At 35.9% G+C, this 72,089-nt stretch overlaps 1 pseudogene; it reads left to right on the top strand.

Annotated features, from left to right (window-relative positions):
- Window positions 1-5,551: 5,551 nt before the first annotated feature.
- On the top strand, window positions 5,552-6,336 carry LOC117701948 (large ribosomal subunit protein uL30 pseudogene; annotated as a pseudogene).
- The last annotated feature ends 65,753 nt before the right edge of the window (window positions 6,337-72,089 follow it).

Genomic DNA, 72,089 nt, shown 5'->3' on the forward strand with positions numbered 1-72,089 from the left:
TCAACAAATTAACAGAGACTTGGAGAAAATTTGTTTTCTATAATATAACTTGTCATTTATGTTGAAGAACATTAATCATCAGTTGCAAAGTGCACAGTCACACACCTACATCAGGAAGCAAAATATTATGCTGATCTTATTGACTAAAATAAATGGAAAGAATGTGGGTCAATATAAAGTCACAGATGTTCAATAAGAAAATAACTTTTAGAATATTGCTTGTAACTGTAAAATAAATTATGTAATCTAAAAATAAACTTAGTGCTTAATTTTAAGAAACCAAATGCTTTCATATTTAACAATTTTATTGGCTTCCATAGCTTTAATTAAAATTATTACTATTTGAATAATTACTATTTTGAAATATTTATTTTTAAAAGAGGTTTTCTTGTCTTTTGTTGTTACATTTAAAAAATTTGGTCTAGGTATAATTATTTTTTTCTTAGAAAAATATCACAAATATCCTGAAATAAAACATTAATTTAAACAATTGAGATATAATTGAAGACTGGACTGGATGAATAGATTTTTTTTTGTCAATTTAATTCAAGCTAAAGTTAACTGGGAAGAGAGAATATCGAACAGAAAAATACCTCCATCCGATAGCCTGTATTCATTTTCTCAATTAATGATTAATGTTCAATGACCAGGCACACTGAGAGTGCTACCATTCTGGCATACATTGTCTCGGTCATATAGAAAGAGGATCACCATCTACTGTGCTATAAGATTATAGAACTGATCATTTATGATCAATACTCTAGTAACTGGTTCCTGAATAGATGAGATCCAAATAAGCTATTTTGATTCAGTTCATCTCTACAATAATCTGGAAGTTCACGAAGAAAGCTAGACTCTGAAATTTCCCAAGAATTAGAAAAGTCCTGTGAGGATAGACAACAATCTGCCCTCAGCAGAGGAGTTTCTTTCAGGCTAATGAGACCCTGGACAGGGTCCCATTTTCTAAATAGTAATGAAAAAATGCTTGTCCTAATGTTAAGATCAGGTTTTATTGCTTGTTTTAATTATTATTATTTAATTTAATTTTGTATAAATATGTAAACTATAGACAAAATGTTTAGTATTACCTGATGATGTATTTTTGCATGTATATTTGCTTGATAACTTATGTGTACAAAGCTCTAAGAGTCCACAAATGTATTGGTGACTTACAGGGTCATGTTTTATCTCAGTTAATATGACATTACAGTGGGTAATTTGATCTGTTACTCTTTTTTCCTCTTCTTAATAGCTGTTATTTGCCCTTTGCTTTTGTTAGTAACATGTAATTCTGTCCATTCTATATGGAGGTGGCAACTGCTGCTGTTGTTGCACATTAAGCTCTCTAATATCAAGGGTAGTACCATTCTTTTCATTACCCTTGACACTCTTTCTTTTCTAGGAACACGGATCACAACTGAGGCTGTTCATTCAACCTGAGCAAAAAGTGGCAGTGAGCATTTCTTGATTTCAAGATTATTATTTAGAGTCATATCTGTAACCCACTTCAGAATGACATTTTGACAGTCTCTAGCACTTCTTGCTGGTGGAAGAAACAAATATTTTTGCCAGTATTTATTCCCATCACTCAGGAAGCAAAGGTTCAAAAATCTCTATAAATTTGCCACTAGCCTCATCTATGTAATGAGCTAGCCAAGACTACAAAATGAAACCTGTCTCTAAAAAGCAAAAATAAAAAAAGGTTTTATTTTCAATTCTAGAAATCTAAAAGATGCCTTGCATTGAATTGTACTTATAGTGTTTTGAAAATTATTAATGCTTTGGTTAAGAGGTATTTTGCCGGTAAATACCTTATAACCATAGAAGTTAGGTATAAAATAAGGGACTAAGTAGGAAGGAATTATCTTCTGAAGAAAAAGAACGAGAACTTACTGTTATTGATACAGTGGGGGTGAGGGCTAGGTTGGAATGATTAAATAGAGAGAAGGAGGAAAGATCAGGGTAATGGAGGGAATATGGAGAAGGGCAGTTAACACTAAGGGTCTTTTGAGTGGATCACATGAAAATGTATAATAAAAGCGTCTTAAAATATGTATGTACATATATGAAAGAGATCTCAGTAAAATCAACACATCATATGGGATTATGGGATTCAAAGCTCTAATTAGATACCACCTACCATCAAATGAAAGCCCTTTAAAACCCAGACTCTTGTCAAGACTTTTGGGTGCTTTCTATAGACGAATAGTACAGCCCTATTGCTGAAGGTGACACATAATTAATTAAAAACAGAGAAGTAGAGCTGGCGCCTAATATAAGATCTCACTTCTACTGACTAGTATTCATGACGTTTGAGGTTACTTTGCCAAAATAGAGATGTAAACATCAATACAGCTACAAAACCTTTATCCTACAATGGTGACTTGTTTGCATGATACACTGGTCCAATAGTGGTTCAAATGTTGTAGGAGTAAACATCTTCCAAAAGATATAATTTAAGGCCCACTCCATAATATTTAACCCATTCATGACATGGCTCTCAAGTATATAGGAACTTGATACCAAATAGCTCATAGTTATAAGGAAAAACTAAATATACTGTTCTGGCACAGGAGGTCTCAGATAACTACAGGAAACAAAGAGGATAAGTGCCACAAGAGATAGGAGACACCAAAGAAACCAGGTCTTTTAAACACAGCATGACGAACACACACATGAACTCATAGTCTTTGGCAGCATGCACAGGGTCTACACAGTGCTGAGCCTGATGGAGTCCTAGTGCTGAAATAGGAAGTGGGCACAAGCCCATATTCCTACTCCAAAACCATCTTCAATTGATAATCTATCACATAAGAATAATTTTTTTCAACAAAGTCTCACTAAGTGTACAATACTCCCCTGACACCAGCCTCCATACTCAGTAGTAGATGGTGTACACACACACACACACACACACACACACACACACACACATACACACAAATCATCAATGTCATTTTTAGAATTTATCTCATAATGCTTTGCTGGGGTTTCTTTTTTTTTTTTCTTTTTTTTACAAATTAATTCCATATTTATTACAGTTTCTAGTTTAATATTTTCATGGGATTTCTGTATGTGCAAGTCTATGTGTGCATCATGTAAATGTTTCTTCTGTTTTTAGTTTGGTTCTTTTTCTTTGTTTTATACTATTCTGGTTTGTTTGTTTAGTTTCCTGTTTGTTTTCTAATTTGAAAGAGAAAGAGTATGGATTTGGGGGGTTGGGAAGTGGGTAGGATCCAGGAAGAACTCAGAAAAGGTAAACTATGATACTAAATTAAAAGAACTATTTTTTTATTAAAAACACAAATATACTGTTGTTTTTAAAGGAACTATTACCTAAAAAGTTTTACTCAGCTAAAGTATTCTGTACATTAAAATTTTAACAAACTTAATCAATGAAATAGGCATCTTAAATAATTAAACGCATTTTTATTGAAATCACTTTGCTGAAGATTTATAGTTAGATTTTACTTTATCTATTGATCTTTTTAAAATTATAAAGTATCACAAAAGACATACCAAAGAGATTTATTTTCTCAAAACATAATAATTTCTAAAATATGTATCAATATAATTTTGGAACAGAAATCATATCATTGGTGATACAATATTTTAATTGAGAATTAGTTATTCTCTTGATACTTCCCATAATATTATCCCTTTAATCACAAACATATGTCACTCACTTGGAAAAACTTTTGTGTTAGAGAAAAGATATGTTCATCTATTAAGTAACTTCACGGAAATACTAGCAATTGATTTAGGTTTTTCGGATTGTCAGATTTTATGTTTTCTTTGTGTTCAAAGAACTCTAGGGCAGATGAAATAGAAGGAACAAGACTGTGTATCAGACATAATGCCATGTATATTGATAAAGTCTAGATAAATGTAGGTTTTATACCAATACAAGAGCCATGTTTTACGGAAGTAGTATCCTTCTCAAATTTTTTGGCTACTCTGTAGGTGGTTTAGAATTATCTGAAATAAATTTTGTGCTGCTCCAGAGCCCATGAAGTCCAAGGACATGGATCAGACAGATGCAGTCCCTGGTGAGAATCTTATCTCAAATACCACAGTACCATGAAGCAGTTAGATTTCTGTAGATTCATTTATGAATATTCATCTGATTTATGGTAAGACTGTCTCCATGAGCTAATATCACCTTTTGTAGATTCCACTAACTTATTGTCATGTTATGCATGAATATTTTTACATCTAGCTTTAGGGGAACATAGACATTCCAATTATAATCTCCATGTCCATTATAAAATGAATTAAAATTGAACTCCAAAACAGACAAATCTGTCTAATAATGGAAAACATATCTGTGACAGATTATTTTTGCTTAGTGGTTTGAAGTGAGTGAATCCACTTCTAGTTCAGACATTTTAAGTAAAAAGATTAGCATTGATCTGGAACTCGAGGTAGAAAACACAGGTGTATAATCTGGATCTTGAGTCATGAAGACACACTGTTAATCTAGGCCCATACTTCTCCTAGAAGAATATGGAACAAGAGAACCTTATAAGTTTTGCCTGCTCTCTGTTCCCTTTTTAACAAATTTATTCATTCACTGGCATAGAACCTACTTCTTAATGTTCTTCAGTATCTACTGAAAACTAGCTGATATATGCATCTTTTGGACTGAATAAATTCTGGATTCTTGAACTTTCTAGCTTTCTGTTCATAACCTGCCAGTGTTGGAATAGTTGAAACCTTGTCTTTAAGTGATTTCAATAAATATATGTGTATATATTCATATATAATATTATATTTTATAACATAATATATAATACTATATTGCACATGTAATATATAACATAATATATAATACTATATATTGCACATATAATATATGCTCATTCTATATGTTCTGCTATTTTAAAAACCTGCTTAATACAAATCTTCATAAGTTTGCTTCTCAGCATGTTTTGATAATATGCTAATTTAGATGTCTGTTAGGAGCAATACTGCAATCTAAATTGCTGTCTACAATGAGGGAAGAATAAATGAAAGTGAGCATGTCAAAATTATATAAAATATAAGAATAGTTTTCCCTAATTTTTTTCTTCTTTTATCTTTCAAAATTTCCCAATTTTTTACTCATCTTTTCACCACTGAAAGACTGTAAAAAGTGCATTTAAATTCTTCAAGTGACACTACACGAATATTTTTGTGTAGTTGTCGTTTTTCTTGACTTCATCATTTTAGCAGATTCCAGGCTCAAACTCTGAATTAGAGATACGGGTAGAAAAAATATAATGGGACCTAATCATGGATATCACACAATGCATAGGCAGTTATCCTAAATGCACTATCACTGATAATCAAAAGACAAAACATATTATAGAATCTAATCAAAAGAGAGAAGACACATGTGTGCATATACATGCAAGCAAGCACACACACAGATACACACATGCACACACGCACATGCACACACACACACACACACACACACGCACATGCACACGCACGCACACGCACACGCACACACACACACACACAAATACACACACCACAACAATACTCTCTTTTTCTGGGTAGAACCATGGAGGCTTTGCCAGAGAAGAAAAGAAGGCTGTGCCAGAAAACTTAAAAAAATACCAAAAACCAAAAAACAAAAAGATTCCTGCTGTGCCAGAAATCCTTAAGAAAAGCAAAGGAATTTTATAGAATTGAAGGTGAAGCACCTGAGGAAGAAGTTTGCCCTGAAGACACTGAGAATGGCAGGAAAGAAGCTCATCAATGAGAAGGCAAAGCACTATTACAAGGGGTACAGGCAGATGTCCTGGACTGAGATTCAGATAGCTAGAATGGCAAGGAAGGCTGGAAACTTCTATATGCCTGCAGAACCAAAATTGGTGTTTGTCATCAGAATCCAAGTTATCAATGGAGTAAACTCGATAGCCTACAAAGTATTGCACCTTTTTCATTTTTATCAGGACTTTGATGGTGCCTTTGTTAAGCTCAACAAGCCTTTGATTATCATGCATTGTGGAATCATGCATTGTGTGGGGTACCCCAACCTGAAGTCAGTAAATGAGCTCATCTACAAGCAAGACTATGTCAAAATCAATAAGAAGTGAATTGTCTTGTCAGATAAGTCCTTGATTGTTCAATCTTTTGGTAAATTCAGCATCATCTGCATGGGGGATCTAATTTGTGAGATCTAAACAACTGGGAAATGCTTAAAGAAGCAAATAACTTCCTGTGGCCCTTCAAGATATATTTCCCCAAGGTGGAATGAAGAAAAAGACAACTTACTTTGTGGAAGTTGGAGATGCTGGCAGCAGGGACAACCAGATAAATAGGCTTATTAGATGGATGAACTAAGGTGTTGCCCATGGTATTTTTATAATCTGGTCAGTTAATAAACAGTCACAGCTTGGCAAATTGAAAAAAGAAAACACACACACACACACACACACAATAACAAAATAACTGAAAACTATATACAGTGCTCACTGATATATTTTTCCTCAACAAAAGGATGCAGATTCACAGAATATATGTGAAATCATAATCCATTTTTGTGATTAATCCAAAAAAAATTAACATTAAGTATACACATCACTTCACAGAAAAAGGATATAAAGAAGTTCCTCTTAAATGGACTGAAGAAACAAGCTATGTAGTCATAATAATTTCTAAATGAATAGACTTCAAACTAAAGCCAATAAGAGAAACAAGGAAGGATACAACATACTCATAAAAAAAAAAAATCCACCAAGAGTAAATTACAATTCTTAACAACAATGTTAAATCTTAACAATGTTCTAAGCAAAAGAGAATTTTATTAAAAAAAAAAAAAACTACTATAGGTTAAGTCACAAAATGAGCCTCACACATTGGTAGTTGGACACTTCAATACTCTACTCTATCTAACTGTCATCCAGACAAAAACTAAACAAAGAAAAGCTGAAGCTAACTGACATCATAAAGCAAATGGTCCAAAAATTATTTATAGGAAATTTCACCTAAACTCAGACGAATATGTCTTCTTCTCAAAACCTTATCAGACTTTTCCCAACATTAGCCACATACTCAGATGCAAAGCAAGTTTCAATACATAAAAAATAATTAAAATAACACTCTATCTAGCATCTATCTATCTGACCATCACATATTAAAACTGGATATTATCAAAAAGAGAAATAATAGAAGATTTAGAATATCATAGAAACTGAACACCTGATGACTGAATGAAAAATGAATTAATACATAAATTAAAAAGAAATCAAATGATTTATAGACTTGAATTAAAGTGAACATACAACATACCCAAACTTATGAAAACCAATGAAGGTAGTCATAACAGGCAAATTCATAGCACAAATTCTCTACATTAAAAACAATAATTTGGAGAGAACTCATAATAGTAACTTAATAGTATACTTGAAATCTCTAAAACAAAAATAAGAAATCCTACAGAAAGGAATAGATGACAAGAAATAAAACTTATGGCCCAAAAATAAGACAACAACAAACATACAAAAACAATACAATAAAATCAATGAAATAAAAAATAGACTATTTGAGAAACTTCATAGATTGACAAGCCCTTAACCAAATTAATTAGAAGACCTAGAGATACTATTAAAATTAACAAAATTACAAATAAAATGGGAACATAATATTAAATACCAAGGGAATTTTGGGAATAATAAGGTCATATTTTACAAACAAGTCCTCCTTCAAATTAGAATATCTAAAAATAATGGATAATTTTATCACTGTATAGAATCTAACCAAAATAGGATCAAATAAACATTTATACAGAGCTATACCACTTACTAAAAACAGAAATCATTAAAATTTTCCAATGAAAGAAGTAAAAGGTCACATGGTTTTTACACATGAACCTAAAACATCCACTGACAACCCTAAGACTGATAAACACTTTCAAAAATTATCTGAATACATAATAAACTAAAAAATTAGTAGCCATCCTATATACACATTACAAATGGACTGAGAAAGAAATCAGCCACCTTTTACAGTGGCCTAAAACAATATGAAGTATTTTTGGATAATGCAAACCAAGCAAGTGAAAGACATGATTAGAAATGTTAAGACATTGGGAAAAAAAGAAGATTGAAGAAGATATCAGAAAGATCTTCCACTTTCATGAAACAATAGGCTTGATATAGTAGAAATAGCTATCATAACAAAAGCAATACAAATATTTAATACAATCCCTATTAAAATACCAACACAATTCTTTACATTTTTGAAAGTACAATTTTCAGCTTTATATGGAAACACAAAATACTCAGGGTGCCCAAAACACCCCAAGTAATAAAAGATCTGGTTGAACTATCACTATCTCCAATTTCAAGTTATACTAAAGGGCAATAATAAATAGTATAATATTGGGACTACAACCAACATGTCAATTAATGGAATTGAATGCATAATCTAGACGTAAATTCACACATCTATGGATTCTTTTGATAAAGAAGCCATAAATGCACACTGTACAAAAGCATCTTTGACAAATAGTTCTTGTTAACCTAGAGTTCTGTATGCAGAAAAATTGAAATAAATACATATTTGTTACAATGTACCAAAGTCCGAATGGATCAAATAACTCAGAACAAATATCAAAAAACATGATAGAAGAGAAAGTAGAAAATAACCTTGATTGTCACAGGAAAAGTTTTTCAGGACAGAACATAACACAGGCACTAAAATTTGTTGGGGGCCGACTTTTAGCAGAAAGCGGCTATCAGCTTTGCAGCCATCTGAGCCATATACCCTGACATGAGACTTGAATTACAATAGCCTACAACAGCTGAGAACACTCCGATAATCTTGGTTTAGATACCTTGAGATTAAAGGTGCGTGAAATTAAAGGTGTGTGAGATTAAAGCTATGTGACTTAGAAGTATAGAGATCAGAGTTAGAGACAAGACCTAAGGGCATGATTAAAGGTGTAACTTAGAGGCGTGGCTTAGAATCAGACTATAGAAGACAGAACCAGACATCAGACCAGAGAGAGAGATTCATACACATCAGACATTAGGTAGAATCTGCCCTCACCCTCGCTCTTGCTGAAACCCGACCTGCAGACCGGAGCAGCAGCTTGGGCCGGGATACAGTGGCCTCCCAAACGTGGGTCAGCCCAGGCCTCAACATTTTGCTCAGGCCGAGACATTTTTTGGCCACCCCAACGTGGGACTAGTGCGGTCCCCAGCATTATTTTGGCTCCCAACGTGGGGCTAGTGTGGACCCCAACATTATTTTGGTGCCCAACGTGGGGCTAGTGAGGACCCCCCCCAACATTATTTTGGCGCCCGACCAGGGACTCGAGCTTGGGCCCCAACAAAAATTAACAATAAATAGGCTCTTATGAAAATAATAAACTTCTTCATTGGAAAGGACACTGCCATTTGGACAGAACAGCAGCCTACAGAATGAGACAATATTTTTACCAATTAGACATCCAATAGATGATTATTATTTAAAAACATATAAAGAACTAAAAAAACCATGTGAACAAATCAAATACCCGATTTAAAAAATGTGATGCAGATATAAACAAAGGATTCTCAAAAGAGAAATGAAATGGCCATACTGTCTTAGTTAGTGTTCCATTGCTTTGAAGGGAAAGCATGACCATGGTAACTCTTATAAAGGAAAGCATTTAATTGGGGCTTGTGTATAGTTTCAGGGGTATATTCCATTGTCATCATGGTGGGTAGCATGACAACATGCAGACAAATACAGTACTAAAGAAGGTGAGATTTCTACATCTAGTACAATGTAGACAATGGTATAACATATATATTACCATTTCCAAAGCAAGGAAATTGAGCACTATTTAAATAACCAATTAGTTCCAGTGTTGACTAAAACACACTTCTCTTCTTTTAGGGGGTTATTTTCTTTTTTTTTTATTTTATATTTTATATTTTATTTACATTTCAGATGCCATTCCCTTTCCCCATTTCCCCTCCCTAGAAAACCCCTATCCCATGTCCCCTTTTCCTTTTTGCTTTTATACATTTTTTTTAAAGTGTTAGTCAAAGGCTTTATACGTTTGGTAATGCTCAATCGGAAGTGTAACCCAATACCCAACCTAGATATATAAACTGTCTTTGACTGGTGGAGACACATGGACATCTGCCTTCATGAGGGGGTTATTTTCATACCCTGTTAGCAGTTCTGCTTGGCAGATATCTGCCAACTCTTGCATCTTGAGGTGGCCTACATAATTCACGCTTCACCTTCACAGGTTCATTCAATAGTATCTCTGAGTCTTCATGAAAGGACGGTCCTAATACATGCCTAACCTCAGTGATGTGGACCATGGCAGAACACAGGCAGACTGAATGAAAAAAATAAAAAAGAGGAATAAAAAAAGGTAGACACGACAACTCCTGGGTATGTTGGAGAAAAGTTTACTGTGGATAACAGGAAATGCATATCGCAAAAAGATAATCTTGAGCAGGCCCATGTAATAACAGTTGGTAAGAAGAGAAAAGAGCCAGGAAATGGGAATAAAGGCTAGACAAAAGGGAGTCAGATAACTAGAATGGCTAGATTACATAAGGAAAGACAGTTGGGGAAAGGGCAATGTAGCACCTGTGCTGGAGAAATTTAGGATAGGGGTGAGGTATGCCAGCCATACCCTGTAACAGGTAGGGAATGAGAGATTCTGGGAAAACCTGGTGGTCAAGTAGGTTTTGATATATAAAATAGTAACTTCAGTTAAACATTTGTCCCCTTGTTTGATATCTAACATAGACAGGGTGCTGCAGAAGTTGAGATTTCAATATCCAGATACTCAGGGAGCAGAAAAAAGAGCAACACTAGGATTAGCTTAAGCTTTTTGAAACCCCAACATCTACTGCATGACAAATAGCCTCCATAAGGCCTTCATCACTCTCAAAAGGCCATACTGCCTAATCCTCTTTCAAGTAGCATTATTTTCTAATGAGTAAGTGTTCAAATATATGAGCCTATGTGAGCCATGACTCTTCTACCCACAACAACCACTCTTGGGTGTATATCCAAAGGCCACTTCATCATTGTCCTGCTCAACTGGCAATTGTTCAACATGTGAATTAATGTTCTGTTCATAATATCCAGAAATCTGAAACAGTGTGGGTATTTTTCAGAAGAATGCACAAATAAAATGTGATGAATTTATATAGTAGATTATTACTCAGCCATTACCAAAATGAAATCATGAAATCACAAAATTACATGTAAATGAATGGAACTAAAAAATATCATCGTGAGTGAGAAATATTATACAGTAGCAGTTTTGTAAAATACAAACATATATGAAGACAATATAAATCAAATCACCAAATAATAATATAGACGGAGCCCCAAACTGGCTACCTTTTGTCAAAAAAAAAAAAAAAAAAAAAAAAAAAAATGAGGCTGCCAGTACCTAAAATGGGTTGTGTATGATTTAACTGTTGGCTGAAGAGGTCCCATGGAAATTCCCTCTAAAATATATGCTGTTGCTAAGATAATAGGTTGCTCTTTACAAACTGAGATCAAGGTCCCATTGTTGAAGACACAACCTACACAGCTCAATGAAAACGGGGAGGTCAAGCAGGTGCCTATATAAAACCTTCACTTCTGTTACTGTCTTCAGTATGGCAAGGTACTCTGCAGACTGCCAAAAGAGAAGTGTAAGCATCAACCCAGCCACAAAAAATTTTGATCTACAGCGGTATCCTCTCTGAAAGATACGCTAGTGTGATGATGACATGAAACTTGTGGGATTATCTAACAAATACTCAATTTGATTTAAGGTTACTCCACGAGAAAGAACCGATTTCTGACACTGCTTTGGGGAACAAGGACCTAAGACAAGATATCCCAGAGACCTAGGGCAAAACCAAATATTGCAATACTAAAGAGACAAAAACAAGTAAAAATAAAATGACACTTGATCATACTCTGCTAAATTTTTCTATACTTGTAGACCAAAGCCTTTGTTCAGCCATCATCAGAGAAGCTTCATCCTGAAGCAGATGGGAACAAAGAAACCCAGAATCCAAAATTATGCAGAAAGCGAGAGACTTTTGAGCATTCAGCCTAAATGGGTATCTCCACCAAATTCCTCTTTTCTGGGCTCAAGAAACTCCAGGCAAGAGGAAGCAAAAATTTTGTAAGAACTAGAGGGGATGGAAAAAACAACCTCCACTGAATCAAAAAGAGCAAAGCAAATATGAACGCAGACAGACTAAGGCAATATGCACAAGTCCACTCAAGATGTGATTCTAGGGCTGGAAGACAAGGACACATGCCCCCATCCTTAAACAATCTATAATTGATAACCACTTGCATATGAACATTAAATTTTCTCCAATAAACTCTCACTAGGGAAACAAACTACTCTTAAGGGTAGGCTGCTCGCCATATGGTAATGGCCAACAGAAAATTAATTCAATGGCATCTTTGAAGGTTCCATACATCATAAGGTTTTATCAGGGCTGTTCCTTCTTCTAAATTTCATCTTATTTTTAATTAATTAGTTAATCAATTAATTAACATCCAGATCACAGCTTCCTTTCCCCTTTCTTCTCCCAGTCTTCCCTCTCACCTCCTCCTGCCTCCCATCTGCCCTTCTTCCATATCTCCACAGAAAAGGCCTCCTCTGGATGTCAGCCAACCTTGAGTCCTATCAAGAGTAGGACTAGGCATATCTTCTATTGAGACTAGAGAAGGCAGTCCAGCTAAGAAAATTGATCTAAAAGCAGCCAATAAAGTCAGAGACAGCCCCTGCTCCTCTGTTAGGAGTCCCTATTGACAGTAGAGCTGCACAACTGTTACATATGTGTAGAGGGCCTAGATCCATCCCATGCATGTTCTCTATTGGCGATTCTGTCTCTATGAGCCTCCATGGGCCCAGGTTAGTTGACTCTCTGAGTTTTCTTGTGGAGTCCTTGACCTCTTGTCTCCTCAATCCTTCCTCCCCCTCTTCCACAAGATTTCCCAATATTTGGCTGTGGATTTTTACATTTGGTTCCATCAATTTCTCAGTGAAGCCTCTCTGAGGACATTTTTACTGGGCTTCTGTTTGCAAGTACAGCAGCATGTCTTTAACAATGTCAGGGATGAGCTCCCTTTAAGCTGGACAGTCATTGATTGGATATTCTCTCCTCTGCTCCCTCTTCACTCTTGCACATCTTGTAGGCTGGACAGATTTTGGGTCTAAGGTTGAGTAGCTGTGTTGCTGTCCCAATCCCTCCATTGGAAGTCTTGCCTGGTTATAGATGGTTGTCAGGCTCTATATCTGGCATTGCTAAAAATCTTAGCTAGGATCACTCAATCTCCTCCATCCACCCACCCTTGATGGCTATTTCCCTGTCTCAGGCAAAGTTCAGGATAACCATGCAACAATGCATTTACCCAAAGAAGCTAAGTAAAAATGAGAGCCCATGGAGAAAGGAGTGGTTAAATCTCACTGAGAAAGTGAAATAGATAAGATATCTGGGGTAGATGGAGGGAGGGAATTTGCTGGAAGAGGAGCTGGGAGTGGGTAAATGTAAAATATAAAAAAAGTGAGGGGTAAATGGTGGGAGTGAATACTTTTTCTTGGGTTCTTTTCGTTTCATTTCTTTTGCCCTGTTATCTATTATATTATATTTTAAATTACTATTAATCCCTGGGGTCCTGATTGTTTTCTAATGGGAGACAGAGAGAACATAGAAGGATGATAGGAAAGAATCTATAGTTAGGATATATATTATGTGAGAAAATATCTATTTTCAATATGGAAAAACATCAGTAACATTTCCTAATATTTATTCTATATCTTCTACATAAACTTGTCCTGGACAATAATAATTTCTGAAAAAGATAAATATCCTGTCTATCTAGGTAAGGTCTAGTCCTATAAGGCTAAAGATCAATAAAGAATTCACTTCAACTGTACCAATATACATCTTCAAATCCTTCTAAGTTCTACATAGTAGGATTTTCTTTTGAATCAGAGCTTCATGGTAAAATTAACTAATGCTTTATTGGGAGTTTGTAATTATATAGTAGTGTACATGTGAAATTTAAGAAGGCATAGGAAAGAACCCTTCAATTTATTGCTAAAAATAATCTAAATGCCAGAATCTTACTTTTAGCTGCTGGTGAATTGCAAATAGACACTTTTCTGACCTTGGATGATAGTAGGAGATGCACAAGAAAGTCATAGTTGGGGGAATCAGAATGAAACAAACTCAGGGTGTTAATGACTATTCCTAAGTTGTTTGACACACAGGAAGAATTCACAGCCCAGACCCAGGGAAGCATTCTCTCGTTTTTGTACTCACCTCCTGGCTTCATCACTCTCAAAGTGTGCAGCCTGATAAGATGATGTTTGGCTCTGCATACTTTCATCTTCAGGAGATGTTCTGTAAAGATCAAGACTATTAGACCTTTATTCATAGGTCCATATCCTTAAAGTTAAGGTCTTAAGAGCTTGGACAATACTGTACTTCAATATATAGTTTAACACACACACACACACACACACACACACACACACACACACACGCACACACTCATGCCCCACAGCTGAAAGAATGAAAAAGGGGCATCTTCCACAAAATTTATAAGTGGTGCATCCTCTCTCTACCTGTAGATACTTAGCCAGATTGCTTTCTGGTTCCTTGACAGATTAACCATAAAGTAGGTACAGCCTAGGTCAGAATCTTTGGCTTAAAATCAAATTCTGCTGAGGGATGTGTTTGTAAAACCAAGTAGAAGGAAATGGGCTTTATTTGAAGATACATAGCTGGAGCTAACTGAGAAACCTCTAGAAAAAAAGGTTGTCTATTTGAAGAAAAATGGCATGAAAAGCATTTGGAAACAAAACCAAAAATAGTGGCAAAAATATTTAAGTGAAATCAATTCTAACTAGAACTCCTGGCCTAGACACATAAACTAATTTCTTTTAAAATTTGTGCTATTTTATAAATTAATTTTGTACCATTCTACATATTCTCATAATTCTCAAGTCTTAGCATTCTTGATAGTGTTTAAATTTTTTTCTGGGCATACATATTTTTTATTATGTTTAGCAATACTATGTTGATAATCTCAATAAAAATTTTATAAAAAGTATTAAACAGTGCTATAATTATTTTACTCTGTCTATATGACATTGATTGATTAATTGATTGACAGATTGAATGAATGGATAGGAGAGATTTATGAGGAGACACCAAATAAAGTTTACCAAGTCAACCTGAAGTTTAACAGAATCATTTCTTGGTTGCAAATATTTCACAGTCTCATTGTCTGTTGTTTTTAATTTCAGATTTTGACTCTTGAAAAATAACAAGCTCAAAACAATCCTAAGCAAACCAAATGCCATCTCTGACTTTAAATCCTTTCACACCTACAGGCCCAATGTCTTTCTCTCATATGATCCTGTAGTGTCACCACTGATAAAACCTGATAAAGTGGTTAACTTTTGTGGAAAGCCAGTATTATATAGGGAGTCAGGTGTGGTTCCCTGGTAACCTGGTGAGAGTGACTCTCGAGTTCTTGTATTTCACTTTCATAAGATAACCACAATGCTCTTCAGGTCAGTTTAAATGATTGAGGGGTGCGTGCATGTGTGTGTGTGTGTGTGTGTGTGTGTGTGTGTGTGTGTGTGTGTGTGACATTGTGGGAGATATGACAGCATTAATGGGAAAAACTTTTCCGGTAGGTTTGGATAGGCCATTAGTGTGCCCTGTCCTCTGTCAGACTGGAGTGCCCTTGTTCTTCTTCAGGGCCATTTGCTGCTTGTACTTATACCTAAATTGTGATTGCAGCACTAAACAGTCACTTCATTTCACTCTCAGAATGAAGATGGTTGCCTCAGCCAGAGTGCTGTGTTGGTGTTTGATCAGCTCTTTGATGTGTGACAAAGATTAATGCTGACCAATGACACGCCTAACAGGGTGCGCTTGATTATTGATTTTACCTTTTATCTTGCTGATAGGTTCTTAAATGTGATTTGATGATATAGATTTTCTCCTAATTCTTCCTGACCCTGAGATATTTGAGATATAATCCACAAACATGAACATACACTTCTTGCAAATGCTTTCTCAAAGCTCATGACTTACTGCCTTAAGTTGCCCTGTGCTACACTTTCACTGGGGAACGGGAATACATGGGGGTGCGGGACAGTAACTATTCAAGAGACCAAGCTATGCTCAATCAGTTTCATCAAAAACTACTGTTTATCTGTCTCACTTTTGCTTCAAAAATTACTCTTAACTTTTCCTCTTCTATTGAATAACATGTTAAGAAAGTACCACGGTTTTTCTTCTCTCTTGGATAATGAAAAGTCCTATAGATACATTCTATTTCATGAATTCTCTTTGGGCCCAGGATACTTACTAAAATGAAGATATGGGCCAGACCTTACTCCTTTTATTTCACCCTCTTCCTAATTTTCTCTAGAAAGCCTGAACTAGGCTAAAGGGCTGTTGGAAAATTCTCTTGCATTTCTCTTGCATATTCATTTGTCTTTCTTTTCTAGATTATGACCATTCCAGACTTATTAAAGGTTTAAGAAGAAAAAGAGAAAACTAATGCAATGAAAATAGACCTTCGCATGTGGCCACTGCTCCCCCGTTGAAGGGATAGTGTTTATCAGCAGACTTCAATTCTCTTGCAGGTCTTCTTCTAGGTCACAAACTCTGGTTTCTTTTGTATGCTCACTTCACCAAAAGTACATCTGTAGCGGGAGGTATTTGAAAATGTGGCCAGGAGCGCTGGCCAGGGACCCATGAGAAGTTGGTGTGGCTGTTGCATTTGCTCTTCAGCTCTGAGGGGTCCATGGCTCTAAGCATGGCTCAAGGGCCAGTTCCACCACCCCCGTGCAGAAGAAATAACTAGTACCCAGTAGAACTAAGACTCTTAATGCTTAAGATTATCCAATGGATTTATATATCCACAAATACTCAATATACAAGATGCCCACACAATTAAAATTGTTAACCCAATTACCTAACCTTGATATTTATAATCCGTTTAGACTGCTAGAGACACTTGGGTATCCGCTACCATCTTCTGTCCTCTCTCCTTCTTCCTCCTTCTTTCTTCCTCCCAACTCCTAGCTCCACCTACCTCTTCTACTTACCAAACACTGGCTCTAGCCTTTATTTTAGAGATTAAGGTGGTCAGAAGGTTCACAAAGTCACCTGCATACTGATTCATACCTCTTCTGCAGCCCCTCCTGGGAAAGTAGAATTAGCATCAAAATATAAGACCAGGGCTATCCATAACATATATCCTCTGATATCCCTCTCATTAGGGTAGTGATGCACTCATGCCTGCATCCATGTACTATTCACTCCCTAAGAAGTAAGGTGCTTCACACTCAGGGCTAGGTTTCAAAATATGAATTATGGAGAGAATGATGTCACACAGTTGGTATACGCCTTAGTCATGTTTAGATTAAATGGAAGGAAATAGATGCTGAAATATGTCCACATATAATAAGAGTACTGAGAAAAATAACATGAGATCTATACATACAAGGGTCTCAAGTGTCCAGAAATAAAATCTGGGGTGAGATATGGTCAAGAAAACCAATGTAGACACTCAAGTACATTTAAACTTGAGTTTAAACTTGTGTGTTTTCTTAAAAGGTTGGAAGTATGAGAAACATTACAGGCAATTTATAGTCATATTTTATAAAGCTGTTTCAAAAGGCCTACACAGTATTCTCAGAGACAAGATCATAAATGATAATTCCATTTCTCTTTCTACATATTCATAAGTGCCTGACTTTCTGTGCTCTTGCTCTGATTATCTAAAGAGAGGTGACTAATGGTGTTATTTGGAATTGTGATGTCTCTACCCTGTCATTTTAATCTTAAAACAACAATTTGTACAAACAAATGAGTTTGTGAATAAACATTAGTAGTTCAAAACACAAATAACTAAATCTGAGAAAATAATAAAGTTTTGGAAAAATTTATACAAAGGTCAGAAACAAATAAGAAGAGATTGGGCATATAAACATATTTTAAAATAGAAAGTAAAAACAATACCCCATATAAGGATTATAAAAACCACTGTTGGTGATTTTTCTTTAATTTTTACTATTTCAAGTGTAGTAATTTATTTGCCACAATACATAAAATAAAAATGAGTTAATCAAATAATTTTGGACTCCAATTAAAAAACACATTAAAACTTAAATTTACATATTTTAAATGATCTGTATTTTATTTAATGATGACTTAAGCTATAAAAATAAATAGTTTTACATGATAAACTCAGTAATGAGGTAGGATATGAAGTACAATTTATGTTTTTAATAAATATAAATAGGTATATTTAATATAAATGTTATAATATATAAATTTTCCAAAGAGGATAATAATAAAGGATTTGTGGATATTTCACATATTTAATTGACCTATGAAGAGCAAACACAGTTGTTTTTATCATTTTACAGATTGTCAGAAATGTTAAGGTCCTGGCATGGTAATATTCATTTAACCAATATCTCTTCATATTTCTTTTATCACTGTGAAACTATCTAACTTCCTACAGGAGATGTTGTAAAGATTAATTACTTCATTTTTGTAAGAGCCTCAAAGTTTAATATTAAATAGAAAGGTACATGAAAGATGGAAGTTGGAACTATTAAGTATTGCCACAATAACTCCTGTTATTATTACTTTCATGGATAAAGGTCAGCATTTCACATACAATGCACATTAATAAGCAGTCAGAAAACATGATAAATTTTTATTAAAAATTTTGTGAATCTATTTATTGCAGGTTTTATAAAACATCTTGTAAAAGTTTAATTAACCCTGACAGACCCTACAACTTTCAGCAGTCTATTCAAAGTCTATTTCAAACTCTATTTCAACTTTGTCTGTCCATTCTCATTCCAAACAAGATGTATCCCTTCCTTTACCTCAGTGATTTTTTTCTCTTCTTCCCTTTTTAATCTCCCCCAAAGCAGGCATGTTATAGTGTTCCCCTACTTTAAGTTTATCTTGGCATATATGTGCCATTGCATTATTATATATCCCAACAGGTTACAACAAACATCTTTGCAAGTGAATGCCACATCAGATGTCAAATAATGTCGACAGAAAAATAACAATAGACTTGAACATAATACCTTCAAGATTATACAGTGATGAATGGTGGACAGAAACAGACAAGATATTGTTTGACTGTATAGCAAGATCCTTTAATAACTAATGAAAAGTGATATTTACCATGATGAATATAACATAGGAACTGATATTTAAACTATGATTTGAAAAGGTAATAAGAATTAGACATGTGAAGTAGTAATATATTCCAAGAAAAGAATCATAATATTTATGAGTTTCTGGAGAGCCTCATAAAACAAAATATCTATATACTTAAGTATAATTCAGTTCTGATTTATTATTGCAATATCCAAATTATGATTAATTACCTACTACATAGAGAAGTGGTGAACATATATAATAAATAGCATCCTAGTAAATAAGAACTATGAAATTTATTTTTCATGTCATGTGGCTCATGAAAATTCTAAAAAGTTTACCTTAGTAGGTTTGCATGACAGGCTATTTTCATAAAGATCTATCAGTAGAATATCTAATTTATGTGATTGTTTGAAGTTTAGATAACTTTTAAATGTCTACACTGGCAACAATGAGCATGTTGAAGACATTCTAAAGTGAGAATCATGATCTGAGATCGATTTAGTCATGAAAATTTTATGTTTTTATGGAAGCAATGATAATAGCTATAAAGTTATTGTCTCAAAACATAGCCTGCTAATGTAACACACATGCTATGGCAAGATATGGAAAGATCCTCTGAGTTAGATGTCTCTAGACAAAATTCCACTACTGTTTCTAATTACCTGTGAAAGGTAAGAAAAATTATTTTATACTTTCATTTTATTGCTTTTATTTAAAAGGAAACAGATACCATCTCTAATGGTTTATCTATCTAATACTTTTGTGATCATTGGTAAGTTGGTTGATGTTAGCTAATAGGATCCACTTTCTTCCTTATCAGAGTGTTTTGGAACATTCTGAAAGAAAACAACTTTATGCTCTGTAAACTTTGTATTTTATTAGTTACTGAATACTTATCTTCACATCTTGGAAATGTTAGCAATAGCTAAAGTGAAAAGTACTCATGAATCTACTATACATTGACTTTTTTCAATTTACATTTTCATTTTTTCACTTCTAGCAACTAACAAGAATGAACAGCCTCCCTCAATGACTGGAGAGAAGCAACAGTAATAGACAGGCTGTTTACCTGCATGCCTTTTCTTTGTCTTAGCACAAATATTCATACAATGAAATATCCTTCTCATGATATTTTGTCATAGTTATATTTTACCTTTTAAAATGAAAGAATCAAATTTTATTTAGATATATTTGAATTTATGTTTATTTCCCCATTTTAAGCATTAATAAGTAGGTGAAGATATAAATATGTTTAATTTCTGTATATCATGTTGATTGATATGAAAGAAAAAGGACCTCAGTGATTATTACAACTGCCAAGACTCAGTAAAATGATAAGCACAAACTAATGTATTACAGAATGATAGGAGACATAATTACTGCCTGGGGTTTCTAATCCAAGAATACAACTCAGATATGTGGACTATCTTTTTCCCTTCTAAGGAAAAACAAAACAAAACCCATAGTTCTTGTACTTTGAGGCTTTGAAAACAGCTTTAAGCTTTGTGATCTGCCAGTTCTCATTCTTACCTACGTAGCTCACATGTCAACTCTGGTCTTCATGTGTACATTCCAGAAAATTATTTTTAAATCTGGGATCTAAAAGTTCTGATTGAAAGTTTAACTCTATTGGGACTTTTAGTAGTAGCTTTTTATTCTGTAACTAAGACATGGTTAAGTGACCTACTGAATCTCCTTTAGGGCCTAGTACTACAATAGTGGGTTTTGGTTTTTGTTTTGCTATAGTTATACTTTTACAGTCTAAGAATTACTAGTTGCTCTACTTGCATTATTTAGCTCACTTCATATAATCAGTCTCAAAGTTACAGTATTTTTTAAAACCAATCATATTCCACATGCAGGGAATCTGCTTAAGAGTATAGCACCTCTGCTTAAACAATCAATAGAGTTCTACTCTTAAATCTTGAATTACATTATTGGAGGGCTTGTGTTATGTAGTCTTTTAGTCTGTTTCTCATAGCTGATTTCAATGTAGAAGAGGGTAATTTTCTGACTTAGCTGTTCATTAGTCATCTGCACATTTCCTATCTATTTTTTTTTTTATAGAAAATCTTGCTGTAAATCCTTACTGCTTATTCCAGTCACTTTCTCACTAGGTGCTCCAAACCACAACTCACTTCAACATGAGAGCTGAGACTATGATTTTATTAGTGTCTCAATCCATCTCTCCGCATGGTTGTAAAAACACGAATTACTTCCCTGCTTAATTTAATCTAGTGTTTATAAATCTTAATAAACTAAACAGTTAATGATAATATCATATAGATGAAATATCTGTAGCATATTTTACTAATACAATAGGTTCATGTTCACATACATAGTTGAAATTTTATATATAATTTCAAATAGTGGAATTAGAGATCAATTTTTTACACAGATCTTTTAATTCATTGACAGGTCAGGGTTTCATTAAGGATAGTGAAGGCGGGCACACAGACATGCAGATGCCTCGATTTTCCAGCATCAGTTTTGGATATTCACAATTTTCAAACATGCATATTCTACTCACAGACTTAATCATCTTTAATGCCATGCTAATGAAGACATGTCATATATGGCTATTATTACCAATTTTTTTTATAATTTCTTCATTGTTTACTAAATTTACCCAAGTCCATTTATAATACTGAGTTTCACTTATCTGTACTCAAAGTGTGTGTGTTGTCATGATCTGTGTCACAATGTATTTTCTCCTTTATTGTACACAGGAATCATGGTTGTGGGAAAGGATGTTATTATTACTCAGACCTTGGCTGCACCCCTGACTAATTTATTTATAATATTAGCCATTGAGTTCTATCACAGTATACTTTAGTTTTTAGACATGTTTGGGAATACTTACTATAGTAATGTTTTAAAATTAAACACATGATTTAGGATACTTTACATTAATATCAGAATCTTTTTTACAAATATCAAAGAACATTCAATAAGACAATTATTCCAAATGGAATCTTAAGAAATAGGTATAGATAAATGTGTTTTATATAATGCATCCTAAGTGGTAACTGATTGGAACAAAAAATATTATTTGTAAATAATTGATAGAAAAATATTATAACTAAAACTTTTGAGTTGTTGAAGCTAAAGAACTAAAATTAAGTTGAGTTTATTAGATTTTAAGACAAAATATATTTGTTTATTTTTGTTTTTAATTTATTGGATATTTTATTTACATTTCAGATATGATCCCCTTTCCCCATTTCCACCCAACCCAGGAACCTCCATCCCATCCTCCCTCATCCTTCTTCCATGAGGATGTGCTGCCACCCATGAGCCCACTCCCACCTTCCCATCCTTGAATTCCCCCACACTGAGGCATCCAGCCTTCACAGGACCAAGAACCTCCTCTTACACCTATGCCCAACAAGGCCATCCTCCCCTACATATAGAGCTCCATACAGCTAGAGCCATGGGTCTCTCTGTATGTGCTCCCAGGCTGGTGGTTTAGACACTGGGCGCTCTGGTTGGTTGGCATTGTTGCTCTCCGAATGGGGCCCACAAACACTTTCAGCTCCTTCAGTTTTCTCTCTCACTCCTCCATTGGGAACCCCATGATCAGTTCAAGAGTTAGCTGTGAGCATCCACCTCTGTATACGTCAGGCTCTGGCAGACCTCTAAGGAGACAGCTATATCAGGCGGCTCTTGTCAGCAAGCACTTCCTGGCATGCACATCAGCGTCTACCTTCGGTGACTGAATATGGGATGTATATCCAGGTGGAACAGTCTCCAGACAACCCCTTCTTCAGTTTCTGTTTCTCGTTTTGTCTCCATATTTGTTCCCATGAGTCTTTTATTACTCCTAAGAAGGACTGAATCACCACTTTGGTCTTCCTTCTTCATGAGCTTCATGTGGTCTGTGAGTTGTATCTTGGGTATTGCAAGCTTTTGGGCTAATATTCAATTATCAGTGAGTGCATACCATGTGTGTTATTTTGTGACTGGGTTCCCTCACTCAAGATATTTTCTAGTTCCATCAATTTACCTAAGAATTTCTCAATTTCATTGTTTTTAATAGCTGAGTAATACTTCATTGTGCAAATGTACCCCATTTTCTGTATCCATTCCTCTGTTGAAGGACATCTGGGTTCTTTCCGTCTTCTGGCCATTATAAATAATGCTGCTGTGAACATAGTGGAGCATATGTCCTTGTTATATGTTGGAGAATTTTCTGAGTATATGCCCAAGAGTAGTATAGCTGGGTCCTCAGGTAATGCTATGTCCAGTTTTCTGAGAAACTGCCAGACTGGTAATCAGATTGCAACTGGTTGTGCTAGCTTGCAATTCCACCAACAATGGAGAAGAGTGTTCCTCTTTCTCCATATCCTCGCCAGCATCTGCTATCACCTGAGTATTTGATCTTAGCCAATCTGACAGGTGTGAGGTAGAATCTCAGGGTTGTTTTGATTTGCACTTTCCTGATGACTAAGGATTTTGAACATTTCTTTAAGGGCTTCTTGGCCATTTAGTATTCTTCAATTGAGAATTCTTTGTTTAGCTCTGTACTTCATTTTTAATGGTTTTATTTGGTTGTCTGGAGTCTAATTTCTTGAGATCTTTGTATATACTGGATATTAGCCCTCTATCAGATGTGGGATTGGCAAAGATCTTTTCCCAATCTGTTGGTTGCCGTTTTGTCCTATTGACAGTGTCCTTTGCGTTACAGAAGCTTTGCAATTTTATGAGGTCCCACTTGTCAATTCTTGATCTTAGAGCATAAGGCATTGGTGTCCTGATCAGGGACTTTTCCCCTGTGCCAATGTGTTCGAGGCTCTTCCCTACCATCTCTTCTATTAGTTTCAGTGTATCTGGTTTTATGTGAAGGTCCTTTATCCACTTGGACTTGAGCTTTGTACAAGGAGATAAGAATGGACAGATTTGCATCCTTCTATATGCTGACCTCCAGTTTAACCAGCACCATTAAAGAAACTTTACAAAAGCTCAAAGCACACATTGCAGCTCACACAATAATAGTGGGGGATTGCAATACCCCGCTCTCAGCAATAGGCAGATCATGGAAACAGAAACTAAACAGAGACATAGTGAAATTAACAGAAGTTATGAACCACATGGATTTAATATCTATCTATAGAACATTTCATCCTAAAACAAAATAATATACCTTTTTCTCAGCACCTAATGGTACCTTCTCCAAATAGACCATATAATTTGTCACAAAACAGGTCTCAACAGATACAAAAAGATTGAAATAATCCCTTGCATCCTTTCATATCACCACAGACTAAGGCTGGTCTTCAATAAATAAAAACAATGGAAAGCTCACATACATATGGAAGATGAACAACATTCTACTCAAAGATGACTTGGTCAAAGAAAAAATAAAGAAAGGAAGTAAAGACTTTTTAGAATTTAATGAAAATGAGGACACATCATACCAAAACTTGTGGTACACAATGAAAGCAGTGCTAAGAGGAAAATTCATAGCTCCAAGTGCCTACAAAAAGAAACTGTTTAGAGCATACTCTGACAACTTGACTGTACACCTGAAAGCTCTAGAACAAAAAGAAGCAAATACACCCAAGAAGAGTAGATGGCAGGAAATAATCAAACTCAGGGCTGAAATCAACCAAGTAGAAACAAAAAGAACTATACAAAGTATCAACAAAATCAGGAGCTGCTTCTTTGAGAAAATCAACAAGATAGATAAACCCTTAGCCAGACTAACCAGAAGGCACAAAGACAGTATCCAAATTAATAAAATCAAAACTAAAAAGAGAGATATAACAACAGAAATTGAGAGTATTCAAAGAATCATCAGATCCTACAACAAAACTGGAAAATCTGGATGCAATGGACAATTTTCTAGACAGATACCAGGTACCAAAGTTAAATCAGGAGCAGATAAACCATAAAAACAGTCACATAACTCCTAAAGAAATATATTTGTTAAAAAAATACCAAACTTTGATCACTTAGAATCATCTGAGAAGATAAATATAGTAATAGAGTCTAGGGTAAAGAGTACTGAACAATGGAACAATGATGAATGATAACGATTATTTCAAAATAATAAAATACAGTTTAAGTTGTAAAATGAACAATCAATTTAATATAGTTGAAGGTATTTTCCCTATCTTGAAGGATAGGTAGCTTGAATAATTTCACTTGAAGGAAGAATTTTGTCTATACCTCTTTTTGAAAATTTACCTAATTCTGATGCTACTAAACAATAAAAAATTTTAAAACATCATTTCCAAGAGAAGATGGAAATCAGCATGAGTACATGCTCTGGCTTCAAGCCCTTATGGCAGCAAATTAAGAGTAGAAGTGTACACTGAGACCCCGGCACAATGAAACAGCAGCGCTTTTTATGTTAGTGCTGCTGTGTACAAGACTGGTTTCAGTCCTGTTGGAGCTGTGCCTGGCTTGGCAGCTCAGAGAAATCAGAATAAAGGTTGTGTTGTTTAAAGTTTGAGTGCTTGCTGGTATGCAAGTCAAAGCATAGTTCTTTAATGGGCTTTGCTGCAGCTGGAGCAAGCTGTAGGAGAGCAATCCTTGAGAAATGGCATGAAAACTACACAATACATTTCTGTGGCCTTAGAAGCAATCATTTTTGTTTCGTAGTTGCATGCTGCATCTGTGTAAGCTTGTCGATGTTTGAGCAAGTTCCAATGTGTTTGATGACAATGCAGATTTGCATTGATTGAAGTTGAAAAAGTACTTAAGATGTATGGCAGTGCATGTTACTGTAAGCACAAATAAAAACACATAATCTCTGTGTGAACTTAGGATTCATGTACAATTTTAGATAAAGCTTAAAAGTTGGTTATAGCAATCGGGAAACATGCTGTCCACATTTTACATATGAAGAGGCCCCTAAGAACATTGATGTATGAGAAAATGCCTGACCTGCACTTAGTAGTTTAGAGAAGTTTGGCTTAATATTCTATAACGTGAAGCACAGAGTTCAAAAATTTTCTGCATATCCTTGTTTTAAATGTCTTTCTGAAAATTGAAGTATGAGTTGACTATTCATTTGTTTTCCTGGTCATGAGTCTTTAACAAAGTGGTATAGAAAAAGATGTCATTTTTTTTTCTTTTATTGAAAAGATTTTTTTCCTCACATACATATCATGATTATGGTTCCCTCCCTCCCAGCTACTCCTCCTAGTCCTTCTACATCTCCCCTCCAACCTTATACCACCCCTTTCTGTCTCTCATTAGAAAACAAATAAACTTCTAAGGAGTAATAATTATGTAGAAGAGGTGGGCAAGGGCCTGAAGCTTAGAGGACATCAAGAAATCAAAGGCCTCTAAATCAATAGGAAGAACAGATATATGAACTCACAGAGAATGAGACACATGACTAAAATTTTGACAGAAAAAAGGCTGACAAACTGGCTCTATTTTACTGAGCAGCAATCCATTAAAAAACAACGAATTTTTCCTTGTCAACATAATCTCCTCCTGATATTCATTTTCATTACATTCTGCAACATTCTGATTGTCTCTACAGCATTGCCTTAACCAAAAAATAAACCTTAGGGGAGGAGAGTGTATTAAAAATATCTACACATCTGCTCTCAGCCTCTCCTTTATCACTAGCGAGGTTCTAAATCACCTTGTGTCTGATGACATTAAATCAAGAGAACATGGGAAGGAGGCCATGTCAGCACGCTGATAATGCAGCCACTGCACTGTCTGCTTGGGTTATCCCCTGTCACTTTCCATTTAAAGAGCACTAAATACAGCAATTTTGATAGAGGAGAAGTTTGTAAAAGTAATTTCGTTTTTTGTTGTCTTGTCGGCAAATGTAATTAGTTTATAATAACAGCAGCAACATCCCAAGCTTCTGAAAATTTTTGTTGTTGTTGAAGTCATTTCACTGTGTTGGCTCTTTATAACTTCATTTCTTTTTCAAATAAACAGAACATAAGATTGTGCTGATTAAACCCTCTCAGGTTGAGCCTTGAAGAATTTCAATCTTGGTATGGTTAGATAGATAGTTTATGCTTGGTTTTGTAAATTTAGGAGCATTCACTAGTATTTTTTTCTGAATTTTCAAACATTGGTTTTGCTTTCTTGTTAAAATTCATTTTCAATGGATATATAAAGCATTATTTTTGTATTAATGGAGTGGCAGGTCATGTTTTAATATGCAGATATATAATTAAATTTTAAATAAATAAATCTACTTATGTATTTATCATTTACAGTGAAACTTTAAATATCCTTTCTTCTATGTTTTTTGAAGTATGCTAGTTAATTTTAACCATCACACAGAGCAACAACACACTAGTGACACTTCTATGTAATAACCACCTAGTATAATAAACTGTCATAGCTGCTTCTATATAAATAGAACTCATTATGTACGTAACAACTGTACCTTATCACTTCTTCCTTTTCTCCTTGACCTTGTATACCTGCCATTCTGGTTTTAACATTGAGATCAACTTCTATGGATTTCACATGTAAGTGAGGTCAGCAATACTTACTTTTGTCCGTAAGGCTTATTTCCTTTAATGGAAGGACATACAGTTTCAGTTAATCATTGTGTATGACAGTTTCATACTTTTCTATAGCTGAAACACATCATGTTATGATAGGAGCTTTAGACATTATACTAAAATATTGATAGAGGACAATACAACCTAAATTTCAGAATCTAGCAATAACCACTTTTGCAATTCTCTGTATATAAATGCATGTGTTTGTGGGAGGGACCATTATGAAAAGAAAATCCTATACAAATATAACAGAAAATACTTGCTGTGAAGAATTATCAACCATTTATAAGATAAGCTACCAAAAAGAAATGCCAAAGACTTTAAACAGATGATTAGACTTGAGGGTAAGTAGATGAGCAATGAATGGATGTGATGTTATAAAAATAAACCTTTGTAAGATGGTGTGGTGGCTTGTATATGCTTGGCTCAGGAAGTGGCACTATTAGAAGGTGTGGCCCTGTTGGAATAGGTGTGACCTTGTTGGAGTGGCATGGTACTGTGGGTCTGGGCTTTAAGACCCTCATCCTTATCTACCTGGAAGTCAGTATGATGCTAGCAGTCTTCAGATGAAGCTGTAGAACTCTCAGGTCATCCTACACCATGCCTACCTGAATGCTGCCATGTTCCTGCCTTGATGCTATTGGACTGAACCTTTGAACCTATAAGCCAGCCCCAATTAAATGTTGTCCTTATAAGGGTTGCCTTGGTCATCATGTCTGTTCACAGCAGTAAAACCCTAATTAAGATAGTCAGCATCTTGAAATTCTAGCTCCCTAAGGTACTGGTTAGTGATAAAGTTTTCTGTCTTGCCTTTGAAAAGAGATAATCCAAGGATGGTAAAATAGTCATGTGCAAGAATTTATGGGTTCATGTAGTAGAAAGATTGTTTATTTTGGGAGCTGTTTGCTACTAAGTCCCTCAAGATAAGTTAAAAAACCACACTGAGATCACAAAAGAACAAATCTCCTATGCAGCTAAATTGTAACTAACTAGGCAATGACACATTGACTCTGGAACTAAAACACCATTACCTGTGGAAACATACAATCTGTGGCCTTTATTTTTAACAATTTCTATTTTGTTTAACTGGCTTTTAGTAATTGTACATATTTTGTAGTGTAGCATGAAATTTTTATAGATATTGTATATCTTATATAAAATAATTGTATAATCAAGACGCTTAGCTGTGGTACTTTGAATGAGAATCAGCCCATTGGCTCATCAATCTGAACGTTTGCTCTTTAGCTTTTGGAATATTTTGGGAGGGTTTAGGAATTGAAACATTGTAGGAGGAGGTAGGTCACTGAGGTTGGACTTTGAAGTTTCAACAGCCCAAGTAATTCCCAGTTAGCTCTCCCTCCTTCCTATTTGTACATAGAAATGTAGGCTTTCAGCTACTGCTCCAGCACCATGCCTGCTTGCTGTCATACTTCCTGATATCATAATCTTGGACTCACTGTCTGAAATTCTTATGTCCCAAAAATCTATTTCTTATATAACTTGCATTGGTCATGGTGTCTTATCAGAGGAAGAAAGAAATAACTAGGGTGTTTTCATAGTCATCATATCAGACAGTTATCTTTTCCACTTGGTGAAAAGATGGGATTTGCATTGTGGTGGTTTGAATATGCTTGGCCCAGGAAGTAGCATTAGTAGGAAGTGTGGCCTTCTTGTAATAAGTATGGCCTGGTTGGAGGAAATGTGCCATTGTTGGTGTGGGTATTAAGATCCTCATATTATATTTTTGGTTGTGAGCCTAGCCTTTAATGGCAGTGGTGGCATATGCCTTTAATCCAAGCACTTGGGAGGCAGAGGCAGAGGCAGATGGATTTCTGAGTTCAAGGCCAGCCTGGTCTACAGAGTGAATTCCAGGACAACCAGGGCTGTACAGAGAAACCCTGTCTCAAAAAAGCAAAAACAAACAAACAAAAAACAAAAAACAAAAAAGAAGAAGAAAAACAATAGCTCATCTTAGGTCCTCGAAGCCTGTCTTCTCCTGAGCTTCAGACAAAGAGTAGAACTCTCAGCTCCTCCTGCACCATGCCTGTTTTGATGTTGCCATACTCCTGTCTTGATGATAATAGACTAAACCTCAGAACCTGTAACCCAGCCACCATTAAATGTTGTCTTTATAAGAAATGTCTTGGTCATAGTGTCTTTTCACAGCAGTAAAACTGTAACTAAGACAGCAGTATATAAATAAGATTGTTATTTATGTGAGTATTTACAATATTTGTTGTTTTAGTTTGTCTTCTGTTGCTGTGATAGACACCATGATCAAAACAACTTGGGAAAAACAAGTTTTATTTTATATTAACACTTTACATTCCATCATCATGAAAGGCCATGGCTGAAACTCAAAGATCTTGGAGCCAGGAGCTAATGTAGAGACCACAGATGAATGTTGCTTACTGGCTTGGTCTTCTAAACTTTCTCAAATTGTAATTTTTTTGTTTTTGTTTTGTTTTATGTTTTTTGTTTTCATTAATTTAGTTATGCAATTTATATTTGAAACCTGCTTTTCTTTCCTCCCAGTGCCATTTCTCACAGCTCCTCCCCCTTTCCTCCCTACTCTTCTCTGAGAAGGGAGAAGCTTCTCCCATCCCTCACTCCACCCTCTCCCATATCACAAAGTCTGGCACAACAAGTCTCTGAAGGATTAGGTACATCCTATCCCACTGAGGCCAGACAAGGCAGCCCAGTTGGCAGAACAGGATCAACAGATAGACAACAAATTCAGGGGCAGTCCCAGTTCCTGTTGTTGGAGATCTACATGAAGACAAAGCTGTACATGTACTACATATGTGTGTGGGCCTTGGTCCATTTCATTCAGCTCACTCCTTTATACAATCCAGGAACACTTGCCTGTGATGTCACAGCCCAGAGTGGAATAACACTTTCCATGTCTATAATGTTTGAATATAAATGCCCTATAAACTTGCATATAGGCCATTTGATGATTGCACTTTTCCCAATTGTGGGTCTGACTTCCCAGATAATCTTGTGTCAATTTGACAAAAATAATAACCAGCAAATATGTAGATCTGAGAGCACATACTTCTGGCTGAGAGGTTTGGATATAGCAACCTCCTACTAGTAATGAGTTCATCTTAAACCCACATATTAGCATCTAATACTGTATTGCAGTCAGACAGGAAATACACATGATGAACAAATATGTCTTTAAGAGCTATAAAATGAGGAAATACTAAACAAACAAAACCATGCACACATTATAATAATATGTACCAAAATATATAAAACCCCACAAAACTCCCAATGCCCAAAGTTCTAATAATTTGATAATGGAATAAAATAGTATTGGAATGTACTAAAACATAAAGCAAATATCCACACCGGTACATACCATCAATACATTCTGTTACATATTCAGACTACAATTGTTTAATGTATAGACATAAATGAGGAAAAGAAATGATGAATGTGTGTGAAGGAATTCCAAAACTTTATGTAGCTTTTCCAACCCAAAGAAGACAGAGCATCATCCCTGAATCTAACTGAGGCTTGAAGAAGTAGCTTCTTCCCAAAAAACTTAGAACATAGAGAAGAACTCCAGGATTGTACAGTGGAGGAATCTGACAAGTATCACCTCATCCAGATGAAACACATGAACAATAATGCCAGCATCATGTTGACAGTACATAACCTTGGTAGGAGGTACCAAAAATGAAGCACCCCTCTAAACACAAAAGCTCAGTCTAATCAGGAATAAAAAAGACACTCCACATTTACCAAAGGTGAGACAATCTACAAAATCAGACTAATTAATTTCTAATCTGTCAAAGGCTTCAAAACAAAGCCTATCTGAAAGGCTACCATAATCAAACAAGAAGCTAGAAATATGTAAAGCTGCATTCATTCAGCTACTGGAAGGTTCTTAACTAGAGACATAAAACTGACATAATATGCCTTAATACATATTTTGTTGAAAATCAAGTAGATGTGTCTGCACAATTTGGGCTAAGATTTGGGAAAGAGTATGATGGTCTTAGAACCCATTAGGTGATCTTGGCTGTCTCTGAGCTAAAATGTGATCACAGCTGGAAAAAAAGATTTATAAAAGCGGGAGTTAATAAAAATGCTAATATTCTTGACATATATTGATTATATAACTTAATGTTTTATAGCATTATAAATTTGTAATAGTTATTTAGTGGATTTCTGAAGTAGAAGTGTGGACCCTGATTTACTAGAGTAAGCCAAGAGAGAGATACCAGTTAGCAAATAAGCAATAAGCACTTTCATAGTATTCAATATCATGAAACCATTTAATATCTTAAAAGACATGATTATCATCTTGAAAGCCACTGAATGAAGAGACTACAGGTACTACATTATGAAAAACTTGCAAAATAAAATAATCAAGAAGAATGAGGAGGAATGGCAATTAAGACTGAAGAAAGCAAGCGGGTGGGAATTTGCAGTGAATTATTGGAAGGAATCAACTTGTATCACATGATAAGTACCATCAAGCACCACTGAAATGGCCTTGCTGTGACAACAGATGAGGTTAAGATTCAGATGAAACTCAAACTAATGTTGGATAGAGAACATTGCTGACATCAGTAAAAATAATGGATGTGTAACTATAGGTGGCATCTCCATTCATGTAGTTTTATTTAGAATAAAAGAGAAACAGGTATAGGGAGGGGACTATCACTGGAAAGGAGGACAAATCCAAACATTCATGGTACTCGGTAAGACTTTTAGGCTCATCAGATTTACATAAATAAATAATTTAATAATCTTAATCAGAACAATTTGCTAGACAGATGAAACACAATAGTGGGAAAAAGGTAACAGCTTTATTGTTCTTAGTGAATGGTTTGAATATAGGTACACCAACTAAAAGAGACAGTTACAAATTAGCTTCTGATGCCCTAGAAGGTAGCTACCTGAGTGTGGACAACCCTTAAGAGAAATATGAAATTGGGAACTTGCTGAAGCTTTCTTTAGAGCACTTCTTTTTGTCTCAAAAATTAAAAATTAAGGCTATCATTTAATATGAATATCAAAGAGAAAGTGTTCATTGCTGGAGGAGATAGAAAAATTAAAACTGGTGTCTTTGACCGTAGGAGACGTACTATGGGGAGGTAGCTATGATATGATTACCATGAAATAGTAAGGATACTTTATGAACTAAGAATATTTGGACATAAATTCATAGTAAAGTAGGGAGTCAAGAACTTTGTTTACTTCTTCTGTTTGTGTGCACAGATTTTAGACATATAAGAGACAAACCTTTGTATCAAATAAGTTCCACATTTACCAGCTAAATACACTGTCAATGAACTAGAAAACAAGTAGACTTTTATAGTAATAAACTATGACATTTAACCTGATTTAGGAACAGGTAAGTGTATCAGAGACCTGGGTCACAAGAAAAATTAAATAAAATTAATAATTTAGAAAGTCAGTAGCCGAGAACTTGTGTAGGAAATACCAAGCAAAAATGAAAGGTGAAACTGATTCAATTACATCATGAACAGCTATGCTTCTTCTTCTTCGTAATAGTAAGTCATTGATTAAGAAGATGTGAGTCCATTTCTAAGGTAGACTAGAAGCAAAATAGAAGGGAAGTTAAAAAACAAGCATTAAGTGTTAAGTGCATTCCTATGCATGTATTGAAATTATCAATGATTAAGTATTCTGTCGTGTGAAAAGCTTTACAATAGGCCAAAAACCATCATGATGAACATTGTTTAAATAAATATGATCTGAAGACAAAATGAAGAAGGGAGCATCGCGTAGTACAGGCAATGGACATGAAAAATCAAAATGAGCATTTTATGAAGACAGGGTGTAAATTTTATAAAAATCATGAACTATCAAATTCTTACCAGAGTGGTTTTCAACACACACACACACACACACACACACACACACACACTCACTCACTCACACCACAGTCTACCACTCAAGGGACCTTTTGGAAGAAATTGTTTTATAGACGACAACAGATCTTCTCAGGCAGTTGGGGACAAAGAGTGCAGTAATGGAAATTGTAAGAGAAGTTGTAAAACACTGTAAGAAGGAAGATAAGAAAAGACTATGTTGCTGCTGCTGGTGTTTGTACATATGGCAAATAAAAGTCAGGGATTTTGGCTCATAGCTCAAATAGGAGAGGCAAGAAGATCTCTGAATTTAGGGCCAATCTATTCTATATATCAAGTTCCAAAGTGGTACAGGTACATAGGGATAGAGAGATTCTATTTCAGAAAACAAAACAGAACAGAGCCCAAAAGACTGTAGTAAAATACCCTATTTGACTCCAGCTGAATCAATCAAATACATGAATGACTCTTAAATTGAATTAATCCTGACTCCGAGCCTGAATCTGCATAAATCTCAGATGAGGGACACTCATCTACAGCCACATCCATATAGATGACTTTCCAACTCAGAGTTTGGGTTCTGATCTCTCACACTATAGTAGTGGATTTATTAAACGATATATGACATTTATCTTAGATAGCAAAGACCCAGCAAAGAGCAACAACTTGTTACCTCTTCATGAATTTGTGTTTTATCCTCTGCACTCGGCCAGCTGTACTAGCTTCTGTGCCATAGTTCTGGACAAACACTTGACAGTCATCTGGTTGGTTTTCTTCCTGCCATTATGTTGTGTCAGTCAGCAAGTCCACTGAATATGTACCAGTGTAAGAGAGATCTCTTTATGTTATTCACAGTTGTCATTTTGAGAGTACAGACAAGTTCCTGGTCCTGGTTAGTAAGGTTCTATATGACTCAGCTGCTGCTGTTTTCTGACAGGTCATTGTCTCTGATGCCTATTGCATCTCTGTCACATTCCTCTTCTGTTCCATTTTTCATGCATTATATTTGAAATCCTATTCCTTTCTTCATAGTATTCACAATATCTTCCTCTGCATTGTGTTTTTCCTCTTTGTACACTGAACACCCCCTCAATGCACATTTAAAAACCAGCCATTCACAAACACTTGTTTTCCTTATTATAAAATGGCAACTTGAAAATCTGCTTCTGGAGAATGGAGAGATGTGTCAGTGAGGAAAGCTCACTTTAAAGCATGTGAACCTGAGGTTTATCTCCAGAACCCACTTAAAAATACCAAATACAGTGGTGAGTGTTATAACCTTTTAGTTCCAGAGGTTAAAGAAAAGTAGATCCCTGGAGCTCACTAGTCAGTCAGCTTAGATTTCATTGTGTGGTCCAACATTGTGAGATACTTTGTCTTGAACAGGGGTGTGGAGTAGGAGAAGATGGGGAGGGAGAGACAGAGACAAACCAGAGACAGGCAGAGACAGAGAGAGAATATGATAGTGCCTTAATAACATCACCTGAGGTTGTCCCATTTACTACAAATACAAGAACACCCACACACACTTGAACACATTTAAATATACACACATGTGAAAATCTGCATTCCCATTATATCAGCTTGTTTCATCTCTCTATGAAGTACTATAACCATCCCAATGTTATATTTCTCAAAGAAGCTTAGATTATATTCATTGTCCTGTCCCCTCTGTGACTAGTATGTAGCTGTTACTCGATATTCATTTCACAAATTCCTGATGTCTGAATGTGAAAGGAAAATAGAAACCCCATTTGTCTCCATTTTAGGACCAGGCTGATTTAAAAAAGAAAGTCATCTGTCCTAGGAAATAGGCCATATGTTACAAGTTTCAAGAGCAGAACATAAATTTCAGGAACATGGTCAGAAAACCCTATCCCAAAGAACAGCCTATTCACAAAAAACCCTTCCAAAGAACAGCCTGGAGAAAACCACAAGAATGGAAAAATATCTTATCTCATGATAGGCCATCTATGCTGGGCAGCCCTATCCCATCCTATCATTAAACATTTATGACATAGGAATGCAGAGCAGTAACCACCTGGCACAAGCCAATCAGAAGCTGACACATGTAACTTCCCACCAATGAAATTTTAGATCACCTAACCCCCCTCTATATATAAAAGAAATAACATAGTAGCCAATCAAAATTGTACTAATATTACTACTTTGGCCCCTACCATTCACACTAGAGATTATCTAATGCTTCCAGAAAATTTTCTTAGTTCTCTATAAGAAGTCCTGCATGCCTATATTTGGGGTCATCATAATGAAGAATGATTGACACCCACATGCTGGTTATTTCCATAGAGTAAGCACTCTGTCTTCCTTGAGCAAAGGAAATTTTTAGACCCTTACAAATGAAAGATAAAACATTCCCACTGTGCTATACCTTAGTCACTCTTTATTCTTAAATCTCTCTCTGCTCTAGCACATGGGCCTCTTTAAGGTGAACATTGTCCCTTTTTATAAGTGTTTTCCTACAGTATTCTCTTTATATTGTGACAAATTTCACTAGTATTACTATTTCCTTCCTTGATTAGTTATCTCGTCTGGATGATTCCTCTGATGAAAGTTCTCTATATTCTAGAACAAGGGAATGAACATCTTTGTCTTAGATTTTCACAAAATCACATGCCATTATTTTGAGAGACTATTTGAATTGGTAGGTTTTGTTTTTTGTTTTTTGGTTTTTGGTTTTTTTTGTTGTTGTTGTTTTGTTTTGTTTTGTTTTGTTTTTCATCCTATTTGGGCTAGAGAGATAGCTCAAAGGTTAACAGCACTGACTGCTCATCCAGAGGTCCTGAGTTTAATTCTCAGTAACCACATGGTGGCTCACAACCATCTATAATGAGATCAGGTACCCTTTTCTGGCTTGCAGGCATATACACAGGCAGATCACTATATACATAATAAATAAATCTTTTTAAAAAAATCTTATTACTCTCACATTCTTCTAAAAAAAAAAAAAAAAAGAAATAAAGAAAGAAAGAAAGAAAAAAAGAAAAAAAAAAAACCCTCTAAGCTTCACAGGTCACCACTATGTCTGCTCTGCCCTTACACTTGATTTTATCTCTATCAGAAACACAGATTTGAAAAGGCCCATCAAAATAGCCAAGAGGCAGATCACAGTCAATGATCAGGCACAGAGCAAACAAAAGATACAACCTCTAGTCTCCCTCAGCCTTAAGAGCCAGGGCACGGCCTGGGGATAACCTCTTCCCATTTTTTTTTAATGGAATCTAGGGAAACTTCACTAAGCTGAGGAAGGAAATATGGAACATTGACATCTAAGGAACCTGTCCCCACGGCCTCCTTTGTTGTTCAGGGACAAGGTCTTGCTGTGTAATTTGGAACTCTCTGAAGAGCCCAGGCTGAGTCTGAACTCCAGATCTTCCTGCCCCAGCCTCCCAAGAGCTCTATTACCAGTGTGTGCTACCACACCCAGCAAGATAAGGTACCTTTAAAGAAAGGACACTCAAGAGTTTTGAGACCAGTGTCTATTACCAGCGTGCACCAGACTCCTTGAGGGGTGAGCAGCAGCAGCTGGTCACCTGGGCTGGAGGTGGAGGGACAAGAGAAGGACGACAGGCCAGGCTCAAGGACACGTTGTTGTTGTTTTTGTTTGGTTGCTTGTTTTTTTGTTTTTTGTTTTTTTGTTGGTTTTTTTTTTGCCACATCACACTCTTTACCCCATACCGTTCCTTTAGGTGTGGAAAGTGTTTATGTCCCACTTATTCTGGTGGAAAATCTGTTGTTTATGAAATGAGTCTGCAGGCTTATGTACTGTCTATGGTAAAAGTGAGAACCCTCTTAGACCTGTGTTGATGTCTCCAGCCCGGTCGCTGTAGTTTTCTGTTTCACTAAAGCATGCTCCTAAGGAGCACAGACAGTTGTTTACTGCTGAGGGAGGCCCAGGGCTCTGGCTCCTGCCTACCTACTTCCCCTGTCCCCTGCCACTGCCCAAACTGGCTCTCTGCTACTGCACTGTGTGACCCACTGGCTCTGCCATTCCTCAGTCAGTTCCTGTTTCCTCCTGATGCAAAGGCTGCACAGGCTGCTCTCCCAGTGCTTTCTTTCCCTAAGCCTGCATGGCTGCTACCTCACTTGTGGTTATTTAAGCTTATCGAGATTTTTAGAGTGACTAGAAATGTCCCCTGTTCCTGAAGCCCCATTTACCTCTTCTCTTGGAAGGCAACTTACCTCTCCCTGCAGCTTCTGCCCTCCACAATCTAGCTAACTGTCCTAGTCACAGAACTTGAAGAAGAAACCCTTAGCAAGAGCTTTGGCTGTCTTAGAAGTGAGCTAGCTTAAGTCCATTTTTGTGCCTCTAACACAAAGAAATAGATTGAGCTGAGTCTCTGGAAGCTTTCTGTTTTATATCGACAGCTCTATCTATTTTTAAAGCAATGTCACTTTGTTTTGTTTACACATGTATTAAATATTTGTCAAGATTACTATTTTGTTACTCTGTGAAGTTGGTTGCTTGTTTTACCAAATAAAGTTATTTTAATGTCACCAAAGTTATTTATAAGAACTAGCATTTAGAGGAATAAAGCATTTTGTGAAAACCTAAAAAAAAAAAAAAAAAAAAAAGAAACACAGATTTGTGGTTTGCTCAATCTCCATAACTCATTGCATTGTCTAAACAACAAATAAAAGCAAACTAACAAAACTTTTACAAGATCAATTGGTGTATCCTTTTCTATAACGCACTTATTTCCCTTTATTGCTTCAAGCTGAACAAAGAGTGCATTTGGGACTCTAAAGGACCATGGCTAACAACTGATGCCTTTAGTTGCAGGCTTTCAGAAGGACAGGGGGAGGGCATAGAGTAATTAAAGTGCTGAGCTTTAAACAACTTCCCATTTCCAAACCCAGCTGCCTGCAGGGGTAGCCTAGGGTGAGAGACTGTGCTTCCTACCTTGTGGAAATCCTCCTGTTCATTCTGCTAATAAAACCTTCCCCAATCTTCTGACCATTTCTGCTTATGATGTATTTTTAGTTGCCAGAAAAATTGGTGAAATATTTGTATTATTTTCAATACTCTTTGTCTCTTGTTCAAGCTTTAATTTAAGGAAAATCAGATTAGGGTGGATGCGAAAGCTTTGTTTGCTAGAACATGTCATCTAGTGTCTTCTGAGCATCTTCCACATTGAGGAATCTCATTTTCTTTGGTAAAATACTGTAACCAAAAATATCATGAGAACTAATAAAGAATATTTTCATACTTCAGTTCTCCTTAAATCATTTCAAACAAAGAAAATAAAAATGTGGAGTCAAGGATTTAGATACATTGAAATAAGCTATTTGACCTCTTAAATGACAAGGGCTCTATGTGACCACAGAAAATGGGTTAGGAATGTGGCATCAGCTCTTTGGTTTTAAAAATATATTGAGTTTCTTATAAGTCAAACAAATTAATATATATTAAATGAGAATGCAACCCAATGGTAAACTTTCGTGCACCCATCATATAAAGCCATAGTTGAAGTTAACACATAACACTTGCTACGTGTTAGTTTATTAAACCTTACGATACGCATATGAATTTTGATTCATAAGAAATTAGAGACCCAGCAAATGTAAAACTCTTGCCAAAATATGAACTAATAGGGAACTTTGACCTACACATAAGTTTCCTGCAGGAATAGAATTTCAAAATATGTAAAACAACAACAACAAAAAAGCAAAAACAAGAAGAATAACATTTGCTGACTTAATTAACATCTATTGAACAAGAAGTGACAAACACGAGCTAAGCATATATGAGTAATAAGGGACTTCTTTCGGATTCTGCTTCAGTGTGTCTGATCAGAATAATTCTCATTTTAGCAGTTAGAATGATGTAAAAAAGGGGTAGCCTTTTTCTTCCTTCTGTTTAAATATACTCAGAAAAAAATGACTATGTCTTCTATCTGTGACCTTTTGCTACCTGAGAAGTCTTCATAGTTAGAAAACTACTACCGTAATTCCTGCATATCTTTTGGCTGGAGTTTGGCCCAGGACTTAATGCCATATACTAGACTACTACCCACTGCTATTTGCCTATAGTTCCCTATAAAGACCAGCACACAGTGCATCAGGAAAAAGTAGAAACTCAGCTTCTCATTGCTGCACATTTTGCTAAATGTTCAGAAAGCCTCTCATGAAATACACTGTGGACTTATGACATGTGAACTGTGGTTTCCTCATTTCCTCAGACCTGCTTTACTTGCTTCTACAATGTGACATTGAACTTAAATAGACTATAGGACTAATAACATCCGGAGACAAGATCATTCCATGTAATATGGACATATTTGCAATTCCTACCATCTCACTATTGGTTGTTTGGGGATCTCTGATATGAAGTGGAGCTAAGGCTTTGGTAGATGAATTTACCCTGCATTGACACATATGAAAGGTAAAGACTTCAAACTGCACGTGCTCCACTTTTGAAAAGCAGAATAACTTTGTTCATGTCTTTTGACTTTGAACAAATATTTGAATCATAATATAAAAGTACCATGAAGAATGTTTTTAGTGAAGGAGATAGATTTTGGTGTGCCAAAAAGATAGATTAAACATAAAAATAATGCTGGAAGCAATTAAAATATATCAGAGCTTAATATGTATTGAAGATTGTTTTTATATATAAAGATTTCATATAAATCAAAAGAAAAGTAGGTTGCTTATATATGACAACAAAGTTAGAGACTGGCAATTATCATAAATAACACATGAAATAATCTAGTCAGTACATTTTAATATGTACTGATAAAATTCATCAAATTGCATTTTAAGTGCAATAGTTCTACACAACTTTAAAACACACACACACGTACACGCACATATACACACATGTGCAAATGCATGTAACCAGATAAAGGTGTAGGATACATGAATATCTTAGTTTCACATAAGTATAATTTGGTATAAACTTTAATTTCTAATAACTATGAAAATCTTAAAAGAATGTCACTTCTGATAATATTTCTGTTGTCTCGTGACAACATTGTCACTTGGGCGGAACCAAAATCCTAGGGATTTAAAAGCAAGGGATAGCTATCACAAATAGGCTGCTAATTTTCTCTAAACAATTTTCACAGTCTGTGGTTTCTTTCAAGCCACAGTACCTTTGGAAGGTATTGGCAGTAAGCAAAGATATTGAGTTCTCTGCTCTCTTACTTTTCCCAGCTGGATCCTAGCCACCAAGTAAGCACAGTAGATACTCTGGGTTTTCTTGAGCATTCAGGCTATCAATCTCTAAACATTCCTATATTCTGTTCATGGTTTCATTTTTTTTAACTTTATATATAAATATATATCTATAGTTAATCACACTCTACACATATTATGATTATAATACAACTTACAAAAAGATAGAAATATATTGCTGGAAATTGTAGACAGCATTTCTCTCATATCAGGTTTTTGATATTGCCTTGATTTCTCATTATTTAATAACTAATTTTATTAGAATAGTTGAGAATGTACAGGAGAAAATTTTGTAAAAAGCCCTCAAATAGCCAGGCAGTGGTGGTGCACACCTTTAATCCCAGCACTTGGGAGGCAGAGATAGGCATATTTCTGAGTTCAAGGCCAGCCTGGTCTACAGAGTGAGTTCTAGGACAGCCAGGGCTATACAGAGAAACTCTGTCTCAAAAAACAAAAACAAAAACCAAACAAACAAACAAAAAAAATCCTCAAATACTATTCCTTTTGTATTCCCAATATTATAATCTTGAATTTGTAGAGTATGTTTTTTAAATTAATGAATCAACATTAACATGTAAATGTAAAATTAATTTGGAGGCTTTCAGACTTATTTCATGTTCTTGTTGTTGTTCCAATATTCTAACCAGATTCTCATGCTAGTTGTCATATGTCCTTAAGGTCCTCTTGGCTATGGCACTTCCTCAAGCTTATTGTTTAGAGTCTTATGGCAGTTTTTCAGAAAAATTGGTCAGACACTACTCCAACTAGGCTACTTCTCTTAATAGTGCTATCCCTTTATGGGCCAAATGTTCAAACACATGAGTCTATGAAGGCCTTACCTATTCAAAGCATCATAGTCTGGCACAGCAGTAAAAACCTCAATATTGCCAGGACAAAGCTTGAATCCGAAGACAAGTAATATGCTTTTTAGAAATTTCAAGTCACAGTCAGCAAGATACAGATTCTGACAGTAAAGAGCAGAGAAACACACCATTCTTTGCCTGGATCCCAGAGGCTGGAGCAGTCACACAGCCGATCTGCTCCCCTGAGGAAACTGCATCTGGAGGCTTCCTAGAAAGGTCATTGACTGCAGAGCTGCAGGTAGGAGGACCCGCACACCGCCCTAGGCCCCAGAAGCACAACTGGCAGTAGGGAGCCCCCAGAGCACACCTGGCATCAAGAACCCACCCCTTCAGAAAACCACTCCCCTTCTGCCCATTGCCCAGATCCTGGAGGCTGGAACAGCCACACAGCTGATCTGCTCCCCTGAGGAAACTGCAACCAGAGGCATCCTAGAGAGGTCACAGACCGCAGAGCTGCAGAGCAGGGGACACCATATCCTGAAGCATCCTAGAGGAGCAACTACACTCAGAGCAGCAAACAACTAGCTGCTCTAACACCATGGAGACACCATATCCTAAGATATCCTAGAGGAGCCACTGTACCCAGAACAGCTGGAAGTCAGGATCATAGAGACATCCGGACCCCAAGGAGTTATAACGCAACCAAGATAACTGGAAAAGCAGACTCCAGTCAGAACCAGTGAGTGCAAGTAACACTACAGCTAACCAAATGGCGAAAGGCAAGCATAAGAATGTAAACAACAGAAACCAAAGTTACTTGGCATCACCAGAACCCAGTTCCTTCACCATAGCAAGTCCTGAACACCACATCACACCAGAAAAGCAAGACTCAGAATTAAAATCACCTCTCATGATGATGATAGAGGACTTTAAAAAGAGGTAAACAATACTCTCAAAGAATTTGAGGAGAACACAAGTAAACAGGTAGAAGCCCTTAAAGAAATGCAAGAAAACACAACCAAACAGGTGAAGGAATTACACAAAACCATCCAGGATCTAAAAATGGAAGTAGAAACAATAAAGAAATCTCAAAGGGAGACTACCCTGGAGACAGAAAACCTAGGGAAAAGATCAGGAGTCCTAGACGCAAGCATCACCAATAGAATACACGAGATAGAAGAGAGAATCTCATGTGCAGAAGATACCATGGAAAACATAGACACAACAGTCAAAGAAAACGTGAAATGCAAAAAGCTCCTAACACAAAACATCCAAGAAATCCAGGACACAATGAGAAGACCCAACCTAAGGATAATAGGTATAGATGAAGGTGAAGACTCCCAACTTAAAGGGCCAGTAAATATCTTCAACAAAATTATAGAGGAAAACTTCCCTAACCTAAAGAAAGAGATGTCCTTAATTTTACAAGAAGCCTACAGAACCCCAAATAGACTAGACCAAGAGAAATACCTCCCATCACATAATAATCAAAACATCAAATATACAAAACAAAGAGAAGATACTAAAAGCAATAAGGGAAAAAGACAAAGAAACATATAAAGGCAGACCTATAAGAATTACACCAGATTTCCCACTGGAGACTATAAAAACCAGAAAATCCTGGACTGATATCATATAGATCCTAAGAGATACATACAAATGCCAGGCCAGACTACTATACCCAGCAAAACTCTCAATCAATATCAATGGAGAAACCAAAATATTGCATGACAAAACCTAAATTACACAATATCCTACCACAAATTCAGCACTTCAAAAGATAATTGGTGGAAAACTCCAACACAAGGAGGGAAACTACAACCTAGAAAAAGCAAGAAAGTAATCTTCCAACAACCCTAAAAGAAGATAGCTATACAAACATAACTCCACTGCCAATAACAAAAATAACAGGAAACAACATTCATTTTTCCTTAATACCTCTTAATATCAATGGACTCAATTCTTCAATAAAAAGACATAGACTATCCTTTTTCTCAGCACCTCATGGTATCTTCTCCAAAATAGACCATATAATTGGTCACAGAACAGGCCCCAACAGATACAAAAAGATTGAAATAATCCCTTGTACCCTATTAGACCACCATGGATTAAGACTCGTCTTTGATAGGGACAAAAACAACGGAAAGCCCACATACACCTAGAAACTGAACAGTGCTCTACTCAATGATAACTTGGTAAAGGAAAAAATAAAAAAAGAAATTAAAGACTTTTTAGATTTAAATGAAAATGAGGACATACCATATCAAAACTTGTGGAACTCCATGAAAGCAGTACTAAGAGGAAAAATCATAGCTCTAAGTACCCACAAAAATAAAATGGAAAGAGCATACACTAACAACTTGACAGCAAAACTGAAAGCATTAGAACAAAAAGAAGCTAATATACCCAAGAGGAGCAGACGACAGGAAATAATCAAACTCAGGGCTGAAATCAACCAAGCTGAAACAAAAAGAACTATACAAAATATCAACAAAACCAGGAGCTGGTTCTTTGAGAAAATCAACAAGATAGACAAACCCTTAGCCAGACTAACCAAAGGGCGCAGAGAGAGTAATCAAGTTCATAAAATCAGAACAGAAAAGGGAGATATAACAACAGAAATAGAGGAAATTAAAAAAGTCATCAGATCCTACTACAAAGGCCTATACTCAACAAAATTGGAAAATCTGGATGAAATGGATAATTTTCTAGATAGATACCAGGTACCAAAGTTAAACAAGGAGCAGATAAACCATCTAAAAAGCTGCATAACCCCTAAAGAAATAGAAGCAGTCATTAAAAATCTCCTCACCAAAAAAAGTCCAGGGCCAGATGGTTTTAGTGCAGAATTTTATCAGAACTTCCAGGAAGACCTAATACCAATTCTCTTCAAACTATTCCACAGAATAGAAACAGAAGGAACAATACCCAATTCATTCTATGAAGCTACAATTATGCTCATACCTAAGTGTCACAAAGACCCAACAAAGAAAGAGAACTACAGACCAATCTCTCTTACAAATATTGATGCAAAAATACTCAATAAAATTCTAGCAAACCGAATCCAAGAACACATCAAAGCCATCATCCATCATGATCAATTAGGCTTTATCCCAGGAATGCAGGGATGGTTCAATATTCGGAAATCCATCAATGTAATCCACTACATAAATAAACTCAAAGAAAAAAACCACATGATCATCTCACTAGATGCTGAGAAAGCATTTGACAAAATTCAACATCCTTTTATGTTAAAAGTCTTGGAAAGATCAGGAATTCAAGGTCCATACCTAAACATAGTAAAAGCAATATACAGCAAGCCAGTAGCCAACATCAAACTAAATGGAGAGAAACTTGAAGCAATCCCACTAAAATCAGGGACCAGACAAGTCTGCCCACTCTCACCCTACCTATTAAATATAGTACTGGAAGTCCTAGCTACAGCGATTAGACAACAAAATGAAGTCAAAGGGATACAAATAAGAAAGGAAGGATTCAAAATTTCACTATTTGGAGATGATATGATAGTATACTTAAGTGACCCTAAAACTTCCACCAGAGAACTCCTAAACCTGATAAACAACTTCAGCAATGTGGCTGGATATAAAATCAACTCAAACAAATCAGTAGCCTTCCTCTACTCAAAAAATAAACAGGCTGAAAAAGAAATTAGGGAAATGACACCCTTCACAATAGCCACAAATAATATAAAATATCTTGGAGTGAATCTAATCAAGCAAGTAAAAGATCTGTATGTCAAGAACTTCAAGTCTCTGAAGAAAGAAATAGAAGATTTCAGAAGATGGAAAGATCTCATATGCTCCTAGATTGGCAGGATTAACTTAGTAAAAATGGCAATCTTGCCAAAAGTAATCTACAGATTCAATGCAATCCCCATGAAAATTCCAAATCAATTCTTCATAGAGATAGAAAGAGCAATTTGCAAATTCATTTGGAACAACAAAAACCCAGGATAGCGAGAACCATTCTCAACAACAAAAGAAATTCTGGGGGAATCACTATCCCTGACCTCAAACTGTAATACAGAACAGTTATGATTAAAACTGCATGGTATTGATACACAGACAGACAAGAAGATCAATGGAATGGAATTGAAGATCCAGAAATGAACCCACACACCTATGGTCACTTGGTCTTTGACAAAGGAGCTAAAAACCATCCAGTGGAAAAAGGTCAGCATTTTCAACAAATGGTGCTGGATCAACTGGAGGTCAGCATGTAGAAGAATGCAAATCAATTCATTGCTATCCCCTTGTACAAAGCTCAAGTCCAAGTGGATAAAGGACCTTCATATAAGACCAGATACACTGAAACTAATAGAAGAGAAAGTGAGGAAGTCACTCAAATGCTTAGGCGCAGGGGAAAAGTTCCTGACCAGAACACCAATGGCTTATGCTCTAAGATCAAGGATTGACAAATGGGACCTCATAAAATTGCAAAGCTACTGTAAGGCAAAAGATACTGTCAATAAGACAACCAACAGATTGGGAAAAGATCATTACCAATCCTAGATCCGATAGAGGGCTAATATCTAATATATACAAAGAACTCAAGAAATTAGACTCCAGACAACCAAATAACCCTATTAAAAAATGGGGTACAGAGCTAAACAAAGAATTCTCAACTGAGAAAATTCGAATGGCAGAGAGGCACCTTAAGAACATGGGACAGAAACTGAAGGAGAGGCCATCTGGAGACCATTCCACCTGGGTATCCATCCCATGTACAGTCATCTAAGCTAGATACTGATGTGGATGGCTGGAAGTGCATGCTGTCAAGAACGTGATATAGCTGTCTCCTTAGAGGTCTGCCAGAGACTGACACATTCAGAGGATGATTCTCACAGCTAGCCACTGATATGATCAAGGGTTTCCCAATGATAAGTTAGAGAGAAGACTGAAGGAGCAGAAAGGGTTTGTGACCCCAGGAGGAAAGCCACAATACCAACCAACCAGACCCCTCCCCCCCCCAGGGTCTAAACCACCAGCCTGGGAGCACATAGGGAGGGGCCCATGACTTCAGTGGTATATGTAGGGGAAGATGGCCTTGTGGGGCATAGGTGGGAGAGGAGATTCTTGGTCCCATGAACAATGAACACAGAGTGGGGGTGGGGATGTGATGGTGGGGAGGCGGTAGTGGGGGCAGGGGGTAGGTGGGGGCACAGCCTCATAGAAGCATGAGGAGGGGGGATGGGATAGGAGGTTTCTGGGTGGTGGAAGGTAGTGTGATAAGGGGATAAAATCTGAAATGTAAATATAATACCCAAGTTTTTTAAAAAGATGAAAAACAAAAAAGAAAAAAAAGGTGATTTAATAACACAAAGGGAATGATTTAGAAATTTAGGAGACAGTTTATGTTAACAGTAACAGCATCATAGAAACAGGAAAATCACACCCTCATAGAAGCAAAAGGAAAGGGGATGGGATAAGGGTTTCCTGGGTAGTTGGGGGAATGGGGTAAGGGGATAAAATTTGAAATGTAAATATTGTAACCAATTTTAAAAAGGGAAAAAAAGAGAAAAGTTGTTAGAACCAACATCTTTAATAAAATGTCAGCCCTCTAAAAAAGTATCTAAAAAAAAAGGAAACACACCATTCTATACTAATAAAAGAAAAATTAAGTTGTTTTTATTTTTAGTGACAGTGTGTGTATGCATATATATTATTCTATATGACATTTTGAGAAATAAATATAATGTGAAATAATGACATTAAGATAATTGGCAAATATATCACTGCAGACATATGTCACTTTTTATGCTACAAACACTTAATATACTCTTTACTTTGAATTATTTTGAATTATTCAATGTATAGTTGCTTACTGTAGTTATATTTGTCTCCCGTGAATTAACAAGTTACTTCTCCAATCAGTCATAATCTATATTATTAAAGATTCTTTCTCATCTGCCCATGCCATAGCATTTCCTATGAACATAGAATGGCTTGCTTATTTTCAACCTCTTTGAAATTTACGATGCATGTTCCAGTATAACTGAAAATAAGGTTTATTTTATTTTCAGTGCACAGCATTTCTCCCTACACATACTGCCCTGTTGTTTCATTTGTGTAATTGCAAATGGCAATTTTATCATGAAATATCTAGCCCAAAGTGAAATGTTTCTTACATGTTCGTGCCTGGAAAGGCGGTTAGTAAGTACATAATGTAGTTTCCATATCCACATGCCCTTTACAGGATGCCTGGGCTGAACCTATGTCTTAGCTATAATGTGTAGTTTTATAATAAACAGTAGAAGTAGAAGTTTCTGGTTGGGTCATGTGATGCAGACTTTTGTGATGTTTTGCTGAGACAAGACCCATGGGAGGATTTTTAGAGAGTGTTTAAATAAGACTCAAAAGACCAAGCACTTGCATAGCTAGCCTTGCAAAGCTTTGTTGGTCTCTCGGCTTTGCTGTTCATTACGTCCTTGAGAAAGGCATGGCAGAGAACGTCTGTTGGCATCTGGGCTGGTTGTGGTGGCTTTCTCTGACTCCTACTGAGTCTGTGGAAGCTTAGTTGTTTCTGCTGAGTTGTGCCACCACTGCTGATTCGTGTTTTGTATCCTGACACTACTGAACTGCGCTGCTGGTATTCTGACAACAGACATTGGAATCACCCCCAAAGAACTCCTTCTAAACAGGTCTACATCCTCCTGTCCCACTTACCATCTACTCTTCCCTGCCTTTGGACAGTGGGCTAGAGGGGAGGTCAAAGCGTTTGAGAGCCTTTATTAAAAGTAGGATTTTAAAAATCTAAGCCTACAGAAGCATGTTCTTTTTCTTTTTGACATAGTGGTATCAGTTTCTTCATATACACTGGAGAAGTAGATTGCTAAATTCCATCATTGTGGTTTTCATAAATTTATTAAGAGCTGCCATTACAAAAAAATTACGAAGTCCACAGTTTAAAACTTGATTATTTTCTACAAATGCAGCAAAAATGTAAGTCAGGAAAGACACAAGTCTCTTCAATAAATAGTGCTAGGAATTATATACCCATGTGCCAAAGAAGAAAACTTGAGTGACACTGTACCATTTTACAATGGGTAGTTACATACATTTGTCTGAAAAATGTCTATTAAGTTCACTAATTCATATCAATTGGATTTATTTTTATGACTTTTTTTGAAATATTCACATATATTCTGGAAAATAACTACTATTGGAAGAGTTTACCACCATTTTATCTTACTGTATAGCGAATAGACTTGGTGTTTAACTTTTTTTCTGCCCTGAAGCATTATTGTTTTATGTAACCTCATCAAAGTCATTTTTCTTTTATCCTATTGCTTATGATTTTATGATTTTAAGGTCATATCCAAATGTCTTTCTCCATTTCAATGTCCTGAAGTGTTTCTTTTTATTAATTTCTTAGTTTCAATTCTTCCAGGCATGCCAACCTCTTTGACATTGCAATGCACCACTGTCATCTTCAAAGTTCATGATCAAAAACCATGCAATTGAGTTACAAATCTTAAAAATCTCATTACACTTTAAGTAAATTTAACATTGTGTGCTGAGAGACTTTTTTTGTATCACAGGCTAGAAACAGCTTGTGAGTTACTACTGGGTATGCCTATATTTGTATATAAATACATATACATGTATATATTATACATGCTTTTGTGTATATATGTATACATATACATATATACATATACATGTATACATATACAATATATATACATATATACATATATGCAACAGATAGCTGTCTACTTTCTTTCTATAGCACAAACATGTTGATTTGTTGTTTTATTACCCAGAATTATTTACTAAGTGAATTTATTTTTCACACTGTACACTGGCCTATGGATCTGCTGATTGGTTAATCAAATAATGTGACCTCATGAGTTCTTTCTCCTGTTACTGTAGTGTATTATTTTTCTCAATTTACACAGTTTAGACACTCATTTCTGAGGAGGCAAATGGTCATGATACATATTCATTTTATGTACTGTTGGATTTAATCTGTTATTTTACTAGGAGATTTCAGACTTGTATTCATCAGTGACACAGAGACACAACTTGATTCATTGCTTTGATTATTTAAAAGATATATTGTCTTTCAAGTTTTAGGAGACTGTTTTCAGCTACTTATAAGAAAACATTTATTGGTATTTTGATAGGTTTTACATTGAACTTTCTTATTTTACAGGCAATATGCACATTTAATAAAGTTAATTTCTATAACTAATAAAATGGCATACCTTTTCTAATAATTTGTCTTTGTTTTTATACAATTTTAATTTCAAACACAGTTTATTGTCTTATTTGAATTAATAAAAAGATTTTTATAGCTATTTTATGAGACTAAACAGTAATTTCATATTCATCAATATTTACTGCTATTTGGAAAACCTTCTGATCTTGCTTCCTTGACTTCACTGAATTCTTTTGTTAGTTCGAATGGCCTTTGTTGGAATCCTTAACTTTTTTGCTTTGTGAAATTCTTTCAACTGTACACAAGGATACTTAGATTTTTCTTTTTTATTTGGTATTTTTGGTTTATTTATCTTATTTAGTTGGTATGCACAGTATTACTAAGTCTATACGCAATACTTATGATGAAAGTAGATCATTTAAGTTTGTAATTCCAGAGCTCAGGAGGCCATGTCAGAAGAATTACAGTTCTAGTCCACTGACAAAATTGTGTTTGTCAGGTAGTGTACTTATTAATTGTGATGGATCACTTCCATTTTTAGTGTTTTGGGGTTTGTTGTTTTGTGTATTTATACAGTAGAAAAATTAATTCTCACACTTTTCTCATCTATTGAGGTGACTTCATGGGTTCTGTCTTCCTCTGATTATCAATTTGTGTAGTTTAGACACTCATTTCATAGTGGAGGCAAAAATGGTAAGATCACAGTATATGTCATTTTATCTGTTGTAAGATTTAATGTGCTATTATTTTGTCGTGAGATTTGAGATTTATATCCATCAGAAACATCAATACGTACCTTTTTGTTGTTAATTAATCTAGTATGTGTGAAGATAATGTCATTGTAGAAAGAGATTGTCTAGATTCTCTGGAAGTTTCAAAATAATTGACTTTAGTTCAACAGTTAGGCAAAATTCATAAGGGAAACCATCTTTACTAGCTACATTGTCTAGAGTAAAAGAACAAATCTAAAAGTCTAAAGTAAAAGTAAATCTTTCTATATATGAATAGCGGGTTTATTAGAATTATATATATATGTGCTGTGGGCTAGATAACCTTGCAACAGCTGCACACAAAAAGAAGAATTAAACATCTAGTGATTGTTCTTTCTATTAGGCTAGATGTCTTATCTGGTCTTTAGTATAGGCCAGAATGCCAAAGTAGGTTCTAATGCCAGGAATGAATGGACTTTCTAGGGAAAAGAGAAAAAAAGTCAATCTTTCCGTTTTCACCTCCTTATATAGGCTTACAGCAGAAAATGTGAAAGAGATTAGAGGTGTGTCTTCCTACCTCAAAAGATCTAAATTACATGTGCATTCCCACTTCAAAAATCTGGATTAGATATTGTTAAGCAAAAATCTCTCAGAAATGTCACAAGCCACTTTTTGTTTTAGTTAATTTCCAATGTAGTCAATCTGACAATCATAAGTAGCCATCACACTATCTAATCTAATCTTGAGATATAATTTATTTCTTGCTACTTATATTTTTATTTACTCAATGTGTTTGAGTCACAGATTAATGGATAAGGAAAATGTGGTATGATTATATTCAAACATTCATACAGATGTTAAAACCTGTAATTGAAAGTTACAAATAATGGATGAACTGTAAACATTCATTCTTAGTAAGGTAATTCAGACTCAGAAAGATGAATTAGCCTACCTTGTCACTTTCCAGTTTTATGTTAATAATCTGTTTGGTCTCAAGTAAAAATTATTCCATTTAATTTCTGCTCATGTTTAATTTCCATTTGCATGATATATCATTATTTTACTATTTAATTTTTATTCATAATGTCCATGTTTGTATTTACCAATGCAGTGAATTCTGAACAGGCAAATTGTCATTTTCTCTTGTTTTATTGATTAATTTTGATGATTTCTATCTTTTAAATAGGAGAGCTTAATTTGTTTCCATTTAGTGGCACTTTTTGAAGATAAGAACAGACTCAAGTGAATGTCTGTTTAATTACCATTTTGTTTATTCTTTGCAGTTTCCTTTCTGCCTTGACATTCAACATCATGTCTTGGCTGCAATTTTGTATCTATATTATTTATTTTTCTCTTTTGTATATATATACTTTATTGTTAACATTGGCCACTTCATGATCATGATGGTAGTTAATATTCTTTTGATGCTATTTTAGAATTCCCGTAGGCCTTTCGTTACAGCTAATATGGAATACAGTAGGTATAGTAACAACCAGCAAAGCAAAATAGAATTCAGAGTAAAGATTATGCGACATAATCAGAATTGCATAATAATAGAAAGGTCATTTTATCAGGAATATATAGCGATGTTTAATAAAATACATGATTGAAATGTGAAAACACAAAAAGTAAGAATTTTATGGACGTGAAGAACATAAATTTCACCTAGAGACTTAAATATCCCCTTTGAAGATACTTGTAGAACTAATAACAAATCATCAGGCGCTCAGAAAATCCTAACACAAGAAGGCAGCAGATGCCCTCTCCATGCAACATCACTGCCTGCATGTTCTCTGGCAAGGGATTCGGGCGAAGACAAACGGGTGTACCCATCTTTAGAACCAAAAATATTCTACTACAGATTTCATATGTGTGTGTGTGTGTGTGTGTGTGTAGTGTGTATGTATATATGTATGTATTTGTTGTTGTCATTTTAACATCTCCATGTCCTTAGCACAAGAAAAGAAAAGAAAAGAAAAAAGAAAAGAAAAAATAACTGCTTTTTCAGAAGAACATCAACAACAAGAGAAGTAAAAACGAATCTATAAAGTACTGAGACATCCTGGGCAAAAAAACGGACAATCAGTCTTGTTCCTGTATCAATGTCAATATTTTCTGTGCAGGAGAGTATGATTTTGTGTAGAGAATGTAAATTTTCTGTACCTTTTGCAATCTAGTTACTAATAAGCACTACTGTAATTTAGCACTGTTTTAACTCCACTCTCATTTTAAAGTGCTTTGATTCTTTCAAACATGAAATAGTGCAGTTTGCAGGGAGAATCCTCTCACATTTATAAGGAAATGTTGATGGCATTGTGTAGAAGCCCCTCTACATCCATCTATGTGTGAAGATTAGGCAGAACCCACTGGGACTGGGAGTTCCTGACACAGACCCGATCATGTTGCACCCATCGTCCCCTGACTGGGATCTCCAATCTCAAGAGTGATGGATTTGGAAGAGATGAAAATTCTATTCATTTGTTGATCCACTGATATCTGGGGAGCCCACAGCTCAGTATTTCTGATCCTGGCTCCTTCCCCTAGAGAAAATAAGTCATTTTTTTTCTTTCAGCGTTGCTCACAGCAGCAGAAGAAAGGGCTTCTCTGTGCAGTCCATTGTTGGTAGGGGTATGTTCTCAGGGGCCCCTTGCCTGTGGCCAGCTCCCTGCTGAGGAACATGCTGTTTGTATTACTTTAGAAGACCAAGCTGTTTTGTGAATAAAACTGAACCCATGTTTGTGTCATGGGGGAAAAAAAAAAGAGAAGGCAGCAGAATCTAAACAACAAAATAAGATATTACAACAAATAGATGCTAACTTAAAATTCCTTGCAAGTATTCATGGAATATTAATAAAAAGTTTCATAGTATACTCCACAAAAGCTAACCTCAACAAACTGCATAGGAGAAACTTTACACTTTCATATGCTAATCATAAAAGAATTAAATCTGAAGCCAATCACAGAGTAATGCCCCAAAATGTGTGTGTGTGTGTGTGTGTATGTGTGTGTGTGTGTGTCTTAGTTCTTCATGTTGTTTTGGATAGATAGATAATAACATGATCACTGATAACTTTTCCAGATGTCATTATTGTTGTTTTACCCTCTTCACACCTGTATAATCCTCTTCATCTTCCCTAATTAGAGGCCCTCATTTTCCCCTTTCCCAAACAGAATCACTTCTACCTAACTATTCTTTCTATTTACTCCCCAACACCCTTCCCCAGAAAGGCTTTCTCCCTTTAACTTTTCTTCTATCTATAGTAACTCCAGAATGCTTACACACCTCTGAAGATTTGTATATAGCCGCTTATGTAGGGCCTCTCATGAGGGAGATCATGTGATGTTTTATCTTTAGGAGGTAAGCAATCATTATTCCCTACCCAACAGGGACACCTATGAACTACAGCAAGGCCAAAATGATACAATAACCCTAAAGGTAATGTATTGGTATGCTTACCTTTAAGGTAACCGGCAGCTCTCTAATTGAACTGATATCAACTTATCAAGAAGGAAATCACGCCTGGTATTACAAATCTAGGTAGCTACCCAGGACTAGTGAAGCCATGTATCTTTGAGAAGCACCTTGAACCACCACTTTATTTCCTAACTACACTCTAAACATTTGTCCTTATATCCATAGATATGTGCAGTCCTTATTGTAACGCGCGCCCCCAAAATCCCTTTTCGCCCGCGAATAAGGACAGGAGGCGATACGGGTTTACTGCCACGAGGAACTTTTTACTACCGCACACGATAAAGCGGAAAGACCCAAGAAACCGGAAGAGGGTCCCTTAAATACACCCTAGAGTGACGTATTCACTTCTGAATGGCTGCTTGCTCACTACCCAGTATTACGCCTCGGGATAGGCCAGTGGTTTGGCGCTCTTTCTGCCTAGCAGCTGCGCAGAATGATTGTTTATTGCTGGGGAAACATGTGGCCAGCGCCATGTTGGAAAAACGCACGTGTGCAGCCACAGCGGCTCACTACACTTATGAATGGTTAACCAAGAAAACTTTTCTGCAATTAATGAAAATCCTTATAGAAATCTAAAACCAATCAAAATGCAGAGTTGTGGAGTATCCCCAAACAAAACTACAAAACAATTCCTGCACTATTGTCTCAGAAACTTTGAATAAGAAGTGTTGGAAATGTTTTAAGAGACAGAGGATCAGGGAATATGTTGGGAGATTATGGGACCTAGGATTATCAAAAGCTACATCCATAAATTCTCACCAACATGCCTGCTTAGATGTGTGTTGAATAAGAACAGCAACAAAAAACATGCCAAAGAGGATTTGGGGAAGACTCAAACCTACATGACCTCAACCCTACCCAGATAACTTTAGGCAAATGAAGAATGCAAGAAAGTTGAGAAGAACATTCAACTTGGTTATCTGTTATCAAGATCAGCTCTGAAAACATAGATACATGTAACTCTATACAGTCCGAGATGGCTGGACCTATATATTTAGAAGTAAATATGTAATTACACGTGCATATATAATTATGTTTTTGTATATGTAATTATAATGATGTAATTGAAATGATTTAAGTATAATCTCAAAAAATAAATGTATTAATTAAAACAACAGGCGATAGTGCATTGTAAAGGTATCATTTGTCTTCCTAGATGGGTTAAATGTGGACTAAGCTTTGTGGTCACTCAGCACAAAATTAGGAGATAGTACTATATCCAAGAGTGGTGGCTTTCCTGAAAGGTTCAGAATGTGTAGAAGTACTACTTGGTCGGGACACAATCTTCCTGTATGATCTGTATGGTCAGCATCTTGTAACCCTCCTATAGGCTGCACTTGAAAGACTGCTATTTGCCAGCATTTGCAACAAATTCTTCTTCTTTCCACCTGATAGTTCTTAAGCTGCAAATTCGTATTGTACAAATCAATACTGGATTCTGGATTGTCTTTCATTTTGCTACGTCTGAAAAGAACAAACTAGAGTGGTTGTCCCCTAAGACTTTGAAACCTCTGAAGAGGACCATCTAAATTATTTCTTTTCTTTGATTTCCTGACCCAATTAGGACATGTTTCTCAAATTTGCTTGTCTTTTAATATGTAAAGCGTATAGGAAAGGGATCTCCCTCTGCAATCCAGTATGCACCTCACATGCATTTAATAATCCCAGCAGGGCAGAGTAATTGAAGCATTAATCCTACAACCAGATTTTTCACATATAAGTTAAAGTTAATGACTAGTTAAATAAAATGAACAAAAAGAAGTCATCTATTTTTAAGCCCATCAGTTGTAGCAAGAGTAAAATTGAAAAGTGAGTCAGTTAGTAAAATATAGTAAAAATGAGAGCTCTTTTACAAATTAGCCATCAGGTAAAACTACTGAATGAAAGTTGGGTTTAAATGCATGCACTAAACAGCTTGTGATATTGAACTAACTTTTATCTTCCTATAGAAAGAGAATACATTTTGGTTATGAGAAAAGTAATGAAAATTATCACCACCAATCATATATTGAACATGGTCTATGTGCATAGACTCACAATTAAAATCATTGATCAAAATTGGGCCAGGTACTGCTGACCTTGGAATGCCTCAGTATAGTGAGAAATTTAGTACACACACAAATATAAGCAATTCTTTATGTACCCAGCCATGCTCGAACAAGGATTTTCTAACAAGGAGATAAGCAGAAGTGTTTTAATAGATGGTAGGTAGTTAATGGGACTGGGTACAGTTTCCTTTTAGATAGTAATTTATAATTATTTTCTGTGTTCTGGTGTTGTCTCAAGAACCTCACTTTGAAAGACTGGCCAGGTTTATCTTTTATACTATAACTCATCTCTACCATACCTTCCCATCTATTCTTATGTTTCATAAAACAAACAAACAAACAAAACTCAAAATATGCATGATTTCCCTGAGTATGATTTCTAGTGATTATATCTGTTTCCACTGGTCACAAAACTTTATTGTATGTATTAGAACAATAATAATGGCTTAGTTTTGAAAAATGACTTTCAATTCTTTACATGTATATAAAATTTGTTCTGTGACAAACTTGCTGCAAAAAGTGTTGTTGAAATAATTATGATTGAACTCAACCAGTACTTTCTTAGGTACACTTCGGTCTATTAAATATGTATAGACACATATGTAGTATGTTTGAGATGATGAGACAGGACAAACATAGTAGCTGCTGCCAAATGTTATCTCTTGTTAGGTCAAACTTGTGAACTACTAACAGCTATTGTTACCTCCTTAGACCACCTTAGATTGTCTTCAGGATTCTGTAAAATCAAAATGTATTAACATAAGTTATTTTTGCAATGATAACATATTTGAAAAACCTTACTTTTTTCTTACTTTCACTATTGTGAACACTGGGGGCATGGGAATGGAACAGTTTCAATGATCCATTTTACATATATTTAAAATAACAAACATCAGCTTTTGTGTAATAAGGTAAACATGGAATTCCTAAAAATACAGATATTTTAATGAAATAAATAATTTTTATTTAAATTAAAGAGCATGACTGTAATAATATAGCTTGGAAAATTAATTGGATAAATTGCAAGAGGGACTTGAAGGTCTTGCCATACAGATTTTCACTTGCTTGGTTAGAGTCACACCAAGATATTTTATATTATTTGTGAATATTATAAAGGGTGTCTCTTCTCTAATTGCTTTCTCAGTCTGTTTATGCTTTGAGTAGAAGAAGGCTACTGAATTGTTTAAAGTAATTTTATATCCAGGCACTTTGCTCAAGTTCCTTATCAGATGTCAGAGATCTCTGGTGGAATTTTTGGGGTCACTTAAGTATACTATCATATCGTCTCCAAATAGTGATATTTTTACATCTCCCTCTCCAATTTGTATCACTTTAACCTCCTTTTTGTTGTCTGTTTGCTCTGACTAGGGTTCAAACACTATATTGAATAGATAGGGAGAGAGTGGTCATCCTTGTCTAGTCCCTGATTTTAGTCAGACTGCTTCAACTTTCTCTCTATTTAGTTTGATATTGGCTACTGGTTTGCTGTATATTGCTTTTACTATGTTTAAGTATGGGCCTTGAATTCCTGATCTTTCCAAGACTTTAAACATGAAGGGATGTTGAATTTGGTCAAATGATTTTTCAGCATCTAGTATGATGACTATGTGTTTTTTTCCTTTGAGTTTGTTTATATAGTGGATTAAGTTGATGGATTTCCATATATTAAATTATCCCTGCATCCCTGGGATGAAACCTACTTGATCTTGGTGAATGATAGTTTTAATCTGTTATTGGATTTGTTTGTGAGAATTTTATTGAGTATTTTTGCATCAATATTCATAAGGGAAATTGGTCTGAAGTTCTCTTTCTCTGTTGGATCTTTGTGTGGTTTAGGTATCACTATAATGGTGGCTTCATAGGACAAGTTAGGTGGTATTCCTTCTGTTTCTATTTTGTGGAATAGTTTGATGAGTATTGGTATTAGGTCTTTTTTGAAGGTCCAATAGAATTTTGCACTAAAATTATCTGGTCCTGTGTGGGTCCCTGTTCCAGAGTGTTTCCCACAAAGATCTCCGGCCCGACTGGGTGCAGGGGCCCAAGCCAAGGGGATAGAGTGCAAGCAGGGAGATGGAGTCGCCTCTGCTGCTTCCACTGCTGCTTCTGCCCATGTCTCCACTGTTGCTACCCAGTTGCTCCCAGGTGCTGCACCTGTCTCTCTGCACTGAGCCAGTTTGGTCTGGGGCCGTGAGAAACTGGCTAACTAGCAAGGAGGAGAGAGTCCTGAAGGCACTTCAGGAGAGCAGATCTCTTCTCAAATGTTACAGCTCTTGAGACAGAAACTCTTAGTAAATGGAATGATTCTCACATACCTTTACTTCTCCCAAATAGGGCTCTTATATACAGTTTTAGAGTGGATTAGGGTCTGGCAGCAGATAACCACTATTGGCTTGGTCAGAAAGCCTGAGGCACTGTTCCCACATGACTTAATGGCTGTAGATCTCTCTGTGGGAGGGGCTGTGGAAGGCTGAAACTAGTTGAAAGGAACCAGAGGCCCATGAGCAAAGCCAGATATCTATAGTACCATTATGGTCCAAGATTTGAAGCCTGTGCTTGACCAGGCACCCAGCTGCCTCTCACAACTCACTGCCCCACAGTCCTGGGCAATTTTTGGTAGGGAGACATTTAATGACAGCTTCTATTATGTTAGGGGTTATGGGACTGTTTACATGATTTATCTGACCCTGATTTAACTTTGGTACCTGATATCTATCTAGAAAATTATCCATTTTCTAGTTCTGTTGAGTATAGGCTTTTGCAGAGAATCTGATATATATATATATATATATATATATATATATATATATATATATATTTTTTTTTTTTTTTTTTTCCCTCAGTTATTGTTTTGATTTGCTTTTTGTTAATTTGGATACTGTCTTTGTGCCTTCTGGTTAGTCTGGCTAAGAGTTTATCTATCTTGTTGATTTTCCCAAAGAACCAACTCCTGGTTTTGTTGTATCTTTATATTGTTCTCTTTGTTTCTACTTCGTTGATTTCAGCCCAGAGTTTGATTATTTTCTGCTGTTTACTCCTCTTGGTATATTCATTTTTGTTTGTTCTAGAGATTTCAGATATGCTGTGATAGACAGATCTCTGATGGTCATGGATTGGTAGGATTGATATAGTAAGAATGGCCATCTTGCCACAAACAATCTACAGATTCATTGTAATCCCCAGGAAAATTCCAACTCAATTCTTCATAAAGTTAAAAAGAGCAATTTGAAAATTCATTTGGAATAACAAAAAAAACCAGGATAGTGAAAATTATTCTCAACAATAAAGAACTTCTGGAAGAATCACCATCCCTGACCTCAAGCTGTATTACAGAGCAATAGTGATAAAAACTGCATGGTATTTGTACAGAGACAGGCAGGTAGATCAATGAAATAGAATTGAAGACCAAGAAATGAACCCACATATTTATGGTCACTTGATTATTGACAAAGAAACTAAAACCATCTAGTATATTAAAAAAAAGACAGCATTTTTAACAAGTGGTGCTTGTTCAACTGGTGGTCAGCATGAAGAAGAATGCAAATTGATCCATTCTCATCTTCTTGTACAAACTCAAGTTCATGTGAATCAAAGACCTCCACATAAAACCACATACACTAAAACTAATAGAAGAGAAACTGGGGAAGAACCTCAAACACTTGGGCACAGGGGAAAATTCCTAGAAGGAACACCAATGGATTATCTTTTAAAATCAGCATTTGACAAATGTGACCTCATAAAAATGAAATGCTTTTATAAAGCAATAGGACAAAAGGGCAACCAACAGATTGGGAAAAGATCTTTACCAAATCTACATCCAATAGTGGGCTACTATCCAATATATACAAGGAACTCAAGAAGTTAGATTTCAAAAAATAAAATAACCCTATTAAAAATGGGGTACAGAGATAAACAAAGAATTTTTCACTGAGAAATAACAGATGGCCTAGAAGCACCTAAAGAAATGTTCAACATCCTTAGTCATCAGGGAAATGCAAATCAAAACAACCCTGAGATTCTACCTCATACCAATCAGAATAGCTAACATCAACAACTCAAGTGACAGCAGATGCTGGTGAGGATGTGGAGAAAGAGGAAGACTCCTCCATTGCTGGTGCGATTGCCTCTTGGTACAACCATGCTGGAAATCTGTCTGACAGTGCTTCAGAAAATTGGACACAGTACTACCTGAGGATCCAGCTATATCACTCCTGGGCATATACCCAAAAGATGCTCTAATATAAAACAAGGACACATATTCCACTATGTTCATAGCTCCCTTATTTATAGTAGCCAAAAGCTGGAAACGACCCAGATGTATATTAACAAAGGAATGGATACAGAAAATGTGGTATATTTTCACAATGGAGTACTACTCAGCTATTAAAATCAATGACTTCATGAAATCCTCAGAAAAATAAATGGAACTAGAAAATATCATCCTCAGTGAGGTAACCCAGTCACACAAAAACCAGACATTGTAAGTACTCACTGATAAGTGGATACTAGGCCAAAAGCTCAGACTAACAATGACAAAACTCATAGACCATATGAAGCTCAAGAAGAAGGAAGACCAAAGTGTGGATGCTACAGTTCATCTTAGAAGGGGGAACAAAATACTCACAGTAGGTAAAGGCTGGGAGAGAGTTAGAAAAAGAGAAGGGGAAAGAAACAAAGGGGATTGAAGACACCTAACATTAAAGCAATAAAATTACTAATAACAAATGAAGGACAGAACATTCTAATGACTTTATAATAAAGGTATACAGTAAAAAACAAAGTCTATACATCCCAGTTTATTAGCCTTTATGAAATGTAACAATTTCTTAACTATGCAATCAGATAAAACCTATAAAAAAATTAGATGACATAAATGGCTCCTAATTTACTAAAGAGATCAAATTAATAATTCCTCACACCAGAAGACACTAGATTCTAATGTATTTACTGCTGAATTCTACTATATATTTTGCTATAATTTGTAATCCTGATGATGCTATTCTCACTGGAAACACATGGAATCCTAAAGTAATTTCAATTTGCCTCTTCTTAATGACTAAGGATGCCGTTGAATACTTTTAAAGCAATTCCTAGAGTTTTGCACCTCTTCTTTGTAGAATTTTCTGTTTAGTTCCACATCTGACATTGTCTTTAATTAGTAGAGTTCATGGCTATGGGATCATAAGCACTTGGAGAGAATCTGTTATTGTTATTTTGCAAACTGGTTGCCAAATTTCTCCCCAGAAATCATGGAACAGTTGTTGCAAACCACACTAACCCACGCTTGGGGGCCAAAATGTCAGGGACCGCTCTATCAATGTTAGAACCTGCACTGCCAAAAGCCTTGGGGGCTAAATTGTTAGAGCCCGCACTGCCCCAAGCTGCTTAGGTCTGCAGGTTGGGTTCAGCAAGAGAGAGAGAGAGTGAGGATGGACATGAAGAATGGTGACCAGATTGAGTGTGATTATATCCTGTTTATTCTTCAGTCTCTCTTCTTCTCTCCAAGTCCCTAGTTCCAGTCCCAAGTTCCAAGTCCCTAGTTCCTAGTACCAAGTCTCAAGTCCTAATCCCAATTCCAGCTGTAATAATTCTCAAGTCCTAATTCCAGTTCTAAGTTGCTAGTCTCTTTCCTAGTTCCAAGTCCTTTTCCAAGTTCTATTTCCAAGTGCTCTTACAAGTCTCAAGTCTCAAGTACTTTCTTCTGTCTGCCTCTTGCCTTTTATATGTCTCACTTCTAAGTCATGCCTTTAAGTCATGTCTTTAAGTCATGTCTTTAAGTTTTGTCTCTAAATCTGATCTCTAAGTCACGCCTTTAAGTCACACACCTTTAAGTCTCACACACCCAAGGGAAGATCCTGGGTGCCTAAAACAAGATGTTATCAGAGTGTGCTCAGCTGTTGTAGGCTGTTCTAAAGAAGTCTCTTGTCAGGGTATATGGCTCAATAAGGCTGCAAGGATGATAGCCGCCTTCTGTTGGCTCCCCACAGGTCCCCCTTTGTAAATTTTTTTCAAAAGGGAAGGCTGGGAAAACTTACGGAAACCGTGCCTGCCTTAGGTTGGAACAAAGGACCCCAGCCTCCCTTTTCTGTCTTTGGATACTCAAAAGCCATTGGTTGACCTCCAGTCTTAGGATGGTGAGGCCTCGCTTTTTAGGGGTGAGGGTCTTGAAGTGTTCTCTTACCCATCATTGACTATCTAGCTTAGAGCGTAAGTTAGGTGCTAATCCTCATTAGTCTTGGTGACAGAGGTTGTAGAATCCCCTACTTCCAGCCTGTAATGATGGACCTGTATGGGTTTTATTTGAATAGCATCTATCTGTTGTCATGCAAAAGCCATCAGTTTGTTGAACAGCATAGACCCGAGAGACAAGAGACTTAATGCCTGAATAGTCAGTATAACAGCATCACTCTTTTTTAAGGGCAACATATAACTCCCTCTATCAGAGCAGTAAAAAGTGTAAGCCTCTTCTATTCTGTTTACAAATGTGTTACAGCAGAATATAAATCTATACAAATACAGAACTGATCATAGCTTTGATCTTAGCAAAACAAGTAAGGAATTCTCCGTTCCTGCTCCAGTCAATCTCAAACCCAAAAAACAACTATAGTAACTGTGGTAGTGGGTTTTCTCCTGGGTATAAACAATGTTCCTCACTAAATCATAAGTTGGGGAACCAAGATTCCAATAGAGTCACCTTGGAGGTATAGGTGGTAATGTCTCCTTCCATAATGAGGACTTCCCAAGTCAAGTTTGCTGGTTGATCTGTTCCAGTTTGAAGGCAATTGAGAAACATCTTCATGTTTCCTGCAAAGAAAAAATATGCTTCTCAGGGGTTTCTCCTCCCTGGACTTGTTATTATTGTCTATTTGTTTAATCAATCTTTCTGGCAGCCAGCGTGTAGCATCTACAGTTTGGGAATATATGCAGACAGAACCTCTTCCCCAGATAAGCACTGGATCTGGCTCATTCTAGGTTCCAGTTAATGGGTCTTTCCAGAGGACTGTTGCAAAATTCTTTTTTGGTATCAGGATGCCAGAATCTATCTACAGCAGATTTTCCTTCAGAATCAAAAGTTAAAAAATTCAAAATAAAGAGCATGTGATGAAGAATATTTCTGGGGGATCCCTTGGTAGGGTACCATTTCCCCTTTTTAATTTTTTCAAATTGACATTTAATGGTCTGATTCACCCTTACTACCATACCTTGGCCCTGTGGATTACATGGAATACATGTTTTATGTAGTATTCCCATTTTTTTTTTTTTTTTTTTTTTTTTACAGAATTGATGGAAACTGGAGCTTGTATAACCTGGGCCATTGTCAGTCTTTATCTGTTTAGGCACACCCAATACAGCAATTGTAGCAAGCATATGAATGATCACATGCTTGCGTGTTTCTCCAGATTTTAATGTTGCATAAATGAAACCACTGTATGTATCTATACATATATATATATATATATATATATATATATATATATATATATATATATTTTTGCTTGCCAAATTCACTATAATGAGTAACATCCATTACCATGGACCTCACCAGGATGACTAATCCCTTCTTCACTTTTTCCTAATCCTATCCCTGGGGAAAATCTAGAGTTTACCATTTGAGCCATGATTACTTCATTAGGGCTGCACATAATCAATCCCAATCTGGGATAACAACAGATCTCTGACTCAGAGATTAATGGGGAGGCCCAGGATGACATAGGGTTGTATATTCCCTGTATTGCCTTCTTTATCTTTCCACATCAGCACCTTAGAGCTTTGTTGTGGATTTTTACTTTGGCCAATACCCGTTAGATTGATTAAGGTTGGAGTCAGAGGCCAGGTGGCAGGCCAATCACTTTGTTTTAGGATAGTCACAACAACTCCAATGTCAACCAAGCCTTGGAATGCCTTTCCATCCAGCCATAGTGTCATCATAGGTTTTTGTTTAAGTATAGGTTGTATCCAATATGCATCAGAGGAACCAAAGCCTTGATTTTCTGTCTTAGGACTCTTATATTTGTGATTATTAGGGAACAATGGAAGTAACAATAGTTGACCTATCCTCCTTCCTGTAGGAATGGTGACTATATTCTGAATTGCCTGTGCCATTACCTCAATCTCACTTTGATAATCACTGTCTATAATTCCAGGAAAAATTTGTAGTCCCTGCATAGTAGTACTGCTTCTTCCCACGATCAGGCCAAACACATTTGGATAAAGCAGTCCAAACATTCTAGTGAGTAAGGCCTGAGGTCCCAGTTCTGGGGTTAATACTGTATGGGTGGCAGAACTGAGATCCAGTCCTGTGCTTCCTGGTGTTGCTTGACTAAGTTCTGAAAGGGATTGTTGTTTGCTGGTACAAAACTGACTGCTCCATAAGTCTGTTTTGGCTTGTATTGGTTTGGGGCCTGGAGGTGGCCCCTGTTCCCATTTCCCTGATTATGGGAAAGGGTGTTTTCTTGTGCATCTCTTTTGGACCTACATTCACTAGCCCAATGCCTTCCATGTTTGCAAAGTGGGCACAGCCAAGGCTGTTTTCTGGGCTGTCTCTGGGTTAACTCATTTTTTTGCCTTGCAATCTCTTGCAAAATATCTAGGCTTGCCACATTTAAAAGAGGCCTTTTTGTCTCTACTTGCCAAAAAAAATCTTAATGATTGTCCTTGAATGGCAGCTACCATAGCTAAGCCCTGTTGGTAGGTGGGACCTATGTCAGAACATAGTCTGATATACCCTGTAAAAGCTCTCTTTTTCCTGTAGGGTTTAATGGCCGCTTGGCAGGCAGGATTGGCATTTTCATAAGCAAGTGGCTTCACATAGTCTACACCTGCCCCTGCATTACCAAAAATCCTCCCTGCTGTTGTCATTAATCGATGAACAAAATCAGAAAATCGTTCATCAGGTCCTTGTCTGACTTATGTTTAGGATGCACCAGGGTCCCCTTTTGCTGGGAGTTTACACCAATCCTTCATGGCTACATTTTGAATTTGAGCGAATAAGCCTGGGTCATATTGCATCTGGTTATCACTAGAAGCAAATTGCCCTTCTCCTACTAAGGCATCAAAGGACCAACCATTGCCTGCCTGAATGTTTCTCCTAGTTGTTTCTTTACAATTTTCATGATACTCTGATTTCCAAATAAGATAGTCATCGCTGCTAAGAACTACTCTCACTAAGGTATTTCAATCATTAGGAGTCAGCCACTCCTCTGTGGGAGACTCTAAGGTTGCAAGAGTAAATGGAGCAGTGGCACAGTATTGTGATACTGCATTTTTTAATTCCTTAATAATTTGAAAAATTAAACCCTGTGTGATGTCTGCAAGCAACCCTTTGAGCGGCTCTGGTCTTGGATACAGGGAAAGCCTCAGCATCTCCCTTCTCTAGTTAATCTGTAACTAATCTTAATCTAGGGGGCAGGGACTGCCTTTGGACTCCTGGTTGAGGAACTCAAGGAGCTGGGGGATTTTCGCAGTTTACCTCTTGAGACATCTTCCCTGTCCTTAAATTTTGTATCTGATTAATTAAATCCTAATACTCTTTCTCTAACTCTATTAGTTGTTTAAGAATAGAAATTTTGTCCTGTAACTCCTTTCTGGGATCTACAACCACCACCTCCATTGTGGGAGCACTTGGAGGCAGAAGCACATAGGGAGGGGGTCTTTGGGAAGAGGGCCATTCAGGATCATCATAATGTTTGGCTGCCTCTTCCTCTAGGTCAGCACAATCTGGCTCTGACAAATAGTCATCAACGTTTGGTTGTATTTTAGATTCAAATTTCAGATTAATACGTTTCTTTTTATTTTGAACACGAAAGACAGCATTCAAACAATGAAACAAAAGCAGGCAATTAACACACATGAGCAGCAAACAGCAAAACAAAAACAGAGACTTGAGTTCAGGCTGACTTATTTCTTGCCCCATTTTCATTAACATGACTTACTTTTCTCGACGCTGCAGATTCTCGGTGGTGATCAATTTCGTTTCACTTCTGAATTTTTGGCAGATCCTTCTTCCAGTAACATCCCTCACTGGGTCTCTTGTTCTTGCTGCCTCTCATTGAGTGCCGAAACACTGAGGGAAAAAAATAAAACAGAAAAGAATAGGAGCCAGAAGATGGGTGTGGAGGGTTATGAAGTGCTGTTTTCTGGACAATTATGCATATCACACTCATGAATTTACTGCTCTGCTTACATGTACAAGATAAGTATAAGGTCAAGCCAGGAAAAATCCTAGTACAGATTAGGTGAGCAATCTCTACACATCATATTTTATTGAGGAATTATTTCAATAATATAGTAAAATTTGAGAATGTAGTGAGTAGTTGAAGCATATAAAAAGAAGTAACTGTTCATAATTCTTTGGTGAATAAGCTAAATATCACTGCTCTCAGATCTGAGTCAGTTTGAATATGCTACTAATTAATTAATCTCTTCTGACTAGTAAAACTGGATTGGAATGCCCTGATAAAGTCTAGTTCATATACTAGTTCATCCATCCAGATAGTGGAATATACAATGTTTTGTTTTAGAATTCAAAATTTAAAACCATATACTAAATGTTAAACTCCAAGATGTAATTTTCTAAATTTATTCTTTAATCTTTATTTACAGTACAGACTTTATCCCTCTCCCAGGCCACCCTCTGACTGTTCCACATCCCATACCTCCTCCTCCATTTCTTAATGAAGATGTTCCCTTCCCCATCTCCCTACCTACTCCCTGGGGCCTCAAGTCTCTTGAGTGTTAGGTGCATCTTTTCTGGCTGAGTTCAGACCTGGCATTCCTCTGCTAAGTATGTGTTAGGGGCCTCATGTTAGCTAGTGTATGCTGCCTTGTTGGTGGCTCAGTGTCTGAGAGATCTCCAGGGGTCCAGATTAGTTGAGATTGCTGGTCTTCCTATAGGGTAGCCTCCTCCTTACCTTCTTCCAGCTTTTTCCTAATCTAACACAAGAGTCACCAGCTTCTGTCCATTGGTTGGGTACAAATATCTGCATCTAACTCTTTCAGTTGCTTGTTGGACCTTTTGGAGGTCAGTCATGATAGGCTCCTGTTTGTAAAGACACCATAGCATCAATAGTCGTGTCAGGTCTTGGCATCTGCCCTTAAGCGGGATCCCACTTTGGGCCCATTACTGAATCTCCTTTTCCTCAGGCTTTTTTCCATTTTTGTCTCAATCTGCAACCTAGAGATTGGGAAGAAAAAAAAAAAGAAACTTCACTAATCTCACATCCAATACAGAGCTAATACCCAAAATACATAAAGAACTCAAGAAACTAACTACCAAGAAACAAAACAGCCCTATCAAAAAATGGGGTATAGACCTAACAGAGAATTCACAATAGAGATCTTGAATGGCTGTGATAAAGTTAAAGATACGTTCAAAGTCTTTAGTGATCAGGGAAATGGAAACCAAAACAACCCTGAGATTTTACCCAATTTGTAATTTTTAAATTAACTTTCTTATAAAAACTTGCAAATGAAGTTATTAAACAGAGAAATTAACCACACCTAGCCTGTTCATCTGAATGAACTTCTAAACAATTAGAAGAGCCAAGCTATTTTTTTATAGGCATTATTTCATCAATAATAAAAATTAGTAAAGTTACTGTACTGGCTGCTTTTATGAGTTAACTTGTTATAAGATAGAGTAATCAGAGAAAAACTGAGCCTCCAATGAGGAACTGCCTCCATGAGATCTGGCTGTGTAAGGCAATATCTTAATTATGGGTAGTGTCATCCTTGGGCTATCTGTCCTGGGTCCTATAAAAAGGCAACCAAAACAAGCCAGTAAGCCTCACCCCTCCATGGCTCCTGCATCACCTCTACCCTCCATGTTCCTTCCCTGTTTCAGCCTCTGTCTTGACGTCTTTCAGTGACAAATAGCAATGTGGAAGCATAAGCCAAATGGACCCTTGCCTTTCCAACTTGCTCTTTGGTTATGGATTTTCATTGCAGCAATAAAAATCCTAACTAAGACAGTAATGCTATGTAAACTGTTGTGTTCAACCACTCAATTAATATGTTTCTTATTGTTAAAAAATCACGGAAGAATGAACTTACAGATGTTGATAACTTGTTTTCTATGTTAGGAAATTCACACATGAAAACAAGGCTAAGTAATGCTCTTTTTTTTCCCCTTTACCATATCTGTTTGTATTATCATTTTCCAGGTCTTGTTTAAGCAGGCATATTATTAGGATATTATAGTTTTAACTTCTCTGTCATTTTTAGAAGACACTGTGTCATAGCCGGTTTCCTTTGCTGGGATCCCACCTATAAACTTGTCCCTGTATTATAACTACTTGTGGTTTTCTGTACTGTGTGTACATTTGTTTCAAAAATAGGCTGCTTTGTTGCAGTAATATATAGTTTAGTTGGTATTATATATTATACAGATAAAGATATAAACATAAATATATCTCATTTCTTAAATGACCAGTGAATCTCAGATACTGTAAATAGGGTATAGATACAAACTAGACCTAAATCTCAATATATATTTTCTCACATAAATTAATAAGTTAGCCTTTTTACACAATTTTTTTTATTTATTTACTTGCGTGCAGTATGCATATAGAGACTCGCTAAAGCTGAAGAAAAGGATTAAGAAGCAAAAAGAAGGCTTTAAGAGATAGGGGAAAATCATAGAATCAATTTTTAAAGGCTATTTCATGTACAGCAACATATATGAGCACAGGTATGGAGACCACATAATTGTGACTCCTGAGGATGTCAAAAGATTTAGGCAAGAATTATCAAGCACAGAGATTATCCCTGGTATGTGTGACAGTAAGGAAGATCTGAGGTGAGAAGTAATAGTAAAGGTCAAAAAGGTAACAGTATTTACATGCAAATGACATATTGGACAAAGGGACAAGGTCACTATAACATTTTCAACAAAAACTAAAATTGAAGAAGACATTCGTATTAGAAGGAAATGAAGATATGTTTTCATTCATATAAAAAAATAAGTATGTACTAGATCTTCAGATATGTGCATCAAGTTGATTGCCATCTAGGTACTGTTCATGACCATGAGACTAGATGAAGCATTTCTCACATGAGTGAAGGGGTCAGAACTTCAGTACTGGGGAGCTTGGGACTTTTAGCATTCATGCATTAGAGGAGGAGAACTATGTCAGTGTCAGCAGAAGAGCCTAAATTATAGCACAGAAGGTTGACAGATAATCCTAAAGCAAAATATTTAAGAATATGAATAAAATAGCTGTCAACTCTGTTAAGTAGGTCAAAACATAAGAACCTTCCTTGACTGTTGATTTTTAAATCTATGAGCCTGAAGGCAATTTAAAAAATAATAATTCTTCAACTTCTTGTACATGATAAAGTTTAAGAAAATGAATTCATAGTAACAGTTGCTTTCAGCTATAGACCTAAGGGTTTAGAAAACAAGAACATTTCTTTGAATTGTCCTGAAATGTTCTGTACAATTTATATGGCAAAGAAAAATCATTGATATCTTGCCTGCTTTTATCACAAAATCTTTCAGTGTGCAATAGTAAAATTTGAGGAAGTAATATCTCTATTTCCATACTTGAGAGATTTGCTAAGGGAGTTATTTTGATGACTCTAAGGACAGGCATCCTGTATTTTGACATTACAATCTCTGGAGGAAAAATGTGTTATAATTCTAAAAATAAATTTATTCCAATTTGTAATCCTCCAGTCAGGTCAATCTCAGGTCTACTGTTCTCATAGACAGCTAGTCGTATATCATTCTGAAATTATATTCACTTTATTTGATGGCCTAATTCTCTACCACAGCCCATCCTAATTATCAAGTAAACCACTGCTTTGTATTCTTATATTTTATATCTTCCAAATAAATAAACTGCACTCATATTCATATTCTTGGAAAATCAAATACATGACAAAACATAGTAATGTAGTGTTTTTGTTGGGCCAAAAAATTTCACTACCAAGTTCTTAGCATTTTACTATTGTCTACTTAAACAAACATGAAGAGACTCTCCATGAACTATTGACTTCTCTAGCTTTGTGAGACTTTTAGAAACATCTATATGGAGTTTTAATTGTTATTTTCCCAATAGCAAGACATTTAAAGAAAAACTATCACAGAATGTCATTGAGTCTCTAAAATCTTTTCCTCCTTCAGTATCACAAGACTCAAATCATGACATCTCTCATTCTTTCTGGAGACACCATGACTGAATCTGCTTCTGCTTATTCAGCTGTTCATTAAGCTCTTTGTTTGTTTGGATGAAGTGCTTGTTTTCTTTTTCTTAGCATTAAGTTTTGTTGTGCAGGTTAAAGTACTGCCTCAACCTAGAGTAGTATATGGCAACTTTCAAAACAGCAGTGGGAAGTTTAGTTCTTTGTAGGCTTATAGGTTCTCTGGCATATTTGCATCTCACTCAGACCTTATTCATAACTGATAGATGGCTTTCCTTACAACAAATCGTTAGTCTTAGTCCTAATTATGTAATATTATTAATTTTTCAGTTTTCAGTTTTAAATTGTAGTTTTAATCAATAAAATCCCTTCATGCAGCTGTGAACAGTAATATTTAGTCAGATAAGCATTGGGGTAGAAAGCTTGCTGAGATATGTGGGAACAAGAACAAAAATCCTTGTAATGCACTTTGTACATTGTGAGATTTATACTATTATAACATAATTTTCTTTTAATTGGTACTAGCATAGAGTTACACAACGTATTCTAGCTTGCATTAACTTACAGAAAAAGAGAAAAGAATTGCTTTGATTTGTATATTCTTACATTTAAAAAAGCAAGAATGTTTTGTTTGGGAAATCATTCTTATTTTGTAATCAAATCATTGACTATGTGCACTAATTCGAAAATAAATCTTCAGGACATGTAGCTATTATCACATTTTAACTCAAGATGTGTGCCTAGAGAATAATTTTCATAATTCACTTATAATTAATGCCTTCAAACATTTCTCATATAATGATGATTTAGCTTACCAAGATACTGAGACCAGTCAATAGAATTTTACCTCATAATACTCAACTGGTTCTATGAAATGCAAATTAAAAGCAAAGTATTAGGCAAACTGAATTTGCATGCATATGGTATATATATATATATATATATATATATATATATATATATATATATATATATAATGATTCTGAATACTGGATATCATTACCCAATCATTACACTCATAGACCATAATAAGGAACAAGAGAAATTTGCCATATAAAAGACATTAACAAAATGGAAATTTTTATAGGCATACAATTTATATCCTAAGCCCTAACAAGACCTGAATGCCAAAATCAATACAGCTAAGAAAATAAAGGTAAAAGCAGCATTTCTTACAGCAGCTGAAGAATATCTCTGTAGGGAATAAACTTAATGAGGTTAGATATTATCTAGGATATTATCTAGATCTGTTCAAAAGGATTTAAAAACAGACTACTGTTTTTTCTACTTAAACACTGGGTTAACTCACTGTAGTGTGTGTAATTCAGAGGTTAACAACAGAATATGTTACTTGAATTGAGCTTTGAATTGCAGATCTACTATTCACTAATAATATCATGTTGCAGCATTTTTTAAGTTTAGTATTTATCATTTTTATACAGACAATATGAAATATACTTTAGAGTGTTACTCTTGTTAAATACAATTATGAACCTTCTTTTAAAGTTTTTTTTTTTTTTAAAATGTGTGTGTGTGCGTGCGTGCGTGCGTGCGTGCATGTGTGCGTGTGTGTGTGTGTGTGTGTATTTGTGTGATTTTATGTAGTTAGGTTCCAGTAGAGGTTAGAAATGGATGTTGACTCCCCAGGAGCTGCAGTTATAGACTATTGTGAACGAATGTATATGTGAGAGTGCTAGGAAGTGAATTCAGATCATCTTCCAGAGAAGCAAATCCTTTTAGTGGGTGAGCCATCCCTCAGGTTCCTCACTAAGCAATTCATTGTATGTTTATATATATGCTCGGAGTATTCAATAAGTATATCCTATGTATTCTACTGAAATCACCACAAAAATCACTGTTTTGTCTGTTTTCTGATGCTTTCTAAAAATAATGAACGCTATAAAGATAGTTTTGTATGGAATATCTGTAAACTTTATAAAGATAATATTGGCTAGGTTCTTTGCCTCCATGATACTTCAGTTTAGTATATGCC

The sequence above is a fragment of the Arvicanthis niloticus genome, unplaced genomic scaffold (assembly GCF_011762505.2).
Source record: "Arvicanthis niloticus isolate mArvNil1 unplaced genomic scaffold, mArvNil1.pat.X pat_scaffold_349_arrow_ctg1, whole genome shotgun sequence".
Lineage (NCBI taxonomy): Eukaryota > Metazoa > Chordata > Mammalia > Rodentia > Muridae > Arvicanthis > Arvicanthis niloticus.